This window comes from Adiantum capillus-veneris, chromosome 1, assembly GCF_014529385.1.
Source record: "Adiantum capillus-veneris isolate H3 chromosome 1, ASM1452938v2, whole genome shotgun sequence".
Taxonomy (NCBI): Eukaryota; Viridiplantae; Streptophyta; class Polypodiopsida; order Polypodiales; family Pteridaceae; genus Adiantum; species Adiantum capillus-veneris.
Genome location: NC_140931.1, coordinates 45989661 through 46061749, shown reverse-complemented (window position 1 = coordinate 46061749; position 72089 = coordinate 45989661). Strand labels below are relative to the sequence as shown.

At 44.0% G+C, this 72089-nt stretch overlaps 1 pseudogene across 1 annotated transcript; it reads right to left on the bottom strand.

Moving 5' to 3' along the window:
* Window positions 1–27143: 27143 nt before the first annotated feature.
* LOC147464652 (protein CHAPERONE-LIKE PROTEIN OF POR1, chloroplastic-like) lies at window positions 27144–58532 on the bottom strand (annotated as a pseudogene). Its single transcript, XR_015188603.1, has 5 exons — window positions 58376–58532; window positions 58134–58243; window positions 28148–28528; window positions 27968–28044; window positions 27144–27556 (listed from the first exon to the last, which is right to left on the bottom strand). The product of XR_015188603.1 is annotated as a protein CHAPERONE-LIKE PROTEIN OF POR1, chloroplastic-like (transcript).
* Between the last annotated feature and the right edge of the window lie 13557 nt (window positions 58533–72089).

Sequence of the window (72089 nt, the reverse complement as noted above, 5' to 3'; positions counted from 1 at the left end):
CCTGAGGACAGGATCAGTCCACAAAGGGGAGTAAGCCCAATGCTTTACAGAAAGCTTCAAGCTTCTCACGAGACAATGCCTTTGTGAAAAGATCTTCAAGGTTTTCTTGTGTTGGCACATAAGCCAAGCTGATCTCTCCTGCTGAGAGCCTCTCCCTAACATAGTGGTAATGCACCTCAATGTGCTTTGTGCGAGCATGAAAAATTGGGTTCCTCGCAACTACCAATGCGCTCTGACTGTCAGTGTAGATAGTGTTGGCAGTGTTCTGTCCAACACCCAAATCAGCCATAAGGCGTTTGAGCCATACAAACTCAATCATAGCTGTGAAGACTGCCCTGCACTCAGCCTCACAACTCGAAGTGGCCACAGTAGGTTGCTTCTTGCTCAACCATGATATACATGAACTGCCAAGCATGAAACAAAAACCACTTGTGGACACTCGCATGTCAAAACAACCAGCCCAATCTAAGTCCAAAAAAGCATGTAAGTCTGGCGTCAATGATCCCCCCTTGGGATAAAACAAGCCAAGATGTAAAGTGCCACTAAGGTAGAGGAAAATCCTCTTGACAGCCTGCCAATGCTTAGACCCTGGGCTATGCATAAATCTGCTGACCTGTGAGATTGCAAACTGAATATCCGGCCTCGTGTTGCATACATAAATGAGGCAACCAACAACAGTTTGGTAAAGAGTGACATCAGCAGGATCTCCAGCATCATGTAGACTCAACTTCAAACATGTTTCCATGGGAGTGGCAATATGTTTGCAATCCTCAAGTCCAAAGTTACATAGCAATGTCTCTATGTAACTTTTCTGAAACAAGGCAATACCACCATCACACTGCTTAAACTGTATACCCAAGTAATGATGCAATAGCCCCAAATCTTTCATCTTGAAAGTAGCATTCAAATCAGCCTTAAATTCAGCAATATGTCTCTCATTTGGTCCAGTGATCAGCAAATCATCGACATAAAGAATCACAATGAGAAGTACATCATCCTCACGCTTTACATACAATGTGCTTTCTGTTGGACTGTTACGAAATCCTCGTTTAACCAAATGAGTGTCAGTTTTCTCATACCAAGCACGAGGAGATTGCTTTAACCCATACAAATCCTTCTTACATTTGCGCACTTTGTCCTCTTGTCCTTTTATGACAAAACCGCGAGGCTGCGTTACATAAACTTCCTCAAATATGTCACCATTCAAGAAAGCAGTAACAATGTCTGATTGATGTACATCCCAACCAAAATGAGCTACCAATACACATAGAAAATGCACAGCAGTCATACGACAAGTGGGAGAAAAAGTCTCTTCATAATCTATGCCTTTTTGTTGTGCATAACCTTTGGCAACAAGTCGAGCCTTATGGCGATCGATCTCACCATCCGGCTTGCATTTCAACTTGTAAACCCGCTTCATACCAATGGCCTTTTTGCCAGGAGGCAAATCAAATAAAGTCCATGTGTCATTTTCTATAAGTGCATCATATTCTGATTGCATGGCAGCCATCCAATTTTCTGAATTTTGTGCTTCATCAAAAGACAGAGGCTCCTCAACATCATATAAGCTAGACACAGCCAAAGCATAACAATCTGATGCATAAGATGCATGGCGAGAGCCTGAATGAGTACGACTAGACAAAGGTGCATCCAATTTAGTGTCACGCAAAGTGTGCACCAGCCATTTTGGCATACCTTTAGCCTGCTCATTTTCAACCCTTTCCTCATCAAATACATCATGTACATCTGCATCAGTAATAGACTGATCTAAAACATTTTCAGAAACCCCCATAGGTTGTACATTTGCCTCATTGGAACTTACATTCGTATTTCCACCACTAAAAAGAGGCAACAAAGTGTCATAAATGTCCCGTGAGCTTACATTACTATCTCTAGTACATGACAGCAAGGGCTGAACAGAATCTTCCACAAGCACTACATCCCGAGAAACCAGAATACGTTTTGTTTGCGGATGATACAACCTGTAACCTTTGCTTTCAGCACTATAACCAACAAAAATACATTTGACATCCTTATCATCCAATTTTATGCGTTGCAATTGTGGCACCAAAGAATATGCGAAACAGCCAAAAACACGCATGTGCTCAATAGAAGGCTTTCTATCATGCCATGGTTCATAGACTGCAAAGCTTTCGTAGGACACCTGTTAAGTACATAAGTGGCACACATGATGGCCTCAAGCCAAAAAGAATGCGACAAAGCTTGACTTTTGACCATACATCGTGCCATTTCTGTCAGTGACCTGTTTTTCCTCTCAGCGACACCATTTTGTTGAGGTGTGTAAGGCACTGTACATTGGTGTTTTATCCCACGACTAGGCAGAAATGCATTAAATTCATGAGACATATACTCCCCCCCTCGATCGGAACGGAGGGTGCCCATAGTACATTTCGAGACATTTTCAGCCATAGCTAGAAATTGTTTGAAGCACATAAAAACATCAAACTTCGCTTTAAGCGGAAATACCCATGCATGCCTGGAGTAATCATCAATGAAAGTCACGAAGTACAGGCAATTGCCCAAGGACGGAGTTTGCATGGGCCCACAAACATCACTATGCACAAGCTGCAACCTGCATGTGGCCCGAACTGAACCATCCTTTGGAAATTTAGAACGCTGCATCTTATCCAAAATACAGCCTTCACAAACATGTTTGACAGGTGCTTCAAGAGGCGGCAAAGAAGCAACCATATCAGATTTCTGCAAACAAAGCAAACTGGTAAAATTCAGATGACCAAAACGTGCATGCCAAAGTTTTGCATCTGAAATAGCCCTTGAATCTGCAAGAGCATTTGCAAAATTTTGTCCACACTTGTCATACAAAGTGAGCTTATACAGCCCACGGCACAAAAGGCCAGATGCAACAATTTCATCACCAAAACTGAGATCATGAACTGTACATCTGTCATCCACAAATTTGACTACAAGTCCAAGTCTAGCAAGTGCGGATACAGAGAAGAGATTCTTCTTGATCCCAGGTACATAAAGTGCATCAACAAGTGTGAAGGAACTACCATTAGCAGCAGTGATCACAATCTTCCCAACTCCCTGAACTGGATAAGAGGCGTTGTTGGCACAAGTGATTGAATTCCCATGAGGGATAGACTCCAGAGAGGTAAACAATTCACGATGTGAGGTAATGTGCTTTGTAGCACCACTGTCAAAATACCACACATGTGAATCTGCAGCAACTGACAACCATGCATCATGGACAGCAAGATTGTAAGTGCACTCTGCGCTAAAAGCCCATTTTGCATCAACATCAGCAACACAGTCTCCTTTCATAGAAGACTCAACAATGGCTGCATTTGTAGTGGAACCAGCATCTGCAGTGGAACCACCCTCTTTCTTCTTAGCCTCTTTGGCCTTCAACTTAGGACAGGACTTGATCAAGTGATCATTGGCTTTACAATAATGGCAACACATCTTCTTTTTGCCCTGTCACTAGAATTTCCAGACGAATTGCTGCCAGCAGAAGCATTAGGAACATAATTTTTTCCATTCGCAGCAGAACCATAAGAAGTGGCTGCATTACTGTTACCACCCTTTCTTTGAGAAGCAATAAAAGCCTGTTCAACTGCACGCTGCCTAGTCGTGTTTTTTCTAGAAAGTGACTTGCAACAGCAATGTGCATAATGCATCAAACTTGACAACTTCAGGATTTCCTTGGGTCATCAGTCTCCAAGTACTAGCAAAAGTCTGGTAGGAATCTGGTAAGGCATCAAGAACAATCTGCACAAGGAACTGTCTGAAATGACTTCACCTGCAGAAATAAGCTGCTCATTGATATCCTTGACACTAGCAAGGAAAGTGTCCATATCATCTTCCTCATGCATAATCTTCGACTCCAGCTCTTTACGCAGCAAAGCAATTTTAGCCTCATTGCTGCTTGCATAAAGACCTGCTAAAATATCCCAAGCCTGTTTTACAGATTTTGCTGAACGGATGTGAGGAACAATGGTGCGCTTCACAAACAACGCAATCAATGCATGAGCCTGCGCATCCTTAACATCCCAACGAGCTTGTTCTACCGTAGGCAAAACAACTTTAACAGCTGCAATCCTTGCAGCAAGACCTGCAACATCCTCAACATCGCCTACATCCTCAGAACCAGGACGTACATCAATGCCCTGCACAATGTTCCAGACACCCTTTGACACAAGAACATGTTGCATCATATAAGCCCACATAGGGTAGTTGTCCCCATCCAACCTGTCCTCAGCAGCAAACATCTTGAACACATCTGTGTTGTTGTTGTCAGCCATGGGAAATGATGCACCTGATGTGAAAACTGCCCGAAAATAGGAGAAACAAAGCGGGAACAACCTGTGCTATATAGCACAAACCGTAGAAGACTATGAGGCACCTGTTATGCAGAAAACGGCACTGACAGAAATTTTGCACAAAATGACAAAATAGCCTGTGCAGTACTGCCTGTAGTGGAAACGGATGCCGAATTGAGTCCAAATCAAAATTCTGAGCAGACCTAGCTTTTCAAGCTATCCCAAAATTTTTGTCAAACTGCGAACGCTCGCCAAAGCTCACTGAAATCGGAGAAAGTGAGCACGCATGTGCTGGAGCAGCCGGAGACTAAGCCCGGGAGGACATGACCTGCTCTGATACCAATTGTTGGAATTAGGGTTTCAGAGAAACACACACAGCTTGGAGAAGACGAAGGAAGATCAAGGCACACAATAGAGAGTGTGTTACTTAGTGTGCAATGGAAAGATAGATAGCCCTAGAGTGATGGGCGTATATACAATGCACGGGGGGGAAAACCTCCTAAAGAGGGAAAAAATGCCCTGGCGGTCCTAGTGTGTTCACACACATCACTACCACATGTATATGGTAGCAACAATGTAGCAATTTAAAGCAACCAACAATTACTTTTTGTTTCAAGAGAGTTATGAGGATGAGTGACATAGTTGGATCTTCATTTGATTGTCTTTTGAGAAGTTTCAGATGTCATCTCCTCCATTGTTTTACACGAGATGTCATTGATATTTAACTAGAGTTTCCTTATTATAGCTTTGAAGGATGATCTTATTTAATAATAAAACATCCAAAAACATAATTGGCACTACTTTATCGATACATGTTGCCACCTGGGGGGGGGGAGGGGGGGGGGGGGGGGGGGGAAGTGAGAGAGGAGAGTGCCACAAAGTGATGACTTGCTTCTTCTTAACCATAGCAACGTATGGTCACATAGTAGTTAAAATACTATTTTGCTTTAGTTTATCAATGAGTCTCTTTATTTTATTGTTTTTATTTAGCTTCCTTTTCATTTTATTTTGTTTTAGAATACCAGTGTAATCCTTTCACTTTGCTGTTTAAGGGGGACAATCGTAATATATAAGGCATTTGTGATTATGAGTGTATTTGGATAATATAATTTCATATTAAAACACACAAAAATATATGTAATCGTAAGCACTCATTAAGACCTACTCTTGATAACTCTTGCGTGTGCCCGCCCCCCCTCTTTCCCTCTTTCCCCCCCCCCCCCCCCCCCCCCCTCTCCCCCCTTAAAATTCATTACGCTTTCATGATTCCTCACCTTGTTTTTTTGGGTTTTGTGGTTGATAGATAAGGAATAACTTGAAAAAGAAGAAGAAGATTAAAGTCATTTAATCTTCTTCTTAACTCTTCTCCCCCCCCCCCCCCCCCCCCCCCCTTAACTTCATCATACCTTCATGACTCTCAGCTCTTTTTTTTCCAGGGTTTTGTGGTTGGGAGGTAAGGAATAACTTGAGAATAACTTGAAAAAGAAGAAGAAGATTAAAGGCATTTAAACAAGGTGGAAGTTCACTATGGCTTAAGTAATGCTATTGAGAGGAATTTAATAATAAGAGGGTTCTTTGTGAGAGGGAAAAGGAGAAAGTAACACTAGTATTTAGATTTCTTTTGGTTTTTTGTTCACAATAAAGTATTACACTTTTTGAAAACAAGTGTAGAAAAATGATCTATTTAAATTATAATATATTTCAAAAACATAAAAAATAATGACTGAACAAATATTCAATGGCTCTCTTTAAAGAGAGAGATACACAAATGTCAATATCTCTCACAAAGACCTAGAAGAAATATCAAAAAAAGAAGTTTTTTGCCATGTGGCACTAATCCGCAAGCTTTATCCAATGGTCCACAATTGCACTAAAAAACCAACGCTTTACTAAGGACTCCTTATGTAAACATGATTAAAAATCTTCATGTTTTCAAGACTATCTCAACTTTTTTGACTAGGTCTTCAATAAGGAACTTATTTTAATATCTTAGTTATCTTATAATGGAAAATCATTCTTTTTAATCACCGCATGTCCATTCATGAGAAGACCTTAAGGTGTGATCACTACATAAAAGTCTTTTTACTTGAATATTCCTTACCAAGTGGAGATTGTGTTGTAGAGCTTCTAATAGAGATATTTTGAGAAATGGACAGGGTAACAAGAGAGGCTTTCCCATCAATGGATTTCTAATATTTTTAAGGTTAAGTTTAATTTTTCACACCATCTTTTGCTCATGTTGTGGCACACTAGAACCACATCTCGATAACAACATCTTGGGGTGTGTATTAGCTTGCTTTTGTGAGAGTTTTGGGAAATAAATAAGGTCATGAGGCAAAAATATTCTAATATTTTCCAGGTTAAATTATTTTTTACATGGTGTGTGTTAGTTTGTTTTTGTGAGAGTTTTGTGAAATAAACAATTAATTTTTTGAAAATATTATTTTTTAAAAAAGTTAATTAACTTTATTTTTGTCTTTTGGTGAAATAAGTTTTTGATATTTCCAATGTTACGTTATTTCTTAGAACAAGCCATAGGTGATCTCTTACCAATGGGACATGCGTCTCTCAAGTGGAGCTTAAAAGTATTGAAGACTTGAAGAAATCATGTTCTTTTGGAGAGGGTAGGATCTTGACTTTAAAAGCTATTCACTTTTTAAATAAGGACACTTTCCTTTATAGCTCCGCAACATAAGAAATTTAATTCTTTAAGCATGTTTCTTGTGGATTTATATTTTCTTCAAAATTTACGATAAGCATTTTATTTCTTTTTCTTGTTGTTAGAGTCCCATCCTATTGAGTGATTACATGGCTTTGAAGTATTTTACACTTCCATGCAATACTTACGACACATCTAGGACCTATAGAAAAATTTTAAAAAATCCATCTGTAATCTTCAGCACCTCAAGGCTCGGCTTGAGTTTAAGGCTGGTTTGTAAATTTTATGTTGTGCTTAATACAATCCACTCACAAATTGTGAGTTTTGCAAAAAACAAAAACATAGAACAAAGAGATTTCACTCCAAACGGTAGATCCATTCAGGATAGAAAATAATAAAGTATCACATGTACGCTTAACTCTCTTCTTCTGTACGGCTTCTTTTATGTCTGATTTGCTAAGAAAAAGGCTTCTTTTAAAAAGCCAGAACTAGACTTTTATACCCAATAAAATTGCCTATATCATCCAAAAAAGTTACACACATACACTTTTTATCTCACCCTTCTAAGCAATTCCCATGTGTTCCATGTGACACATTTTTGCCTCTCTTCTAAGCAACTCCCATGTGTTCCATATCTCGTGTGTGTGTGTGTGTGTGTGTGTGTGTGTGTGTGTGTGTGTGTGTGTGTGTGTGTGTGTGTGTGTGTGTGTGTGTGTAAGAGATGTGTGTGTGTGTGTGTGTGTGTGTGTGTGTGTAAGAGAGAGAGAGAGAGAGAGAGAGAGGCTTATTAATGTCTACTAGAGACCAAAATCATTCTATGAGATAGCTTGGATGAACTTATCATGCTTGATTAGCTTCATCTAAGGACACGCTATCTCATGTTGCATAGAAACTAGGGGTACAAAGTCTCATGATTTTTTGAATATGATATCATACTAAAATATGTTTCAAGATCATTTACGAAAGATTAGATTGTATGGAGCACAAATCTTTTTTCTTTTGGTAGTACTCACTCAACTAAGTGAGTTGAAATATATCAAAAACTAGAAAAGCATACACCACCTCCATGCTCCAAATGAGCCATGGAGTTCAAAAGGAGTTACAATAGGACAACTTGCTCAACCAAACAAGGCACAACTAAGCAAAAACACAAAGAGGCTGACAGGGAAATAAGGTGGATTGCCACCTCAATAAGACATCCCCCTCGAGATGGACTACCTCAGAGCCAAAACCCAAAACATTACAAAGGCTAGAATAGGGAGCCACCCTTATGAGAGGCATCCATAAACCAAACCATTAGGAATACAGCAAAGCATAATCGCAATATGGGTGGAGCATGTAATCCCCATCACCATCAAGAAGGGTTCACTTTGCAACCAACCGGGACGGATCTTATATTAAAGTTGCTCATTTTGGTGTAAGGCACTAATGCAATGAACACTTCATGACAAAACGAGCATTGACTTGAATAGGTAATGTGTTCATTCAGACATGTTTGTAAATAAAAAAACCTTGCTTTTAAAAGATCAAGTTAACTTGTTCATATTATGAAAGCTTTGCAAAAATACTGATAAAGTATATAGTGCCTAGAGTAATAGGGTTCCATACTAAAGTATGTTGCAAGAGTTGGGATAGTATCTCCCAAACTTGAAGAATTGAACCTATGCCTTGCCACATAGATCCTATCCTACTACATGGCATGCAAATGAAGAAAAAGGCAATAAACCTAAAATTGTTGACAATTTGATTATGCATACTTCTTCCATTCACTATATCGTCCATTTCAAACATACTGTAGTGCAAAGGAGTCTACCTTATGAACAATATCTTTATTTTGCATCATTTTATTCCTTTTTCTTTTTCTTTTTTTCATATTCACAATTGTGAGTGGATTACTTAAATAAACCCAGAAAGAAATGTACAATCAACTTCAAGCACGGCGGATGTCTTGAGGGACCAGATATAGGATGTGGGTTTACATAATCCCTAAAATACGATAGCTACTGAGAGAGTCACATTTTTGTGGCTGGAGGGAGCTAGAGTTAAGAGGGCAAATATTTCTTGATTCCAGTCTTCAGAGTTCTTATGTTTTCTAACATCGATGGTCGCTTCACTACTTTCTTGAGTAATCTCTTTGAAGCTAGCCATCGAGTGGTCTTTTCCAAAGACACACTGGTTCCTAGACTTCCACGTTTGTTTGAGTAGCAAAAGCGGACACTTTGTGTGCAAATCAAGATGGTTTGGTTCTTCCACACCTTGCCTCCCAAGAGTAGTTCATCTTGAAGAATGGGATCATCCAAGTCTTTTGTACCCATTTGCATAATTTTCCCACTAGGCCTCTTGTAGATGGATAATTTTGGCACAAGTGGAGGGGATCCTCACTGGCCGCTTTGCACCCTAAGAATCTATTCAAGTCTATCTCTCTGGTTAAAATCTTGACCACAGTTGAAAGGGGCCCCCAAAGTACTTTCCATAGAAAGATCTTTATTGTTGGGGGCCATTGAGGGTCCCATATATTTTTACCGCCAACACCCAACTAGATTTTGGCCAGATCTTTCACCATTGTTAGTTATTTGGGGAGAACTACTTTGCTTTGAATATGAGTTTGAGTATATTTCCTGTGCGCTCCTTGCCGCACTGTCGAAGCAAGGGACTTGCCAATACACCGTATGCGAGCCACAAACGGCTCCAAGCACACAACAAGCCTAAACTAGCAAGCTCAAGAAAACAAAGGGTGTGTCACTCACCGCTCTACGCTCGCCTTCGTGGTGGATTCCTCGCCGCGATGAAGAAGAAGCTGCAGTCGTGCCGCGCTCAACCGCTTCGCCGCCGTCGTGCCTTCGTAATGCTCGATCGCACACACACTCTCCTCTCTCTCTCTCTCTCACACACACACAACAAGGAGGTGAAGAAGAAGAAGATGGAGATGGAGCAAGAGCACTCTTCAATTGCACAAATGAGAGAATGAGTAAAAATTAGGTTTAGTTGGCTTTTATAGGAGCTCACCCCATTCACACTTGGGCGCCCATGCTTAACCAACTAATCCCTTGAATGTCCAAGTTAAAGTGCGCCTCTCATCGGCGATCACTCTACCTTTCCCTATTGGTCCGACAAGCCCGGTACCTGACTCTACCAAATACATAATACACGTCCGTCGTAGGTGATGGGTGTCCGTGTGCCATGAGGGTTAACATGCCCCCCTTCCTGATGTAGATTCCGTCCTCGGAAGCTATTGAGTTGAAGCTGGTTCGTCGAGGTGGAAGAGCATTTGAGATGAATGTCCTTAGCCTTCTTCAGTCACTGCAAAATCAAACAACATTGGCACAGTAATGGCATTCTCTTAAAAAGCATATGCAGTTTTAGGTAGAAAAATTGATTGGTCAAAGAAGTTCAAACAATTTGTTAGCAATGAACATTAAATTGCAATGTAATCAAATGCATAAACAGATGTAAAGGTAAAAAATTAAACAAGTCTGGGGTCGCTAATTTGACGGTCGAAAAGCACTAGAGATCGAATATTAATACCATGGGTAAGCTTCTTAACTTTCTGTGGTCAATTAAGTTGTTTAATCGCGAGAGCCAAGTATTCATGTTCAAGGGCTGACTAGAGGCTATATCTAGAAAACCTTGTAGTTAAGCTACCATAAAAGGAATTTCTCATGAAATCATCGCCTGGCTGATTACTTTTTCTTTGACCCCCCAAGGTCTTTTCACAATGATTCAATTATGATGTGGGTGTTTATTTTGTATGCCTTGGGTTTTTTGCTTTTCAAGGAAAAGCGCCCACACTGGGAACCTCTAGGGCTCTAGTACCATAGGCAATACATGTGAGTGAAGTACCAAATCAAGCTGAGATTTCTCTTCCAGCTTAAAATTTTACATTGTGGCACTTTGATTTTTTGTTTGTTCATTTTCATCATTTTAATTTTGTAACTTTGGGGGTCATATAACACTGTTACACTCCCCAGGCTCATCACATTAGTAAACTCCCTTTATAATACTTAAGCTAAAGGTCAATAGGGTCAAGCCCACTAGAAAGCCCTAGTACATTTCATACAATGCTGCCTAAATCGGATTAAGAACCTAAGTAACCATTGCTTATTAGGAAGGCATTCCCCATGGTATTAAGAGAAGATTTCTAACACCTAACTTGGTCAAACTAGCTTAGTCGGACTGCTTGATTTTTACACCTAAACAAGTGATTATGACAAAAGATTACATTGAATTAAATGTTGGTTACTAAGCCAATGCGCTGAATAGTATGCTACCAATCACAATCAAAGCAGACAAACATGGATGCAAAAAAGATAAGGGCAATGCTAATGGACAAGAAACACCTGTTTGTGTCGATGGTCGCTCTTGATTTGAAGTGTGAGTCGAGATAAAGATTCCATGGAGGTCCAAATCCTATCAATAGCAACACGCTCCTGTACACACTAGGAAACACAAACAATACCTCTAGGAGGCACATCAGTGGGAAAAGAGAACTTCGCTAATCACTCAACTCTAAAACAGAAACACTCCTATCGTACTAATCTTACCTTACTTTCCATCACTCAAGTGATGAGGATCAAAGGTGTTTTATGGCATAGGTTTCTGTTTCACTGTACCAGATGTGACATGTGTAGGTCTGAGTCAATGTTTTGACTTTTATTGTGCATACTCGTTTGCTAATTGCTCTTGCTCTTTACTATTTTTGTTTTTTTGTGAGTATAAGGCTATATATATACATTCCCTAAGATCGGAGATTAAGAGGTCAGGGAAAAAGGTTGAGAGGGAAACAAATGAATGATGACTGTCAGCAAACACTCCCCCCTTCCTTGGGTAGATCATACCATTTGAAATGAGCTTGTCACCCTTTGAAACCAATTGTTCCAGTTGCTAATAGGTGAGGATTTTTGCCATTAGTTTTCTACTACCCTAGGTGCCTTGTCAAGCTGCAAGGGTGGTAAGGTACTCTCCCAGGATCGAACTTGAAGTGGTTCATCAGGTGATTCTTGAACACTGGGAGGTGTGGATTCTTTTGTAGCTTCATTGAGGTCCACTACTATAGATGGAGGCTGTGTAGAAGCTTTTACCTCTATGGATGTATTACATGATGAGCTAGAATCTTCATGGGACTCCCCCCTTCCTGAGCTAGGTGGAACAAATCGTTCTTTCTTTGGTACCCAAACTAGCTCGAGAGCGGGTGTGTAGCACTCTGTGATTTTTTTCTTTCCACGATCATTGATTCGTTTTGGAACTAAGGGATTGGGTTTACATGGGTCAGGTGACAGGTAAGAGTACACTTTACGTTTGGGCACCCAGATTTGATCATTTCCTTCATAGTATCCTTGGGCTTCCAATAGTCGTTTAGGAATCCAACGCAGCGTTTCTTTACATTTCTTGGAGTGAGTGGTACGGTTCTTACTAGGTTTCCGTTTTTTTGCATCAACCATGCTCACTACAGAGGTTTTAGGGACCCACTTGTATGTTTTCTTTGTTACATTAGGATGAGTCTTGTCGGAAGCGATATGCATTGCTTGTAGCATATTTAAGGGTATAGGCATTTCATCCCCCTCAGGTGTTACCCAGGTCGTCCCCCTATTTCCCCAAGTGTCTATGGTTGCAGCTAGGTGTACCCAATCCACATTGTCTGATTCCGTCATACCCGGTAACACATCCATGTAAGGAGAATCTTGGCCAATGTCTGTATCCTTCTTACAAGTGTAACAATATTGTAGTGGGGCCGAGTGAACTGTGGTGTCAGAGCGATGATCAATAATGGTTTTATTCCCTAAGGGGTGTACCTTACCAGTCACCAAATCCACTCTAAGGACAGAGTCTTGGAATTGCAAATAGACATGATTTTTAGACCAATCGTGAACCATTTGTGCTTCCCTCATGAATGGTCGTCCTAAAATCATTTCATATGACATAAGGTGTTTAGAGAAATCCATTACAATGAACGTATGTCGCACCTTGTATCCTAGAACTTTGATCTTAAGATCCTGGAGCATCCCCATAGGTTTGGCTATGGTACCGTTTGCCATCTTTACCACAATGTTAGTAACACTGAGGCGGGGTTTTCCCATGGATTCCCAACAATCTTTTGTAACGATGCTAACTCCCGCACCACCATCAAGAATTCCCTTTATAGTTAATCCCTTGGTAGTGATGGGTAGGGTCGCATTAGACTCGTCGCCTTCAAAATACTGCCCTAATTCGTTAATGGGTACCTCGATCACAGACTCGTGTCCATCTAAGTCAAGTGATTGCACATGATTTTCCTCATCAATCATAATCGAGTCAGGCCTATTTGGTTGCGCAAACTGCGGTAATCCCGTTCGTAGCTCTCCGTTAAGGAATGCTCGAAGTGCAAGGAATAACTCAGGATCTCCATACAGCTTTGCTATGATCGTGGTTCGGACCTCAGAAGACATGAAGTCCACTAGTTTGGCAACATTCATTGGCATTTTGCAGGGTGTAGGTCCTTGACTAGGAACTGGTGAGGATGGAATCTCATATTCCTCAATGGGATCAGGTATTCCTTCGTTAAACATCCTTTCCAACAAGAAGGGTGTATGCTCACTTTCTGATGTCCTGTCCTCACTCCCTTCTTGGATGATACTAGATATGGCTAACGGTCTATGGTTCATGTGGGGTGGATGAACTTGCGTGGGAAACACTGTGTCATGAATTTTGACCTGCATGGGTTCTGGTTCTAGTTTCCTTTGAGTCTCCTCCACTAAACCTCTTAGATGTTTCACCTGCTTAATCTCATCTACTGGGTTTGGGTACGTCCCAATCTTCTTTTTACAATTCTTCCCTTTTTGCCCCTGCGGTTTATCTTGGGGTCTTGGATTGGATTTGGAAACACTTGTGGTGTTTTCAGAGGCTCTTTATGGTTTTCTCTCATTCGGTTTTCATTTGGTTCCATGTTACGGTCTTCTTTGTCGGTCTTTCCCTTTGTGGTATTGGTTCTAGTCTCCATTGTCTCGACTGAATCTGAATCATCCTCGAGGTCATTCATATACACGGGGTCATCTCCTGTTCCTATGTTTGTTTTGGAACTTGGCTTTGAATTTTCCGTATTCTGCGACTTCTTCCTTCGTGTCTTCCTTTTCTTTGCTTGGATAATTGACGCGGTATCTCTCTCTTCGAGGATATGTCTTGGCCCTTGAAGCATGGACCGTGTAATCGCATAAGCAGGTGCGACGGGTGGTATTGGTGATGTCACACTAGCAATTTCGACCAAATTCAGGGGTGTGATTTTAGGCGCATTTGGGTTATAGGGGCATTGGGCAATCAAGTGATCTATGCCACAACGATTACATGTGAGTATTGGCATTGCAGACGTGCTCCCTTGATTCACCTTGCATCTGTGCCGCATTCTTTTGCAGCCTAATAGGGCACTCCGCTACTCGATGTGGTCCACCACACTCGTAGCATTGAAGAGGTGGCCTCCTAGCCTGGGTGTTGATATTTTGACCTCTGGATGCGAGAGCAGCAGCTTGATAAACCGGCTTGACTTGTCCCCAACAATCTTCCATGTAGTATATAGGACACTCTTCCAATGTATCAAGTCCGTAGGCAATACTAGTGTCTATTTCCTCCTCACAACCATCTGCATAAGCATTAGATGGCTCGCAACCCACTTGGTTCATAGGGGCGACTCTTGGATGCGGGGGCTGCGGTCCTAGCACAGGAGGTGGTAACGGTGTAGCTTGTACAACATTTTGAGGTCTAGGGACCATGTGTTGCGGTAGTTGCTCAACAGGCGGAGTAGGCATCAATACAGGAGCTCGAGGCGCATCCGTCCAGGCTACAGGTGGTCTATTTGCCATCATACGTTTGATCATTAAACAATCCTTAGCTTGGTGACCATACCTACCACATGCGTTGCAAGTTCCATTAAATTTTACTCTAAACGTAGGGCACTCACTAGTGCTATGTGGGCCTAAGCAAATGGAACACCATTGTTGCTCCCTTCTTGGATACATGTGACTATTTTGAGGGGGTCGATTATCCTTAAGAGACTCTTGGATTGCCTTGGTGAGGTCTGTCAAGAATGTCTCAAATACCTTTGGCTCATTGGCAATGGGCTTTGCAGTCATGGGTTCATACTCAATGGCTTGTGAGCTAGTGGATCTCGTGTCAGTAGACACCCTCATGCCTGCTATCATCAAGTTGTCCTCTAATTGGATTGCATTGGCAGTGACATCTTCCCAGGTTGTGATACCTCTAATCACTAGTCCATTATAGATTCCTTCATTCCTCAACCCTCGAATGAATCGATCAAGCAGTTGGTTATTGTTGAAGCGCTCATTTACAGGGCAGCGAGAGTTTAAGTGCTTTAGACGACTAATGAAGTCCCTTACTGACTCTCCTTCCTTACGTTCGGCCTTCTGTAGCTGAGATGCTACACCCCAAAGCACACCTTCTCGTATATACTCCTTTAGAAACAACCTTCGAAGGGTAGGGTAGATTGTTTTCTCGTCCACCCTTAGGGTCCTATACCAATCTCCAGCCTTCCCACTTAATGTCAAGCTTAAGGCATTGCACTTATGTAGTTCGTTGCGTTCCCCTAAGGAATCACATACTTGTTCAAACACTTCAATGTGTTTCCTAGCATCTTCGTCCCCATTGAATTTTTGCGTGAGTTTGGCAATTTGTACTGCCTTACTTCTAGGCTCTCTATCAGAGCATGACGCATATTTTCCGCGATAGATCGACCTATGGTTTGAGCAAACGCTGCCAAGTCACCTATGTGAGGAGGCAGGGCCGGTGGAGGTACTCTTGGAATCATATGTGGGAGAGGAACGGGTACCGGTCTTGGCATATGTGTGGATGATGCAGGATATGGAACATAACCGGGCATAGGTCCACTTGGATAAGGGCTAGGGAGCGGCACTCGAGGAGCATAAGCAAGTGGTACAATTGGAGGTGTGGGGGCCATGTGTGCATAAGGGGCTAGAGGCACATATGGTCGAGGCCCCATATTAGGTACTATGACACTAGGTAGTGGCACTGCGCTAACCGTAGATGTCATTGGTACATTCTCTGTCAGGCTTATCCCTGGAGTGAGCACTGTGTTTTCCTTAATAGAGGGTTGAGCCAAGTTAGGGAAGCTAAAGTTGTCGCTCGGAGGCTCAGATTGCATAGAGACCCCAGGTGAAATGATGTAAGATGGGTCCATGGGGCTCATTAGAGGAGTCTCCATTTGAGATAGAGTAGGCTGTTGAGCCTTGCTCGTATCCAGAAATCTCATGGGGCCAGTTGAGAGTATATTTACCCCTCGGTTTTGCCTTTCTGATTGAATAATGCCATGGATAACATTACAGATCATTTTCTGTTGATCTTCGATGCTCGTGGCACTAGAGGTGGATTGTACAATCTCTATCCATCCTACATGGTAGGCGTGGCCAGAGTGTAGATCCGTCAACACCTCAGTGTGGAGGTCGTATGTCCAATGATCATTAAAGAACAATCCTTCTAGAGTCGACGTGTTAATGGTTTCTTGTGAGGTAGAAGCAATGTTGCTCCCCGTGGTTTTACTTGTCACCAACGGTACTCTAGAGGGAACTTCTGAAGGAGGCAGCTCAACAGGGCCTTCTTGGTAAGAAGTTGGTAGGATATCCACATGGACACTCTTTGGGGGTGTGGGGTCCACGTGCGATGTGAAAGGAGATTCCACTTCCCCACCCCCTTCGTGTGCTTCATTTGCATCAGGTTCCGAGCGAGTAGCTCTACCTAATGTTTCCATGAAACGGCTAAACATACTAGTACTAGGCTGTGGAGCTTCGGGAGGTGCATGGCCTTCTCTCTCAGTGTTTTTGGTAGGGTATGCTTCCATGATTTCTGAGTCGGAGGAGGAATCACTAGCGGCTATTTTAGGGTCTTGGGTGGTGCTACCTTGTGTCCCCGCTGAGGGTCTAGAGCTTATCGTGGATGGGTAATGGGTGTCCGTATGAACAGAGGCACCCTCAATATGCTCGTGTTCTAGCACCCGCCCAGAGCGTAAGTGCATGTGCTTTTGATACCCTAAGGTGTCAAAAAGCTGCTCTAGGAGGCCTTGTGACTAGTTTTTAGCGTGTTTTTTGTTTGTTTTTTTGCTAGATTTTTTTGAGCGTGTCGTGGAATGGGCCGTGTGATAGCTCAAAACGAGCGTATCGGTCAGAGGGTCGTGCCGTGCTTTACAGCCCTCCGTTTGGTCACTCTATGCCCTCGGAATCCCTAAAACTGTCAATTTCCAGTAGGGAACTAGGCCCAAACTAGAAAGTCTAAGGGTGTAAGTGGGAAGAGAAAGGAGGAGAGTGGAGGACTTGTCCCACATGCTCTCATTCTCTCTTGAGGGAGTAAGGTATATATATAAGAGTGAGTCTAGTATATATCATAGGACTGAGGCCTGGGCTTGGGCTTGGGCTTGGGCTTGGGCTTGGGCTTGGGCTTGGGAAAATGATCCCGATCCCGATCTACCTTTTATACAAACCAACCCGTACGTTTTAAGAGTCGTGTTTTTTATTTTCGAAAAATTTCGCCACCCACTCGCTCGCGTTTTTAATTTCCGATTTTTTTTTATTTTTTTTTCGAAATTTTTTTTTTTTTTCGAAAAAAAAATTTTTTTTTTTTTTTAGATGCAGAAAAACGCAGCAATTAAAAAAATGCAGAAAAACGCAAAAAAGCAGAAATTACAGAAAACTGGCAGAAAAACGCAAAAATTGCTGGAAATGCAGAAAATGCAGAAAAACGCAAAAAATGCAGAAAATTGACAGAAACTGCAGAAAATGCAGAAAAAACGCAGAAATTGCAGAAATTGACAGAAATTGAAAAACGCCGAACTTGAAATTGCAGAAATTGACAGAAATTGAAAACGCCGAACTTGAAATTGCAGAAATTGAAAAACGCAGACAATAGCAGAAATTGAAACTTGACAGCAAATGCAGAAAACGCAAAAAACAGAAATCTCCACACACCCCTTCCCTGCCCTTTCCTATGATACGAATTGCACCACAAGGAAGCGTAAAGTGCTAACCGAGCTTAGTGTAGGGCATATCCCCGGCAACGGCGCCAAAAATGTGCGCTCCTTGCCGCACTGTCGAAGCAAGGGACTTGCCAATACACCGTATGCGAGCCACAAACGGCTCCAAGCACACAACAAGCCTAAACTAGCAAGCTCAAGAAAACAAAGGGTGTGTCACTCACCGCTCTACGCTCGCCTTCGTGGTGGATTCCTCGCCGCGATGAAGAAGAAGCTGCAGTCGTGCCGCGCTCAACCGCTTCGCCGCCGTCGTGCCTTCGTAATGCTCGATCGCACACACACTCTCCCTCTCTCTCTCTCTCACACACACACACAAGGAGGTGAAGAAGAAGAAGATGGAGATGGAGCAAGAGCACTCTTCAATTGCACAAATGAGAGAATGAGTAAAAATTAGGTTTAGTTGGCTTTTATAGGAGCTCACCCCATTCACACTTGGGCGCCCATGCTTAACCAACTAATCCCTTGAATGTCCAAGTTAAAGTGCGCCTCTCATCGGCGATCACTCTACCTTTCCCTATTGGTCCGACAAGCCCGGTACCTGACTCTACCAAATACATAATACACGTCCGTCGTAGGTGATGGGTGTCCGTGTGCCATGAGGGTTAACATTTCCTTAGTTTGTGGCTTGGTGAAATGTCTATATTCTTAGAGCTAGCGTTTTTTTTTTGAGTTAGATATTGATTCTGTGTGGAAGCTAAGTTTCTTTGTTGTGCATTTTTTGAGCTTATTGCAAAAGAAGGATACCGTTCAAAAATTATGATGGTGTGTATATTTTTTGAACACCCCACTTTTTGTAATTTGTATATATGTACATACAATGGAGTGTAATGATAGTGAATATGCTTTCCTTTTGTGGTATTTTTATCATGCTTTAGCAAGGTGTACATACAAAGAAACTCACATATGTAGTGTCAGCTAGCAGGGTTGTGTTGGTGCCCGTATGTATGATTTTAAGGTACTTATTGTATATAATTGATACTAGTAAGTGACCCATATGTTGTTGTGGCCAACAAGAAGTAAGGCCTAATTTTGGTAGCACTCTCCTTCCTCCCTTTCCTTCCAAGGTGAAAACATGTGTAAATACTCTCTATGCATCCACATCAAGGTAGTGATAATTATATCTTGGATGCTTTGTTACCAAATAATTAAAATCATCCTCCTAATATAGCTATCAATAGTGACATCTCCTGCAGAAGAAGGATGTAGGAGATGACATCCAAAAACTCTCCAAAGGCAATCCAATGAAGAGAAACCCACATTAATATGTTTATATTATCCTTATATCCTTTTTGAAACATAAAGTAATTCATGGCATGCTTTAAGTCTACCTTACTATGGCTTTGGGGATCGTTCAAATGTTTTCCACCACCTCAAGGTCAAAGTGCAATATTGAAGAATCAAGATTGAGCTTGCTATTAGAGAGTCGCTTGTTCAACCCATCTGAATGGTTAGGAGAGGCCGTCTCTAAAGGAAAGGCATTCCGCCATCTAGCGGCCCCACTTGGGGTCAACATCACTAACAAGCAGAGGTTCTTGTGGGTCTTGGACAAAGTGCAGAGCAAGATGCATTAGTGGGAGTATGTGCTCCTCCCCTCCCAGGGTAGAGTACAAGTGATTAATATTTTTATGATCTCGTACATATCCTTTGCAGGTCCTCTCTTAAAAATGGCTGAAAGGAATTCTTGAAACTGGTGAACAAATTCCTTTGGAAAGATAGCACGAGAGTTTTGCTCCCCTGGTAGTGGGTCAGATGGAAAATTGTTGCAAAACCTAAGGAGCAAGGCGTCATTGGAATCCTCAACCCTAAGGTGCACGCAAAGGCTCGGTGTGCTAATTTTTTGGTTGCACTAGCCAAACAAGACCAGGCATGGGCCATTATGATGACATGATTAACAAAGTGAAGGTCTCCTCTCAAGGGGCCCTTGGAAGGAACTAGGGATTCACGACAAACTGCTAGCCCCTTAGTGGGAAAAACTAAGGTTAAGGGCCATCACAAGTGAGCTAGTTTGTACATGTGTCGAAGGTACAAAGACCCTGGAATCGGGGGAGTCCGCCAAATATTTCCATAACTCCATAACACACTGGTTCCCATGGCTATCAAAAGTGGGAAGGGATTTAGTAACTCCATTTGAGAGAGATTGCTAGGAAGATCAATAACAAAGGATTGAGATATCTAGCTCAATTTTGGGATGGCAGCAACACAAGATGGAAAAAAGCAAACCAATTGACGACTCTGTTTCTCCTGAAAGACTTCTAATTGAAAGAGCCATCGAAGATTTGAATCAAGTTCTGATGCCTATTTGTGAGTCTGAATCTGAGGGGAAAGCCTAGTGGTGGCTTGTGAACAAAATTTTCTTTAAACTTCAAACCAAGGAAGTTTACTTTAACCTAATGCTTAAAACAGATTGGTTTGCCCCTCTTTATAAACAATGGCATAAGAAATGGCTAGAAACGAGGCAAAGAATGCTAATCAGTAACATTTGGGACCATTAATGGCCCCAGGCAATGAAGATATTCCTATGGAAGGCACTTTAGGGGGCTATTTTGATAGGCAATAAGATTCTTTGCTAGAGAAATTGGATAAGATAGATTCTCATGATGCAAAGAAGCAATTGGATCAGATAGCACTCTTAGGATGCAAACAGCAAATGAAGATCATAATATCTGACTATAAGTGGCTTGGCAGGCAAAGTCTACAAATGGATACAAAAGACTTGGAGGATTATTTTCTACAAAAATTAGTTCATCACGGGAGGGAAGTTTATAAAGAACCAAGCTCCTTACATGCACACAAGTTTTGTGCTTTGGCTACTTTAAACAAGTCTAGAGAACTAGGAACAAATGTATTTTCAAAAATGAACTCTCAACTACTGACTTCAACGAGATAATCCAAGAAAGCAGGGAAGTGATAGTCTCTAATGGAAAAGGGAGGAGCTTTGGTGAGTGGATCCAAGCGATTCAAGCCATCCCACTCCATTCTAGTTGACACTACGAAAGATGATTGTGGTTCTAGCCAACTCGAGGGTGACACCCTCCATTGTATCCCTCTCAAGTAAGTCTCTTATGTCCGTAACAAAAAGGCCGATCTATAGTAATGTTGATCCCTCAAGGCACAAGATGTGCTTGAGGTCTTTTGTACATTATTTTGTTGAGTTTATATACATCTCCACTCACAATTGTGAGTATGGCAAAAAGAAAGGTCTATATATACTATATATAAAGGGGAAAGAGATTCATGTAGCCCCTCCCCCCACGTCCTCATTTCTTGTGTCCGGGTGCCTTAAACCGGTGTGCATTGGCTGTCCAATTAGAGAGAGAAAGAGAGAAAGAGAGAGAGAGAGAGAGAGAGTGCCTCCAGAGGCGGCACCTCCAAACTAATATCTATATTATATGCCTCCATTTGTCATTTGAAGGGTGACTCTACTTTTCCTTTCCAAGGCCATTTGAAGGGTGACTCTACTTTGCTTTCTGAAGGCCGTAAAGGAACTCCCCCTTTTTTGTTTTTGCAATGCTCATTTTATGACCTAGGTGAAACTATAAAAGAAAAACCATTACATCAGTATAGGCTTTTATAGATAGTCACAACTTTAAAAACTTACAAAGCATAAAAACCTCATTCAACTGCCCTAAGGATCTAGAGAGCCCTAGAAGAGAAAAGCGCTATCCGAAGCAAGGGTGCGTACACATAAAAACTCCCTCACACAGAGCCAAATTTGCACATACCATGAAATAAAAAAGTAGTAGATATACATAAACGAACATAGCTTGTAGAGCTAAGAAGACATTTTCTCTCTCTCTCTCCCTCGCTTTCCATGAGGATGAGGCTAAGTATATGTGTGTGTGTTTCACATACTTTGCTTCTTTGAAACCATTTCTGTGTGTTTTCAAAAGCACAATGCCGCCTCTTCCCTCTCTCTCGCTATCGAAACTCCTTTCTCTTCTCGTCGAGAGTGTCATGAGAGAGGCAAGGAAGCGCTCTCTCTCTCTCTCTCTCTCTCTCTCTCTCTCTCTCTCTCTCTCTCTCTCTCTCTCTCTCTCTCTCTCTCTCTCTCTCTCTCTCTCTCTCTCTATTGCACTACAGATTGGTGTCACCAGTGTTGCAATTTTACTTTGCCTTGCGTTGCTTTTGCAATCACCAGTGCTAATTGTACAAAGTCACTAGCACTTCCTTTACCTTTTTTCAGTTCTCATCATAATCCACTGCTACTAGATGAGTCAAGTTCCTCTTCACTCGATTCTATAGATCCTCCTCTAGTTCCTTAGCTTTGAAAGCGTTGCAAGACCTTATGCTCCTCTTGAGCCCTGTGCATGCAAGATGAAGGTGACGATGTTGATGCACCTCCCGCCTGGGCTCTGATACCAGTTGTGAAGTGCGTGTGCACAGGTGTGGGTGTGGGTGTGCGTGCGTGCAGGAAAATGAGGGAAGTAGGAGCACGGGTTTGGGTGGAGCACAATGTGAGGATGTAATCTCACAACTCCTTATTCTATAGTATATGAAAGAATAAGGTTAGGGTTAGAGATGGGTTAGCCTGTTGGCGTGAACCCCAACAAATTTCCCTTATGATGGAATTGAAGGTCTACTCAAGGTATTATATACTTTTTAGTGGTCGATTCTCTTAAGGTGATCATACGCCTACAAAGTGAGGATCGTTCTTTGGCACATGTTGTCAATCACACAGTGTACAACATGGTTTAGGAATTCACCGAGTTCGGTTCAACCAGTGTGCGGCAAGGTTTTAGGAAGGTCCCTCTCAATCCTGTCATTGAGTGTTTCAAGTTAACTCCACACACAAGTACTTCTTTTACTTGACAAATATCACATTTATTAACATCATTATATGAGAAATATTCCACATGTGAAGAATATGAGTCTATGGACCAGATATTAATGCCTTTTTCTTAATTATGTATCATAAAAAAGTCCCTATTTGGCAGGAGGGGAGCTTACTCCACGGGAGTGGTGCAGCGAGAGAGAGGAGTGTTGGGAGCGCATCAGTGGCATGACACTCTGGTTCATTTGGTGGGCCCGTTGTTTCCGCATATTTGAGGCTCGCCCTGTGCCACCAGAAGAGACTATACGCGATTTTTGGCTAGAGCTAATCCACACTCTCAGAGGACGGCTCGAGGGACTACAGGGCAGCTCTGACCGCATGCGGGAGCGCAGAGAGGCTTTCCTACGACTCTGGCGTCCTGGGCCCTTCTACACCATGGTCTAGGGTGTACTACGATGGCACTACCGACCACCTGTGTGGCTTTTCCCTACCCCCATTTCTTGATTTAGCCCCATTGTACATATTCTGGTTTTTTCATTGGGAGAGTCTCCCACCATGGTTGTTGTAGCCCTCTCTTGAAGAGGTGGTTGTAGCCCTATGGGCAGTTTTAATAACTAATAGAACGATCTTTTTCTCGTTTTTTTTATTATTAAAAAAGTCCCTATTTGGTGCTGGTGAAATCCGTTTATTAGATCATTTCAAGCATGAGGTATTGGGAACAATTTGAGTGGCCAAAGCTTATCGAACATCTAGTAAAACTTTGTTGATGTAACAAGTACGACAAACAACATTAATGAACGGTTGATTAAGATTTTTAGGTTATAATTATGCACACCTATTACGTACATAGCAAAGGCTATTTCATGTCAATAAAAATGTTTCGTTGTTTTTACTTGGATGTGATTTATGTTTGCATTCTATCATGGTTCACATATTTTAGCATGTTTAGTAATTGTTCTGTTTAGTATATTATGAATTGTTACGATTCAAAGTGGAAAGTGTTTAATTTCTTTTAAAGAGCTATTTACATATCTATTCCCTCAAGTCTCATGTATGCTATGTGCATCAACTGTGCCATGAGCATAGGCAAGAACAAAACACTCCAATAGTGGAAACACATGCTCGGATAATTTTTTGCTAATGTATGCACACTAAGTGTTATGGATCCTAGTGTTTAGAAAATTCATATGTGAAGCAGCATGTAAATTCATTCATTTGACTAATTATGAAGCATTTTAATGAAAACAAGTGAAGTACTTGTTGAGTCTTATGTACACCTTTCCACCCAAGCCATCAGTAAGGGTGGGATTGGCTACATCAACAATTCAACAAGTCAAGGACATTATCCAAGATCACGTGGATATGCTCAAGATTTCTCGTCAAAATGTTTGACAAGCACAAGATAGATACAGAATGTATGTTGAGAAAAAAAAATCAATAAGTCACTTCTAGAGAAGGTGAAGATATGTTTTTATGTATTCCAGACCATTCAAAAAGTATAAAAACTGGTTAGATAGCTATGTTATCTCCTACATATTGTGGCCCATTCAAATATATTCAAGCGAGTTGGAGCTATAGCCTACAATTTTTCTTCCTATCAAGTTTTATGTACTCATCATCGTGTGCGTCCACAAGTATTGGTTAAGTGGAAAGATAGACATAAAGAAAGTGCCACTTAAGAAGACATTAGTGTTCTTAGGAACAAACATTCCACCTTTTTTTAAAGGACAAAAACTCTCCTTCAAGGAGGGAGTAATGTCACGAGAAAGGTAGGACCAGAAGGACACGGTCCAGCATGAGTTGTCAAGGGGTCTACTGAAGATGGGCCAGGGGGCCTATAATAGGAGTACAGATAGGTGGAGATGAATATGCTAGAGTCCCTCGCCTATCAGAGACGTAGTCCCTACAGCTTATCACTTCTCACTAGCCCTTTTCCATACAAAACCTCTAGCATGGTTAGCAAGTTCTTGGTTGCACTTGTTGGTCAAAGTCTTGATTTACATCAACCAAATGACCATTTCAAGAAAAGAAAAATTCTTGAAACAAATTTGAATGCAACACATGATTTGCAAAAAGTGTATTCTATTATGGACACATCTTTCAAATTGTAGAATGCATGCCCACTGCGTATCATGTGATCAAAACTAGTTTATTTCTTTGCGCACACTTACTACCCGCAGCTAGTTTACTGACTCTATGGAATCCAACTTGCTTCTAAGCAGCATCGGTCGACATTGTTTATTGAGTAATTCATTCCAATTTTGGTGGCACAAGTGCTTGAGGAAGCACACTACTGAAGGTGGAATTTCAATTGTTTGCTGGACCCACCTCAATCAACTAGCATTTCCATGCTAAGACAACATCACATTTAAACTACTCGTCACTCCACATTTTATGGCACTTGTCCAAAGGCAAGGTTATTAAAAGCTAAGAGTTGACCTTAGCATTTCTTGTTACTTATTGAAAATACCTCGACACTTGGAATAAAAGCATGAAGACCTTGTTTTTTGAGATTCTTAACAAAGAGTTTAGATCTTGCACAACACTAGATGAATTTTGAGAGGCTAAATATGCACATATGTAACGTTATGTTTGCTTCATATACCCACGGTTGTAATGTCTTAACTGTAAAACATGCCAAGTGATGAATTTTTGCATTGCTTCTACACTTGTGCTCAAACAAGTTGGCTATATGAGAACCTTAACATAAATTGAGTTTGAGAAAGACCTCAACTTGGGTATCTTTCTAATGGGACAACGAAATGCAAAAATTAATCATGTTTCTTTCTTGCCTTTATCAGTTTTTATTCCAAAAACCAATCTTTGACCCTTTTGCCAATGTAAGGAGCTTATTGAGAACATTTAAAATCTACCTACTATGAATGCTAGGATGCAAATGCATGTTTTATTATGGATAAGATCCTTGTTATCATCAGCATGACAATACAAATCCACATGTGATCCATAAATTATTAATAGTTTATGGAACTCTTATTCCTTCAAGAAAAGTACTATTTATTAATAACATATTCATGGCTAGGGAGCTTTTTCGTGCTAGATACGAACAAAGCCCGTTTAAATGTCAATTCATTGAAGCTCACTATTAGGACTGGCAAGATGTTTGGATGTGCAAAGACACATTTTTTGAGTGACAACCACATCAATAGGAAAATTCTAGAAGGTATGAATTAAGGATACGAAAATGAAGAACGTATGAATGAAGGTTATGGCAAAGTACTTAATCTCACATCAAGAAGCATCTAAGCAAAGCCGACCAACCACAAACAATGGCACTGCCGTCTAACATAGACACAGTAGAGGCAAGGCAAGGCAAAAGGGGAAAGCAATGCCTCAACCAAACCACATTGAGCCGATAATGGAGTGGAAGGTCAAAGTGATACGCCCAAAGGTTGTTGAGAGATAGAGAAGAGATAAGTTCGAGCTTTTTGTGTTGCCATAATGCCAGCATTGTTAACATCTAACATGCAGTTTACAAGGGTGCAATTCAGAGGGTGCCTCTTGAACATTCAACGTTGGGTCAGAACAGGAAACCTTCGAAACAAAAGTGTTCATCCAAGGAAAAAGATCAATGAGCCAGTTAGCACTAAACCTCTCATTTGCAAGTGCTGAGAAGGCAACTGCTCTTGTTAAATCAGGTGGTATAAATCAACAGGCTACTCTTCACTTTGCAATGTAGTAGCTACAGGCAGAAGAAACTTTAATGTGGTAGAAAACAATCCCAAAAAACCTCCAAGATCTATCCAACAAGTGTTGAACTCCACCTGTTACTCAAGACGGAACATAGCGGGAGGTCACCTGATATTTACTTATCACATGGGTTCAATAGAAGGATATTTTTTAATTTCAAAAAATTGCCACATCTTCATTTACAAAGGGGTATAGCTTCAAAAAGAAATACGGATTGAACACAAAAAGGGTGTGCTATATTCACAAAAAAATCACAGGTAAGGAATTTTTATGATACCCTTTGAACGCATGAGATATAGGAGTTCTACATAGAGTGAGCGCCCGAGAGAGGTAACTGGGATCCATACAGCAATTGACAAGAAAATCCTAATTGCAAATTTAATCATGGATTGACTCATGTCAAATGAAGGTGTATCTTTAGGGGGAAGTGTTAGGTGTGTGCTTTGAGAATAATAGGACAAGCAAAAGAGAATACCACCACCAAAAAGGAAGCCACTACTAACCGCACTTCCCATTAGAGCCTTGAAGATTGTAAACAAATTTTCAAGTCCACAAGATTTAAACCAGTCCTCACCGCTCAGTACTACAAAAGCAGTCATTAGCTGACACTCTGCTTGGAATTCGATAGAAATCCCTCCCAAGACGGTCATTCAAGTGACAATCACTACTTCAAGAGCATGCTTTCTTTTGAACAAATCCCGATACATATTGATATTCACCACTAATGGGTACATTACAAAAATGTCGATCGGGTAAATTGGCTAGTGTGACAGAAATAGTAATGGTGCATTAAAAAGGAAGAAAAGCTCTATCTACTCTAGAAAGTGTGTTACTGAAACATTTAACGGACATCCTTTTGAGCACAGGCATAGATGAGTGCTAGAGCCACCACTTGCAAGTCCAGCCTTTTGAGGCCCGGGTATACAATATCTATAAGGTGTCCTTACTTCAAGAAAGTACATGCAACCCACATGAATACATATGATATCAGTGCCGTTATGATTTCTAGGCTCCAATTCGGAGGCAGTAAAGCCATTGGCACGACAGGTACAATGAAGGAGCCAACCAACCATCCCACAACAAGCCCGCCGAATCTGAAACCACAGACATGCTCAATTAGATCAAATGCTTGATGAATCAGAGAAACTTATTATATATATACATATACACACACACACACACACACACACACAGAAAAGTTCTGAGCGTACAAATTATAAGAGAGGCTAAAACACACAAGCAAGGCAACACAAGAAAACAGATGAAGAAGAAAAACTACATGACCTGATATGTTTCTAAACAAAAATAAGATTTGAAAAAAGAAAACCATTATTCACTTGAAAATCCTTTTAGAAGAGGCTTATGTAAAATAAGTTAGAGAAGCTTGCTTGACTGAAACTGTGAAACAAGTATTCTACTCTAAACAACAGACACGGCAACACAAACAAACAACAAAAGAACGAATTCTTTCATATCAACTGTGAATAAACACTTCGAATGCTTACCCAAGCATGAAGGACCGCCCAATGCTTTTGAGCCTATAATTAAGAAAATACAAACATCCTGCTAGAGAAACAGCCACCTGCAGATAATTCGATTCTTAAGAGCAGTCTCACAATCATCTTTGATTAGAATAAAGCTCAACAATGTTTGTAAAATGCTCTTTCATATGGTGGTTGCATAACCTGAAATGCGGGGCCCCCCTCGGCTGGATTCATCACTCCACACTCCCATAAGTCCAAAAAAGGCCGCCCTCTGTAGTATAATTTGAGAAGGTGGAACTTCAAAAATATTCAGAATTCTTTTCACCCACGGAGGTGATTCTTCAACTTTCTTTTTAAGGTTGCTCTTAAGATTGATTTTTGATTTTTTCCTTGCTCGGAAGCTTTCCATGATGATTTTGTCATGAGCTGCCTCAACAGCTTCCCTACTTCGTTCATGATGTGCATATTGTTCAGCAAGAAAGTTGCGAGCTGATTGAATCTCTACCTCGGATGCATCCCGAGTAACCCCTAAAACTTTGTGTGGATCTCGCACATAGATTCTCGGGAATACAGCTGTATATCCTGCAAAAAAAATCATTGGAATATCAAGAAAAATTGTTCATGCCAGGTTTCTTCAGCTGTCACGTACATGTAAAAGTACAGAAATCACAAGGCACCATAAAAGACGTCATTCCTTTTGCATGGGACCAATTCTGACATACAGAAATACCTGCACTTTTCTAGTTGGAGTGGGAACCAAAAACAGCCAACATTGGTACAAGGTCAAAAAATGAAAAAATGAAGTTGTAGCTCGAACAGAAGCATTTGCAAAGGGCATTAACAATTAAACTTCTCCTAAGATCAAACCCATTTGCTATAGTTTTGAAATAATAATTGTTTGTTTTCATTGGTTCGCCCCATTCGGTCCATGCTCATTCCAGTAGTAGAAAGCAGGTATCAGGATTGTTTGTAGATAGCGAAACCATTAAGGCACTCGCTGGCAAACCATTTGGAAACTTACTGAACTGCTAGCTTGTGTAAGGATGGCTACTTATTTAGTGAAAGAGAGGCAGAGACCATCAGTGTAATCACCTGTCAAGCGGATGATCAACCCGAACTCACAAACTGCAATTGCAAGACTGAGCAGAACAATATAAATGACACTTGAAGACACTAGACAACACGAGAGAAGCGTACTTACCCTCCACAGAGTATTGGCCCTCTAAGTCGAGCGCCCCATGTTGTATATCTTTACATATCATCTCAAGAGTTTTTACAATTGTTTGTGTGACCGTGCAAGCTGATCTCAATTACATCTAGCACTAGAGCCCTTAATTTATGGGAATGTAGCCTCAAAAGCGACTCAAAAATCATTTGCTAAAATTAATTTTAGGTCAACAGTTGTCAACTAAATGGTTGCACAAAAGCTTCTCCCTGATAAATATCAGCCATGTACAACAGTGCTACATAAGCATGCTGCAGCCATGTCTTAGTTCATACAATCCATGACTTGCAGAGGTTTTTGGGTTGCATTTCACTAACGCCTACGCCCAGAGAAAGTCCCTTTGTTTTTCCATTTTCCTGCTGCTTCACCACGTGTTAGTGCCACGTCATTGCTTGTCACCTATCCCTCTCTTAACGAAGAGTACTTTAAGAGTTTTTGTCCCCTCGATTACACCCACATACTCAAAAAATAAACCACATTGTTACCAGTTACTACCCGATGCAATCATGCATACAAATTCAATCTTTTGGACATAAACCCTTTTGATGAAGAGAGAATCCTGCAATAATTCATCTCCAAATACAGATATTGTCACGTGCACATTGCACTTGAGGACAAGCTACTGCTAGAGGTCAGCATCAGTCTTAGTTATCTTAGGATCTAGCTTGGCACTTTGTGAGCCTCTAGCAGGACATGCATGATCAAGTAGGTCATTGTCACAAGACGGGCACCACGTGCCAATAGAAAAGAGCAGACTGAGCAGACTTTTAGCACTTCAATAACAACTGAACTGAGAGAGAGAGAGACGACACGCGACACAGAGTGGCAGAATTCCACCCCAAAGAGTATTGGCCTTGGCGCCCCTTTCGGTATTTCTTTATATTGCATCAACAAAGTACAAGCCGGTACTCCAGACTCTACACCTTCTCCAGGAAGCATGCCAGAGAATGAGCCCTTAGCACATATTTAAAGGCCCTAGGCCCCAAAAGCAGTTTACAGTAAAAAGCCTTCAAACTCAAAAGCATCTGGTCCAAAAGCAAAGCCAAAAAACTACCGGCGTAAATCACGGAAATCCATATAGCTGCCACGTCATCAGCTAGCACAAAACGCGAAAATCCGTACAACCTGCCACGTCATCATGCTAGCACAATTTTCGGAAATCTACCACGTCATCAATTTTGCGTGTGTGCGGGTCCTGCTTTATTTTAATCCTTTATGTCACTTGGGGCCCCATCGGACGGGGTCCCCATAAGTTGATAGGACTTCTTCTGTTACTTGTTCTTCTTAGGGTTTAGGCCCCTCGGCCAGCATTTGCAAGTTGCCTCCATTCTTTAGGCTTTGACACGTCAACAATTTGTGACATCTCCCCTTCTCAAGGTTGGATCAAAACGTACGTACTGATCCGTTCCGTACCGTACGAACGTTCTGTACGGATCCGTACCATACGGAACGATCCATACGCCGTTTTTTTTTTTTTGGGCGGGGTGTGGAAAGCCCGTACAATGTTGATTTAAAATAAAAATCCAAATCTCTTGCAATAGTTACACAGTATATGGTTGTCTTGTAAAACGTGTCTTTGAATGTCTCTATAAGTTGTTGGCTTCTCTCTTGTTTTTTATTGAAAATGTCCTAGAAAATTTAGTACTTTGCGGTTTTTTTACAAGAGTACGTATTTTTACGTACGTAAAATTTTTTCCTATACGGAACAACGTACAGTACATACATATACGCCATGTACAGTACATTTGGTACCACCTTGCCCCTTCTTGAAGGAGAGTAATCGTCCGCGATTACAGCATATCTGCAAAACAACTCAAGTTAGCTCAAAAATTTCCGAGGGACAATTAGTTTGCTCTTTTTATTAAGGAGTTAGCTTCTCCTTTCTGCTCTTTTGATCAAGGAGTTAGCTTCTCCTTTCGTCTAGATCGGAACTCTTGATATTCCGGCGTAGTAAAATTAGCTATCACACCCAGACCGTACTGATCTTCCACGGGTGTCTTGATGCACTAAAAAATTACATACCCAAGCAATCTCATCCAATTAGGAATATTCAGTAGCTGGCACATCACAATGCAACACAAATGCTTACATATGCATGTTACAAGACATAGAAACGTAAAGCCGTTGAACACTCCTCCCGCATAACCTAACAAGGTCCGAGCCGGGAGATATTCAACGACTCCCTCATCACTCCTCCTGCATAACCTAAAAAGGTACGGGCCGGGAGATATAGAGACCTTTTACAACCAAACGCCCCCCCAGACCGCAGCCTGCGTCATTTGGAGGTGCTGAGAGTAACCACTGCTCATCTTCTTAATACTCCTCCCGTATAACCATCCAGGTTCCGGCCGGGAGTCACAACAACAATTATTTTACAAGCATTCAACCAAACGCTCCCCAGGCATCGGCCTGCGTCGTTCGGAGGTTTTCTAGCATACAACATAACGCTCCCCAGGCATCGACCTGCGCCATTCCGAGGTCAAACAATACCAAAACAGTATTTCTCACTTCTCCACCCGGGAGTAAAATCACCAATCATTGAAACCAGTATTAAAACCAGAGTTAAACAATTCAAATCGGCACCAAGACAGGTTTAAAACAGATAGCATCCATTTCAAACAAATTCCAAACAGGATCACCAAACAAGTTCTCAAACAGATTCTCACACAAAATTCAAACTTAAAAAGCAATCTCGACATCAGTCGAGCTCGAAAAGTCGACTGACTTTCCATCCTAAAACCTGCACCAAAAAAATTAGGGTTAGGTTCATTCCATAGGGTCGTAGCCGAGCACAGCATGGTCCATCACCTCTTGGACAAACAGTGTTTCTTTGGCGACAATGGTAGTCCCAAGATAGCAATCACACGAAGCTCTCAGATTGATAGCATCACGCTCGCTACTGCTGCTCGCCCCCCCCTTTGCTGCGCCATCGCTACCCCTCTCCCCCCCCCCCCCCCCCCCCCCACACGCTGCCTCTGCGCGCTAACCTCCCCCCCCCCCCCCCCCCCCCCCCCCCTTCCCGCTGCCCCAGCGCGCCCCCGCCCGCCCGCTACCCCCCCCCTGTTCTCGCGCCCCAAAGGCTGCCCGCTGCCCTCCTCTCGCCTGCCATCTCCACCCCACCCCCCCGCTCGCTGCCGCTTGTGCACCCGCACATTCCTGGCTGCCCACTTCGCCCTCGCCGTCCCCCCCGCCCCCCCCCCCCCCCCCCGTCCTCTTTGCTCCCGAAGGTTTTCTGCACCTGGCTCGACAACGCTTTCTCTTCGGACAAGTGCTTGGCGTACTCGTTCGCAGATTTTCTTCATCGCCCGCTTCTTCGTCTCAGCAGTAGACACAGATGGAGGCTCCAGCTCCACCTCAGAGGGACTCGCCTGAAGCCCCCTCGCCCGACCCCGCTGAGCCCACCATTCGACTTGCTCTTACGCCGGCAGAGCAAGCGAGCCTTGCCTCAGAGGTAGAACGCTTGCAGGCGACTTCTGTCATCTGCAAGGTTCTCGGCACTCGTCCCAGCAGAGGAGAGCTGCGAGATCTTCTCAGGCCCGCCTCCTCGCAGAGGTGGGCAAGATCTTGGATGTCCAGATTCTCGGACGGGGGTACTACCAGATTGAGTTCGAGACTTCCGAGATGGCCTCCAAGGTCATAGCTATGAGTCCATTGGCCATCCGAGCAGCACGCGCCCACTTTCGACAGTGGCGACATGGTTTTGACCCGTCTTCGGATGTGCTAGTAGAGGAGGCGGACATCCCCATTTCAGTCTGCTTTCCGGGTTTACGGAGGGAGTACCTTCCACTTCTCTCCAAGATTGGCTCCGCCATCGGAACTGTCCTAGAGACACCTCGTACGGCAGCATCAGTAGCTGCCAAGGCGGCTGGCATCCCTTCAGTTCGAGTTTTGGTCAGAGATACCCACACACTCCCGAAGGTCATCCTTCTGCCTCGGGTGAGTGGGGGTTGGTTTAGACAGAGTGTGGAGTACTCGGGTCTCCCGAACCAGTGTTTCATTTGCAGACAGATGGGCCACCTAGCGAAGGCCTGTCCACGGAGGAGACCACGACCCGCACCGCAGCCTCAGTCCCAGCCTGCCAAGGCTGGGCCGCAGCCACAGCCAGCGACGCAGAGCACAGATCCAGCGCCACCCTCCGAGCCTGGGGCTCCAGCGGAGGAGGGGTGGCAGCAGGCCTGTGGCCGTCGACGCCAGGGGCCACAGCGACAGCCTGGCACTCAGAGTGGCCCCCAGGTGCCTACTCAGTAGCAGTGGGTTCCCACGGGGAACCGCTTTGGTCCTCTTGAGCAGGAGGAGCCGCCTACGCCAGCCTCCACCTCCGCTTCACCCTCGCCAGCCGCTCCGCCTTCCGATCTCCCCTCCTCCTCCTCATGCCCTCCCCCGCCCTCTGCTACCGCTCACTCCCCACCTCGCCCCCCCCATGTCTCTGCCGCCCCACCCCGATTCTCCTCTCCCCCGCTCCCCCCAGCCCCTTCTCCCCCTCCTCCTGCTTCAGTACCACAGTCGGCTCTGGAGACTGGACCCTTGCCGGCGGCCAGGAGATCTCTTGGCAGCGCCTTCGCCACGAGTCGCCTAGTGAGAGAGGGTCAGCCCTTCTTGCGGTCCCCCACTGCAGATTCAGACATCTCCTCTTGCAGCTATCCCTCGTGGTTTGACGAGCTTTGACCTCCGACGCCGCTGGGATTTCTTCGATTACGGGTTTACTCGTTTTCTTGGCGATTCCGCAGCAGACCACGAGGCAGCCTGCTTCAGAGTCCACGCTTTGTTCCTCGCCGCTAGGGGGACAAAGGCCTTGGACTCAGCAGTTGGTTTCTCCTTCCCCCTCTGTGGCAGGACTGAGACAGAGTGGTCCCTCGACTCAGTGGTGGGATGGTTGCATACACAGGTTCTCGAGTTCTCTCACCAAATGGGAGAACTTGGCGTTACAGATCTGCTGCAGACTTTGTGGCCACTGGCCAAGTTTGCGGTGACACCCCCAGATTCAGCAGGATGTAGACACATTGTGGTGTACTTTTTTGCTGATATGCAGTGTTTGCCTTGCTATTATTCATTCATAAGGACTCCTGGACAGAGGAGGTTGCTTTACGCACGGCTCGCTCTACTTGGGCTTGGACCAGGCACTCACTGCAGTCTCGCCTATCTAGAGGACGCTCGGATGCGGATTACTCCCCATCCAAGCCTGCTTCGAAGATAGCTCGTCTTGCTGCTGCGGCAACATCTGTTCTCTCTCGCTCCCCATGAGGATCGTCTCGTGGAACGTGCAGGGACTAGGTGGACCCCAGTTTCAGCGACAGCAGGGCCGATTGCGTCAGGAGCTTCAGCGATGCCTTGTGGGAGGAGAGATTGATCTCCTTATGCTTCAGGAGCACCATTTGTCTGAGAGCCGCATTCGGCGATGTGGTCAGATTTTGCGTGGACGCTATGATACCTTTTGGTCAGCTGCTTTTGGACCTGGAGGCGTCCAAGGTGGGGTATGTATGACTATTGCGGACTCATTACAGCAGGCCATTGTGGGCAGAGGGATTATTGTACCAGGCAGGGCTCAGTGGATTACTATGCAGGTTCAGGGTAGCCTTGTGGGTTTCCTGAACATCTATGCGCCCAATGTGGCGAGTGCTCGTGCAGAGTTTTGGTCACAGATTGTTGAGTCTTTGCCACAGGTTGACCAGTGGTGTGTAGGAGGGGACTTCAACATGTTGGAGGACCCTTCTGACAGAATCGGAGGTAGCCATGCTACTGTGCATGGAGTCGAGTTAGCAGCTTGGGAGAGTTTTTGTATGACGTTGAGGGTCTCGAATACATGGCAGCATTCTGGCTTTGTGAGGCCTCCAGAGAGTCTTACCTTCTCTAGATCGGACCGCCGAGTGGGAGGAGTGAATCTATCGCGCATAGATCGCTTCTACACTAGTGACCACTTCAGTGACTTGGGGGGATCAGTGGGCATCCTGGCAGGGACATCCTTCTCGGACCATGCACCAATGATCCTCACAGTGGCAGACAGGCAGAGGAGTGGGAGCACGATGCTTCGCATCCCAGAGCGGGTCTTGTTGGACTCAGCACTCAGAGAGAGGGTCGAGGCTCTATGGACAGAGGGCATGGACAGCCAGGCTCCACCTGCAGACAGAGTGGCCTCAGGCCTAGCTCAACTCAGCCTCTTCTTTCTTCAGGAGTCTTTGGCTCGACGGGCTGCAGCGAGAGAGGAGGAGCAGCGTCTCAGACGAGGCATTGCTTCACTACAGAGGATGCAGGAGCAGCATCCAGACAGTCCATGGTTGGAGGAGCAGCTCCAGCAGGCTCGACAGGAGCTTGCTTGCACAGAGGAGAGGCGCCATGAGTTTGCCTTCCACCGGCATGCATCTCAGTGGACTCAGGTGGGTGACAGAGTGACAGATGTTTTTTTTGAGACAGTGGGACCTCGGCACTCGCATGCCAAGGTCAATCAGTTGAGGAGACCCGATGGGTCAGTTGTTTGCGAGCCAGAGGATATGCGTGCAGTTGCTACTGACTTTTACCGTGAGCTACTGTCGGCTGTGCCAGAGTCAAAGAGACAGGATGCATGCAGGGAGCAGGTTTGGGCACAGATGCCTTGTCTTGTGACTGAGGAGATGCGGCAGAGGCTTGAGTTGCCTCTTCAGCTTGAGGAGCTGCACACGGCTCTTAGGGCCCTCCCTCGTGGTAGCTGTCCAGGTGAGGATGGGCTGACTCCCAGCTTCTTCTTGGAGTACTGGGACCTGCTTGGCCCAGATCTTTGTAGTGCCTTTCAGTACATTCTGCACACAGGAGTGATGCCGGATAGCATGAGTGAGGGCCTGATTTACCTCATTCCAAAGGAGGGTGGCTCCTTGGATGAGATTCGACAGTGGCGTCCCATCACCATTCTCAACTCAGCCTACAAAATTCTTGCTAAGGCTCTGAGTTTGAGGATTCAGCCACTCTTGGAGAGCCTTATACATGGGACTCAGACAGGTTTTGTCAAGGAACGCAGTATCCTTGACAACATCTTCACTTTTTGGGAGGCTTCTGCCCTTGCACGGCTCCGTGGGGAGGACCTTGTGATTCTTCTTCTCGATTTTGAGAAGGCATACGACAGAGTTGACTGGGACTTTCTAGAGGGCACGCTACGTAGGATGGGCTTCTCAGAGGCTTGGATCAGAGGGGTGTCAGCTTTGTACAGACAGGCCCACAGTCAGGTGCTTTTGGCAGGAGGTAGAGGTGAGCGCTTCATGCTCACACGATCGGTCAGACAGGGTTGTCCTCTTGCCCCCTTTCTCTTTCTGTTCTATGCGGAGGCGATGAGCAGATTTTTGGTGTCACAGCAGGTTGGTTTGAGGGCTTAGCACTCCCTATACGGGGAGATGAGCTTCTGGACGCTGAGTTTGCCGACGACTCAGCCTTATACTTAGAGGGCCAGGAGGCCAATTTACACAGATGTGGGCAGGCTTTGGAGACTTCTTCTGCTGTGCATCGGCGCACTGATCAACTGGAGAAAGACAGTGGCTTTCTCAGTTGGTAGTGCTCCTGTGCCAGATTGGATGCCAGGAGAGGGTTTCAGGTGGATTCCTCCAGGGACTGCAGTTCGGTACTTGGGTTGTCAGGTTGGTTTGGACTTGTCCCCCGAGCAGCAGATTGCTCCTCTTCTCCTGTCCATCAGGAGAAAGCTGTTACATTGGAGCTCAGCACGACTTTCGCTGGCTGGTAGAGTAGTAGTTGCCAACCAGGTGTTGTTGGCGACTATGTGGTACATCACTTCTTGCTGGATCTTCTCGAGTTCTTGTATCAGCCAGGTAGAGAGGCTGATCAGGAACTTCCTTTGGTCTGGTCGCGACACTCAGATTGCCCGAGCCAAGGTGGCTTGGTCGGTCATCACACTTCCTCGTTCTCAGGGGGGGCTTGGGATCATTGATCCAGCACAGCAGAGCAGAGCCCTTCTTGGGAAGTTCATCGTCAGAGGACTACTGCCAGGCGAGGAGCCCTGGAAGGAGTTCTTGTTGCAGAGGCTTCGTGCCAGGGTGCCTCAGGCAGGAGGCCCTTGGCAACCTTCGACCAGATGGATCTTTACAGAGTTGCGCCGAGTTGGTTTGAGCAGGAGACTGGAGGACCGATTCGCTGTGAGTTTGCTTCGGTCTTGGGAGCTATTGCGGCGTGGCCTAGAGCAGCGACAGCCGACGTGCACGGAGGAGCGCCTACGGCAGCCCCTCGTCTGGAACCCCATGGTTAGCACTCAGAGAGGCCACTTGGTTGGGAGTAGGCCTCATGTTTCTTGGGGTCCCATGGCAGCAGGTCCAGCGCGCTCTCTAGGTGACTGGCTAGAGTTCACAGGTTTGTCAGAGGAGGTGCAGGTTGTCCAGCTACAGGGCATGAGAGGGGTTCAAAGCATGTGTCAGGACATCTCAGAGTCAGTTCCAGCTGATTGGCTCACGCCTCTCGAGCCAATAGTACCCCGGTGGATGGGAGCCTTCACACGACTGGAGGTTCTCATTTCAGTCAGGGCTTGCTCAGAGACTGTCCCAGCCCTGCTCTTCGAGCTTCAGGGTGGGGGACGTTTACAGAGAGTTGCAGTAGAGGCCCCGCAGGTAGCAGAGTGTTGTTTCCAGAGGATCCGAGTTGTGGGCATCTGTGGGAGGACTTGCGTCATAGACCCTGACCCAGCAGCTCTTGAGACAGGACACTGGAGGCTATGGGCTTGGGAGTGCTGTCCACTGGCACGAGTACAGTGGGATCCTGGTGAGTGGCTATGGAGGGACCCATTCTCTTCTGCAGACCGCCCAAGAGTCCCTTTCTTTCAGTACACTGTTCTGCTTGGACGTCATATACTTGCAGCACAGAGAGAGGCCCGCCCCGCTGCAGCACGTCATTGGCAGGAGGAGGGTCTCACAGTTGAGTTCTTGGCAGCTTTTTGGTAGAGGCTGTGGGACTCCAGACAGCCGAGGCGCGTCACCTTGTTCCAGTGGTTGGTTGCACACAGAGCCACAGCAGTAGGGAGCTGGCTTGTACATTGTGGTCTCTCGGCCGCATGTACAGCCTGTGACCAGTTGGTGGAGAGTCAGCGACACTGTCTTTGGGACTGTCCCTCGGCCCAGCAGGTGTCGCTACGAGTTCTTCGGCTGATGCCTGCCCTCTCCACGGCTCGACAGTACACTTGGGGGGCGGCGGCTTGGTCCACCCTCACGGGCCCGGCACTTCAGTTTGAGCTATCTTCCACCAGCAGGATGATAGTGATACAGGGGGGTCGACCTACACTCCAGCCTGCTACAGACCTTACTCCACAGGAGTGGAGCAGTGAGAGAGAGGAGTGTTGGGAGCTCATCAGCGGCCTAGCTCTCTGGTTCATCTGGCGGGCCCGTTGTTTCCGCATCTTTGAGGCTCGCCTTGTACCACCAGCAGAGACTGTTCGTGACTTTTGGCACTCTTCCCGTAGGCGTTCTCCGTCCATTCGTTCTGATGAAACTATTGATTACAAGAATACGAGTCTACTTCGTCGATTCGTGAGTGAGCAAGGCAAAATATTATCAAGACGAATGAATAGATTGACCTCGAAGCAGCAACGTTTGATAGCTACGGCAATAAAAAGAGCCCGCATCTTGGCCTTGCTGCCCTTTTCAAATAACGAAAGTTAGATTATTAAATAGAATAAATTAATCTCTAGCAGATTCTTTAACTTATCAAATGAGCATTTACCCCGAAACAGATGCAATTCAAGGTAGTTTTGAGTTTTGTTGAGTCAAACCGATCGATATCTACGAGGTAGTCTGTCCTTCCGCCCCCCCCCCCCCCTTTTTTTTTACTACGAGAAATACGTAACTCAATTTGGAATTTGGTTTATTCGCCTCTCTTCTGTCTAAATGAGACTTAGAGAGGCGTAACTTTACCGCCGCGGATCATCAAATTTTTATTTTGCTAACTTTTTCTATGATCATAGAAAAACAGTAGGCATCTGGAGTAGCGATTTGAGCAAGTGTCTTGCGATTCAAGGCAATCCGATTTTTGTACAAACTAGTTCGGTGCCGACTAAATGGCAGCCAGGCCCAAAAGTATCTATTCCTTTTAAAGTTCACCGCTTCAACTTCACGAAAATGGTCGGGATGTATCACTAACTTACAGACGTGGTAAATTTCAATGTCCAAGTTTTTGCGTGCGTTCCAACACGGCACTGGCTAAGTTGGTCCAAAGTTGCTTAAGGAAGCGAATCCAGTCAAGGTTGAGAGACTTGAATTCACCGGCCGGCAATCTAAACTTTTACATCCATATCTTTTCTTGAGCTTCTGATCCCAGCTAAAGGCATCAACAAAATCTTTTTGCCTCTTTTATCTACATACTCCAAGTTCTTATTGAATCCTTGAATTATTCCCCGACTTGTGTTGTGCCCACCTGTCGAAACGGGAATGGCAGGCCATTGGATATAATAATCCACTTTTGCCTTTGCTGATTTTTGCGAATATGAGAATACCGCAGGCAGCTGCGGCATTGCATCATCAGACAAGTAAAATGGATTTTCTGATTCTTCTGAGTAGGGTTGGGCGATATGAGATCTATTTGCTTGCCTTGATTTGTGGTAGATTCGCTTTTTCAGAGCTAGAACCTGTAGTGAGACGTAATTGTCTATTTTTGTACCCTTTGAAAACGAGGCATGAGGCTTTTTCTTTCTTTAAGGGCCCGGAACCGGGACACATCTAGCCCAGATATCTCAGTTAATTTTACTACCCACTGCCTGGTCTGGTCTTGGGGATCCTGGTTATTGAATCTTGCGGCGCGGGCTATACAGCGGCGCTGTTCCTTTCTTTGCTTTAGAGGAACACTTGCTTAGAAAGGCCTAAAATAAATTGCATGCATGGAGAAGGGAAAGCTATGCTTTCCCCGTGTCTCCCTTCAAAAAGGGATGGGATCCAAGAACTAAAAAAAACAAGAATAAAGCGCTTCTTTCTTAGCTCCTGGCCGCTTTCCTGAACTGAGCCCCGGGAGACAAGACAAGTACAAAGTAGGCGCGGTGGATGTTTCTTCGCCTCATTCCATTCAGGCCTTATAAAACGAAGCACGCAAAAGCGCTTCTTTGGGCCAAGGATGGGATGAAGCGCTAAGTTGCTGGAGTTATCACTTCAACGTAACTTGCGTTACATACACAGGTGCTCTCCGAACCGTGCAAGATGGTTACCCATCACACGGCTCTCCAACTTAAGTTACCTTAGGGAAAAGGGTTAAAATTCGTTATCATGGTTTGGTTTTCTTTTGCCTCGCCAAATAACTATCATCCATGAGCATTTAGGTGACCTCAGGACTAGAGCCTTTATTTATTTTATTTTCTAAAGTCAACAAAGCATGTGGATCGAGGGTTTGTTTGTTTCTTAATAGGGAAAGGATTCTTTTCTCCTTTACCTCGCAAACATAATTAGAGGATAAGGCATCGAGTCGTGCTCTGGCCAAGGCAAAAGGACCCTGGCCCTGGAAGTCGTGCATTCTAGCAACATCTTTGGTGTGGGATTGCCAATTCCCTATCTGGGTGTTCTGACTGGCACAAACCCTGCCCGGCACTGCTTAAGTGTGCGGCGTTGGTCTGTCCGCTGATTTAGGCCCCTTTCCTTCTGCGACACTAACAGCACCCTATGCTTACATGGTTCTTGAAGCGAAAGGTAGGCAGGTATTACGAGTCCTCTGTCCCACACATCTATCTAGAAGTGTGGTTTACCGGTTTCACTGAATGCTCCTATCTCTTGCCCCGCCCAGCAAAGGTCGTGTGAGTGTACGGTTACGCTTCAGATATTTGCTATACCCATATCGAATCCTAGTTTCCCTTATCTCCAGTGCACTCGCTTTGGATCCTCAACACACAGGGAAAGACGCGGTAAGGAAAAAGCCTTAGCTGCCCAACACGTCTGGCTGATCGTTCCGCTAGCATCTCGCATTCACGAAACCGTTCAACTGAACTGCCACTTAGGGGCGTAGTTAGAGATACGCCAAGAGTTGGCTATTTCTAGTTATCTCTTTTTATGACATGCTGTTGTTGTCGTCATATCTTACACATCGATTAGTAATACTTGTTTTGCCGTGGGTGTTTTTTTGCAGTATCCCTTTCTGTCTCTAAGGAGGGCTTCACTCGGTGACTTCACGGTCGCCCTCCAAACGATCAGAATGAGGTAAAGCTTAAAGATACGTTTGATACTCGATTAATTTTTCTGTGCCTCTAGTTGGGTAGGCGTCGGTTCTTTGTTTTTGTTGGCCGGATCCCCCTCTTTGAATCGTACGTGCAAGTCTCCCTGCATACGGCTCGCGTCATTTTTGACAAGTAGAGGCGCCTTTATTCGCTGCGCTAATAAAACGTATCTTATTTAGTAGCTTATGTGTGTATGGTTGCTGTCTCTTTGTTTTGTAATTCCCTTCCAAGGTCCCCCTGAGGATACAGAAGAGGAAAGCAAATTTGCTGTAGGCAGCGCCGTCTATTGCACTGTAAACTTGCTAAGGCCCTGGCCTCGGGCCCGGCGCATAGGTCTAGCCTAAGCGGCAAGGCTGGCTTCTTATTCTCACTCCTCTCTCCAGCTTGAACAAAAGAAATCGGCCTTTCCATTCCTTGGTATTGGACACAGCATGAAAGAAATTTTGGAGCTGATCCATACTCTCAGAGGACAGCTTGAGGGACTACAGGGCAGCTCCGACCGCATGCGGGAGCGCCGCGAGGCTTTCCTTCGTCTCTGGCGCCCTGGGCCGTTTTACTCCATGGTCCAGGGGGTGCTCAGATGGCACTACTGTCCACCTGTGTGGCTTTTCCCTCCTCCCATCTCTTGATTTAGCCCCATTGTATATATGCTGTTTTTTCATTGGGAGAGTCTCCCCATCATGTTTGTTGTAGCCCTCTCTTGCAGAGGTGGATGTAGCCCTATGGGCAGCTTTCATTAACTAATAGAAGGATCTCTTTCTCGGAAAAAAAAAAAAAGATAGCAATCACACTAAGCCTCCAAGGTCATCTGCTCGAAAAGACATCTACTCAGAGATGTCAAGAAATTTCAAGATATAATCTGCTTGGGTACCATGGCAAGCATTTCAGGATACCCCACTCTGCCAAAAGTTGCACTCTGAAGGAAGATGTCAGAAACCATAGAACTTCGAGCAAAAATTTTCTTGAAAGCTTGCCAAGTCCTTGGAGTGTGCTGCTTGGTAGCTGTAGACATCAACATCTGCATGGCACTGCTTTTGAGAAAAACAGTGACTTGAAACAAATCTTGGATCCTTCTCTTGCAAGTGATATTAATGGCTTATGCCCTGTAAGACATCAGCGGTGAAGACGGGAGCGCGCCTGTTGCTAATTGGACTATTTTCTTATTTTTAATGATTAAATCTCTTTTTTAGGATATTTTATTATGTGCACTAAGAACTGTTAAAAAGATTGTAGCTACAGGAACTGCCATCAGGAACGGACAACTCTGATGTGTCATTTGATGGGTGACGGTAAACATCGCAAAGGAGTTTCCGTAAGTTCGGTGGAAAGGGCCGGGTTACGAGTGCCTCTGATGCGTCACATGATGGGTGACGGGTGCATCAGTAAGGGGGCATCCCGTATGCTAAGGAGGAAATCCGAACTGAGTAAGAAAATACGCGTAAGAACACAAGCAAAAGAATAAAGATGGGTTCAATGAAGCTTTTTGCGAAAAGCAAGAACAGTCGCGGGAGGACAGATGTTTTCCCGCGAGGAGTCTGTGTTTGCATTGCATCTGTGTCGTGTCCTGCACCCAGGGACGCCTGGAATGTGTCCGTGTAGCATTGTTTTCACTAACTGAGTGAGTTTTTAAAGTTTGAACAGGTTCACACTTTATTTTATAAAGTGACCGGTCACTTTTATTAATATAATAAAGCAGGCAAGGCTCTTATAGAAAAAGCCAGCGCTAAAACCAGCGCAGGGGGGGCTGAATTGCGATCTCTCTCTCTCTCTCCTCTCTCTAGAAAATGCGATTTTCTCTCTCCTCTCTCTAGGAGCGCCAAGCTCTACTTTTGGACCCCTATTCCTGCCGGGTGTCAGACCCTATAAAAGGGTAGCCAGCGTTTCAGTTTGGAGGAGCCGGAAGCAGCAGGAAGTGCAAGCGCTGGCATTCTGAAGCAGAGACTCGCGACGGAATTTGCAAGTGCTCGCGTGACGACTAAGTACGGAGGTTGATTCTCCGAGCAAGGAGCGACAGGTATAAGGTGTTGATACGCATTGAGAATTGCTGCTTTGTGTGGTTTGTTTTGCAGGAATCTCTCGTCTCAAGGGAAGGCCCTTCACGGGAAGTACGGCTTCACGCCTAAGTCCCTTACGGGAAAGTACGGCTTCGCGCTTAAGTCCCTCACGGGAAGGAACGGCCTTGTGCCCAAGCCCTTTACGGGAAAGCACGACCTTCGGGTCTAAGACTACAGAACGGAAGGGTTTCCTCGGGTTCTCGTGCCTGTATAAGAATTCTCCCTGAATAAAAGAATACTCTGAACGGGGGGGGGGGGACCAGAAGATGTTCCGATCCCCAATACTGTGTCGATCTTCTCCCTTCTCTCATGTTTTTCAAAGAATTATAATTTTCAGATTTTCTAAGTGCTCGTGTACGCTCCCGTTTTGTGACAGCGCCCGATGCGCGATGAAGTAAGGGTGGGAGTGGCTAATAAGTCCGGGTTGGAGGGCGAAGATACCTGGAATAAAATTCCAATAGCTCTGTCTGCTCTTTTGTAGGACCGGTATGCTTTCAGAAGAGCACACGCCTGATGCTTTGATACCACTGTCACAAGACGGGCACCACGTGCCACTAGAAAAGAACAGACTAAGCAGACTTTTAGCACTTCAATAACAACTGAACTGGAGAGAGAGAGAGAGAGAGAGAGAGAGAGAGAGAGAGAGAGAGAGAGAGACGACACGCAACACAGAGTGGCGGAATTCCACCCCAAAGAGTATTGGCCCCAAACCTTGGCACCCCTTTCGGTATTTCTTTATATTGCATCAACAAAGTACAAGCCAGTACTCCAGACTCCGCACCTTCTCCAAGAAGCATGCCAGAGAATGAGCCCTTAGCACATATTTAAAGGCCCTAGGCCCCAAAAGCAGTTTACAGTAAAAAGCCTTCAAACTCAAAAGCATCTGGTCCAAAAGCAAAGCCAAAAAGCTGCCATCGTAAATCACGGAAATCCGTACAGCTGCCACATCATCAATCAGCAAGTTGGGTCACTGGATCATATTCAAAAGCCTGTTAAGGCTCGAGCACAGGTGATTCATACTGCACAGTCAATGGAAACACCTGCACACTTGACGGAGAACATGCAGTCTCCACAACCTGTGCCTAAGGTGCAAGAACAGGTGGCTGAGATGCCAGTCTTTCAAGCTGTGCCAGTTGAGCCCGCCACCTTTCAACAGCCTATAGTTGGTTCTAATGGGCAAGGAAGCAACCTACAGGCTATGCAACAGGTCTTCCCACCACCTTCAGTACACCCTGGCTATTTTGGAGGTGGATCGGTATTCCATAGCATGGCTGGTCATGCACCTGGAAATCAGTTCTACACGCCAGGAACAATGTTCGGGAGTGCTCAAACGATGATGCCCAACCCCATGTATGGTGTCACGGGCATGCTACCAGGGTTTCAGAGCACTCAGAGCCAAGTTGGGATGCCACAAGCAAATTTTGGTATGGCTGGAATTACAAATCAGCAGCCAAATATGGCGTTTCCAGGTAAACTTAATTGCGGTCAGGGAACACCAATGAACCCTAATAATGTTCCCATGTTTCAGTCACTTCCATATGACAATTTAACGCCGCTGGAGAGGCCAACTCCGTACAAAGAAGGTGGCAAAGGTGTGTCATTCACGACCTTTACAAGGTTTGATGACAGGAAGAAGGCTCTCTCATTCCTCCAGCAGTTTGACAAGGCCTATGCAGGGGGAAACTTTACAGAGGCTTCAAAGGTCCGCAAGGCAGCCACTTTCTTGACAGGGAATGCAGGACAATGGTGGACAACTTTATTGCTTCAAGGGCAAGCTCCGTCCAGATGGATTTACTTCAAACAGATTTTTGTAGTAGCATGGTAATCTGATGACTTTGAAGCAGATGTCATGACAGAATGGCACCAGCTTAATGCTGCCACTTGCAGAAATCTGGATGATTACAATCGAAAGTTTTGGAAAGCTCTACTTCCAGTAACTTCCTATAGGTTTCTGCCATTGACAAAACAGATTGAAAAATACTGTTGTGGCCTACCCAAAGGATTGAGAAAATACTGCACGAAGACCAAAGTCACTACTTTGACGCAGCTCATCGAGGTAGCAAACACTGGCAATGGTTTGCTCAAGGGAGAAGATTGTGAATTTAACACTGGCGTCAAGGCAGGATCAGGCAAGAAAAATTCAGCCAAGAAGCACGTTCCCAATGAGGCTCCGAAAGGGACTCAGGAGTCAGCCAATGCAGGGAAAGATAAAGCTACGGCTGAATCAGAAAAAGGACCAGCAAAGAAATGGAAAAGACGTTTTCCTCGCAAGTCAAAAGAGCAAAAGAAGGTCCTGAGGACAGAGAACAAATGCTTTATTTGTGAGCAGCCTGGCCACATTGCTTACAATTGTCCTACAAAGAAAAGGCCAGCTGATTCTGAAGACAAGGAGGACAGGAAAGGAAAGAAGCCCATGGCTTGTCTAGTGCCAAATATGGTGGGTGACAAGCCAAATTCAGATGCAAGTGAGCTTTGCAGAGCATGGGGAAAGGTCAGGGATCAAACAGTGCTTATCTTCTTTGACCCAGGGGCCAAAGCCAACTTTATTTCCCCAGAATTGGCTTCAAAGTTGGGAATCAGACCTGAAGAGATGGGGTATACAGCAGAGGCAGGTTTGGCATGTCCTCGCCATACAGAGGCTGTGACACCCATCATCGGAAAGGTGCGCCTACATATCCAGTCCTATGTAGATGCTGAAGAATTTTATATCATGCCACTGGACGGATGTGATGTGTTGTTAGGTATTCCTTGGTTGTTTCGTGTACAGGGAATCATGGATGCCTACAACAAAAAGATCACTGTACAGAGCAGGGGAAAGACTCACATTTCGGATGTAAAGCTTAAAGGGGAGTCTATTCCCACTGTATCAGCTTCTGCTATTACTTCTGTAATGAAAAAGCATCTTTCTGCGTACTTGGTTTTTGCACGTGAAGTGTCAGATTGTGATGAATCAAATTTATCTGTGTTAGATAAAGAAAGGTCAATGTTTTTACAACAGTATAGTGACTGCTTTTCCGATTCATTACCGTCTCAATTACCGCCAGAGAGACCCGAGGACCATGCGATAGATTTGGTGCCAGGCAGTAGCCCACCAAATAAGCCTCCGTACAGGGTTAGTGCGGCTCAGCAGAAAGATAATGAGCCAAGTACAGGAGCTGTTAGAAAAGGGGCTGATTCAGCCCAGTTCATCTCCATTCTGTTCTCCAGTGTTGTTGGTGCAGAAAAAGGATGACTCATGGCGTATGTCACGAGGACGTGGCAGTTATTAACCATGTCACAGAGATGTGGCAACTGCTAACCTTGGTTGTTGGTTTCTTTCCAATGGGGTTTATTTTATTTGTTTAAGACCCTCTTTTTGAAGTAGCAAACGGTCGGACATTGTATGGCCAATGTGAACGGTAGATTCACCCGCAGACGGGAAGTGGTCGGCACTGGAATTCGTATGGTAAGAGGATGTCTAGGCTCAGAGCAAGATCATATAGGTCCCCCCGTCGCACTTAGCAAGTTGGTGGATACTAGGAAGTGAACTCAATTAAGGCGTAAAGTCAAGGTGGGACTACCAACAAAAAGTATCCGACAGTTGGGCCACATTGCATTTTTGGATGCGGTCCCAATGAGGATAGATGGTCAGAGGACCAGTGGGAGCCCAACGGAAGCATCTCCTAAAATTTAGGGAACTGCTATTTTGGGCCATGAAATGTGTTCGCGTCATTACCTCCGGTATGACTAGGGGAACATTTTATAACTCTGCCGTGAAGTCAACTGGGCAACCGGTCAAGATATTTTTAAGCGGCGAACCCGAAACGGGCAAATGCTTGTAAATGCGCCAAGTGTCGAATTTTCATGCACTTTCCTCTTGCAGAAAAATGGGCGCTGATTTTTATGCTGGGAGAGGCCTCATTTCAGCTTTTGTCACAGGTTAAGAGCTATGGAGTGCTTCCTTTCCCTCTCATGTACAGTGTGGTGCTAGGAGTGATGCCCTGCACACTACACACTGCTCTCTCTCCCCTACGTGCAGTTATGTGATGCCCCACAAGAGGGTTACTCATTTGACTGATGTACAGTTGTGTGGGTTCATGCTTTTGTGCTGAGGCAAGAGCCTCCTTGAGCAGGAACAGGGGTAGCTAACTGCTGCTCCAAAGCAGGCACTGGTGAGGGTCATAACCTCACCGTACAGGTGCAAAATCAGCGCTGTGTATGCGCTGTAAATTCACTGTTTTTCAGCCATACGAACGCCAGGACCATTGGGAATCGTGCCCCACTGGCAGAGGACAGTTAGGGGACTGTTTGGGGCTGAAAACAGGGCAAAAACCAGTAAATACAGCACGCTGAATTTACTGTTTTTGGACAGGAATCAGAGGGTATACGACAGTGCAAGCGAGTTCCAGCAGGGGAATTGGTTTCGCGCAAGTTTTGGGGCTGTTATGCTGCCGAAATTTGGCCAAATCAAATGGTATCTAGGTGGATACACGTGAAGGATTCCGAGGACCTTACCTTGTAATTTACCCTCCTAAAGAATAAAGAAATACCGAAAGGGGCGCCAATTTTGGGGCCTACAGGTTGTCGGCGTCTGCCCGGAGCATTCTAGCTTCTGAGCCGTGTGTGTATTTAAGTGTTAACTCCCATCACAGGTTCTCTTTGCAAAGTGCTCTGTGTGTGTGTATAAAGTAAAGAATTTTGGGTGAAAGCCAACGCCTACCGCCCTACGGGCCGGTTTTATGGTTCCACTGCCGGGACATCAATCACTTTTTCCTCAAAGAGTGAGCCTGGATTGTTCAGGGTAAAGACACACAGTGCAAGAACGCGGGGATTACACTATGGCCGACAAGGGAAAAGGAATTATGGAATTCTTGCAAGCGCCACCAGTGCAACAGCAAAATAGGCAACTTACGCCGCGTACGGAGCTTGTTGAAGCTCAAGCCCAGGTACTTCATGAGGCGCAAGAGGAAAGGGAACACTCGCATGTTGCGGAGTCGGGGGCTCCAAAGAAGATTCCTCCCGTGCTTTAACAGGTGGCTAGAACGCCTATTCCACAGGTTATGCCAGTTCAGCCTGCCACCTTTCAGAGCCAGCATGCTGTCTTGAATGGACAGGGAGCTGGATACCAGGCTATGCACTCAGTTTTTCCACCACCCACGGTACATCCTGGGTATTTCGGGGGTGGATCAGTGTTCCAAAGTATGGCTGGTTATGCGCCTGGAAGTCAACCGTACATGCCAGGAACAGTGTTCGGGGGTATGCAAGGCATCATGCCAAACCCCATGTATGGTACTATCGGCATGCAGCAAGGTTTCCACGGCAACCAGGGCCAGTTTGGGGTGCCACAAGGTCATTTTGGCATGGCTGGTTTTTCTGGACAGCAGCCAGATATCGCACCTCTTACGCAAAATGTGAATGGCCAAGGCGTGCCAATCATGCCTAGTACAGTGCCCATGTTGCAGACCATTCCGTATGACAACTTGGGGGCACTAGAGAAGCCGAAGGCTTATAAAGAAGGTGGTGCAGCGGTAAAGTTCAGTACCTTCAGTGGTTTCGAGGATAAGACAAAGGCACTCACTTTCCTCCAACAGTTTGATACAGCTTATGCGGGAGGGAATTTTACAGAGGCCTCGAAGGTTAGGAAAGCTGCCACTTTCTTAAAGGACAATGCGCTCACATGGTGGACGACATTGTTAATGCAAGGACAAGCACCCGCCACTTGGATTTACTTCAAGCAAATGTTTGCATCTGCTTGGCTATCAAATGAATTTGAAGCCGATGTCCTGACAGATTGGCACCAGCTTACTTCAGCTTCGTGCAAGAGCTTGCTGGAGTACAATAGGAGGTTTTGTAAAGTGTTACTCTCAGTGACCTCCTATAGATTTGTGCTACTGACAGAGCAGATAGAGAAGTACTGTTGTGGGCTGCCTAAAGGGCTTCGTGATTACTGTACAAAGAACAGAGTGGCTACCCTTACTCAGCTTATGGAAGTTGCGAACACTGGTCTTGCCCTGTTGAAAGGAGAGGACAGTGGATTTCCGAGCAGTGATAAAGGAGGGCAGCAAAAGAAAAATTCAACAAAGAAGCCCTTTGTGAAAACGGCTCCTGATGCGTCACAGGGGTCAGAACAGGCCACCAAAGACAAGGATTCAGTTGGGACTTCTGGAGCGCAGGCAAAGAAACAGAAAAGGAAGCCTTTTGTGCGCAAGTCGCTCGTGGAAAAGAAGGTCCTAATGGCTGAGAACAAATGCTTTATATGCGAGCAGCCTGGTCATATTTCTATAAATTGTCCACAAAGGAAAAGGCCAGCTGACTCAGAGGATAAAGAAGACCAGAAAGGCAAGAAGCCAAAACCCACGGCAGGTTTAGTGCCAGACATGGTGGGTGACAGGCCCAGCATAGATGCCAGTGAGTTATGCAGGGCATGGGTAAAGTTAGGGATCAGACGGCACTCATCTTCTTTGATCCAGGTGCCAAAGCCAACTTTATCTCACCAGAGTTAGCTATGAAGCTGGGCATCAAAGCTGAAGAGATGGGATACACAGCAGAGGCAAGGTTGGCATGTCCTGGCCACTCAGAGTGTGTTACTCCCATCATTGGAAAACTGCGTCTGCATATTCAATCGTATGTGGACACTGAAGAGTTTTACATCATGCCGCTGGAAGGTTGTGACGCCTTGTTGGGGATCCCGTGGATGTTCCGAGTGCATGGAGTCTTGGATGCCTACAACAAAAAGATCACTGTACAGCATAGGGGCAAAACTCACATCTTGGATGTAAAGCTTAAAGGAGAGTCAGTCCCTATTGTATCTGCTTCTGCTATCACTTCTGTAATAAAGAATCATCTTTCTGCGTACTTGATTTTTGCACGTGATGTCTCAGATAGTGATCAGTCAAATTTATCTGTGTTAGATAAAGAAAGGTCAGCATTTTTGCAAAAGTTTAGTGACTGTTTTTCTGATTCATTACCGTCGCAATTGCCGCAAGAGAGACCTGAGGACCATCGGATAGATTTGGTGCCAGGGTGTAGCCCACCAAATAGACCTCCCTACAAGGTTAGTGCGGCGCAACAGAAAGAGATTATGGGCCAGGTTGAGGAGTTATTAGAGAAGGGGCTGATTCAACCTAGTTCTTCACCTTTTTGCTCCCCAGTGCTCCTAGTGCAGAAGAAGGATGGCTCATGGCGCATGTGTATTGATTACCGTGCGTTGAATAAGAATACCATCAAGAATAGGTTTCCTATTCCTCGCATTGATGATATTCTTGATCGTTTAGAGGGTGCTGCAATTTTCAGCAGGATAGACCTGAAGAGTGGGTACCATCAGATTCGTATAAGCCCAGAGGATGTGCACAAGACTGCGTTTAGAACGACATTTGGTCTTTATGAGTTTCTAGTGATGCCGTTTGGGCTAACAAATGCTCCTGCCACGTTTAACAGAATGATGGACCGGATTTTCCACTCACATCAACAGTTTGTTGGAACATTCTTCGATGACATGATTGTGTATTCGAAGAATGAAGAGGAGCATAGGCGTCACTTGACCATTGTGTTCGAAGAGCTGCGCAATCACAGGTTACTTGTCAATCCTAAGAAAAGTGAATTCTTCCTCGAAGAGATCCACTTTCTGGGCCACATAGTCTCAAAGGATGGTGTTAGAATGGATCCCGCAAAGGTCGAAGCTGTCAAGACATGGCCAGACTTGAAGACTGTGCACGATGTCAGAAGCTTCTTAGGATTGTGTTCCTACTATAGAAGGTTTATCAGAAATTTTGCAGAGATAGCATCGCCTCTTCACGCATTGCAAAAGAAAGAGGTCACTTTCAGATGGACCCAAAAAGAGATTTCAGCTTTTACTCTCTTAAAGGAAAAGTTGACTTCAGATCCAGTTATTGTTTTGCCAGATCTCAGGAAGTCATTTGTGGTCCAGTGTGACGCGTGTGGCAGTAGCATCGGAGCAGTGCTAATGCAAGATGGACAGGTAGTAGCCTATGAAAGCCGAATTTTGCAAGGGCCAGAGAGGACTATGCAAGTCTATGAGAAAGAGCTTTTGGCCGTGATTCATGCGCTTTCTAACTGGAAGCACTACCTCTTAGGTGCTGATTTTGTTGTCCAAACAGATCATCAGACCTTGCGATACTTCTTGACACAGTCAAAGTTATCCAAAAAGCATATGCGATGGGCAAACATTCTTTCCATGTTCCACTTCCAGATTATGCATGTGGAAGGCAAGAAGAATGTTGTGGCTGATGCGTTATCAAGAAAGCCACAAATTTCAGCTGTGTCAATTCCTTATCATCATGAGTTAGATGACATGAAGGAACAATATACTGCTAATGAAGATTTTGCAAGGATCTTTGAACAGTTACAAGAGGGGCAACATCATGAGCACTACCTCCTCAGAGATGGTTTTATGATGATGCATGGCAGACTTTGTGTCACTAGGCCACTGCGACATAAGGTCATGGAAGAGAGTCATGTCCCACCGTATGCAGGGCATCGTGGCATTGATGCAACAGTTAAAGCGGTAGAGACGTTCTTCTATTGGCCTACCTTGAGGAGAGATGTGGATGCCTTTGTGCGAGCATGCATAGTTTGCCAAAAGGTCAAGTTTGACAGGCCAAAGGCACCAGGGTTGTTACAACCACTGCCGATTCCGGATAACCCATGGGAAAGCATTGCTATGGACTTTATCTTTGATCTTCCAAGAACGCCAACAGGGAATGATGGTATATGGACCATTATCTGCAGGTTCAGCAAGCAGACCCATTTTATCCCTGTCAGGAAGAAGATAAAATCTGATCAGATGGCACGCTTGTTCATGTACAATGTGTTTAAGTACCATGGTATGCCACAATCGATTATCAGTGACCGTGATCCTCGCATGACCAGTTTGTTTTGGAGAGGATTGTTTGAGAACATGGGTACTACGCTCAAGTTCTCGTCTTCGTTTCATCCACAAACTGATGGACAGTCAGAAGAGGCTAATTCTACTGTCTTAGATCTGCTGAAATGCTATGTGTCAGATAATAAGGGCAAGTGGGAACAGTATTTGCCTATGCTTGAGTATGCATACAATAATACGGTGCATTCGTCTACTGGCAAAGCACCTTTTGAAATTGTTGAAGGCGGCAAAAAGGTTCCTCCCATTTTGCACACAAAGGACAAGATCTTTGAGGCAGATCGATATGTTGAGAACATGGATGAGATGTATAAGAAGATTAAAGTTGCCTTGGAGAAGACTCAGGCAAAACAGAAAAAGGCTGCTGATCGTCACCGTCGTGAATTGCTACTATCACCCGGTGATTGGGTTCTCTTAAGGTTCGAAAAGGCAAGGTTAAAGAAGATGAAGGGCAAGGAACGGCTATTTCCTAAGCTCAGCATGCGTTACTATGGACCTTTTCAAGTGCTTGACAAGATCAGCGATGTGGCTTACAGGCTGAAATTGCCTGATGCGTGGAAGATTCATAATGCGTTTCACGTGAGTCTTCTAAGACCCTTCGTGGGTGATGTGCCAGAAGATATGTCAGTTGAGGATCAGCCAGAAGTTGAGGAACTTGATGAGATCCTGGTACCTGAGCAAGTTTTGGCACATAAGGACAGAAAAGTTAAAGGACAAGTTGCAAGACGTTATTTGGTGAAGTTCAAGAACTATCCGCCTATGGATGCAAAGTGGATGGAAGAGCATGAACTGTCAGAGTCACCAAATGTATTGCAGCTTTACCTTGAAGCCTTTGGGTTACAGCCTACTTATGCCCCAACCCAACGTGTGCAAAGGAGGGGTAATGATAGAGCTAGTACATCAAATGTACATATGAATTCAGTGCCATAAATGGAAATGGCAAAAGTATGAAGGCCTCATTAAGTCATTTGTATCTATGTATGTTACGACCTTTCTTGCGGATACATGCGATGATAAAAGAGTGTTAATAGCACAAAATCATCAGTGGCGTGTATTTATGGTATGCAATCGAGGACGTTTGCGATTTCAAGAGGGGGGTATGTCACGAGGACGTGGCAGTTATTAACCATGTCACAGAGATGTGGCAACTGCTAACCTTGGTTGTTGGTTTCTTTCCAATGGGGTTTATTTTATTTGTTTAAGACCCTCTTTTTGAAGTAGCAAACGGTCGGACATTGTATGGCCAATGTGAACGGTAGATTCACCCGCAGACGAGAAGTGGTCGGCACTGGAATTCGTATGGTAAGAGGATGTCTAGGCTCAGAGCAAGATCATATAGGTCCCCCCGTCGCACTTAGCAAGTTGGTGGATACTAGGAAGTGAACTCAATTAAGGCGTAAAGTCAAGGTGGGACTACCAACAAAAAGTATCCGACAGTTGGGCCACATTGCATTTTTGGATGCGGTCCCAATGAGGATAGATGGTCAGAGGACCAGTGGGAGCCCAACGGAAGCATCTCCTAAAATTTAGGGAACTGCTATTTTGGGCCATGAAATGTGTTCGCGTCATTACCTCCGGTATGACTAGGGGAACATTTTATAACTCTGCCGTGAAGTCAACTGGGCAACCGGTCAGGATATTTTTAAGCGGCGAACCCGAAACGGGCAAATGCTTGTAAATGCGCCAAGTGTCGAATTTTCATGCACTTTCCTCTTGCAGAAAAATGGGCGCTGATTTTTATGCTGGGAGAGGCCTCATTTCAGCTTTTGTCACAGGTTAAGAGCTATGGAGTGCTTCCTTTCCCTCTCATGTACAGTGTGGTGCTAGGAGTGATGCCCTGCACACTACACACTGCTCTCTCTCCCCTACGTGCAGTTATGTGATGCCCCACAAGAGGGTTACTCATTTGACTGATGTACAGTTGTGTGGGTTCATGCTTTTGTGCTGAGGCAAGAGCCTCCTTGAGCAGGAACAGGGGTAGCTAACTGTTGCTCCAAAGCAGGCACTGGTGAGGGTCATAACCTCACCGTACAGGTGCAAAATCAGCGCTGTGTATGCGCTGTAAATTCACTGTTTTTCAGCCATACGGACGCCAGGACCATTGGGAATCGTGCCCCACTGGCAGAGGACAGTTAGGGGACTGTTTGGGGCTGAAAACAGGGCAAAAACCAGTAAATACAGCACGCTGAATTTACTGTTTTTGGACAGGAATCAGAGGGTATACGACAGTGCAAGCGAGTTCCAGCAAGGGAATTGGTTTCGCGCAAGTTTTGGGGCTGTTATGCTGCCGAAATTTGGCCAAATCAAATGGTATCTAGGTGGATACACGTGAAGGATTCCGAGGACCTTACCTTGTAATTTACCCTCCTAAAGAATAAAGAAATACCGAAAGGGGCGCCAATTTTGGGGCCTACAGGTTGTCGGCGTCTGCTCGGAGCATTCTAGCTTCTGAGCCGTGTGTGTATTTAAGTGTTAACTCCCATCGCAAGTTCTCTTTGCAAAGTGCTCTGTGTGTGTGTATAAAGTAAAGAATTTCGGGTGAAAGCCAACGCCTACCGCCCTACGGGCCGGTTTCAACGTATGTGCATAGACTACTGTGCACTACACAAGAATACCATCAAGAATAGGTTTGGTACCCCTATTGGGTTTCAGGGATACTGTGAGCTGACACTATTCTGCTGTAATAACTTTAAAATTTGGAATTCCTGATAGTATGATACTGATTTGTACTTGACTTGTTTAAGTGCAGGAAGTGATAGACGAAATGACTGCAGCATTTTGGTGTGACAAATCTCTATAGACATGATTGCAATAAGGATTAGTTAATCGGGCATCTGTGAGGTCCCCATTGGATCTAGATGCGATTGCTAAATACGTTGCCGATTAATCATAGTCTGAGATTGGAATGACTGTTGAATGTGATTTGCCATGTGGTGTCCTATGATGTCCAGTGATATCCTCTGATGACTGTCAATTGGTACATGTGCTAGATGTGTTGTTCCTAGTGCGTGGGTACTAACAATCAGTGTCTGCTAAAACAGCTTATGGCCTTTGTCTGTTTTGCAGGCGTAATCGAGGGCGATTACAATGCTTTCAAGAGGGGGGTATGTCACAAACTGGTGACGTATCATGGCCCTAGACACACTTATAAGTGGGGCAGCAGAGGACACACACACCTCGGCCGGCAGCACCCGCGGAGACAGGGTGACGTGGCAGATTCCGAAAAATGCGGCGGAATTCACGCGGAGCTGCTAACGTGACAGTGCGTACGGAAAAAGCAGGCTGTACAGAATTCCAGCTTTTGCGCAAGCTGAATTTTATGCTGGCTGTTTTTGGGGAAGCTTTTGGGCCAGTTGCTTTATTTAAGAGGCTTTTAAAAATTGATTGCTTTTGGGGCTCTGCTTATGGGCATCCCTTGTAACCTTTAAATATAAGCTCCTCACAACTCAAAGCATCTGGACGCAGAGTCTGAGAGTGAGAACCCTCCCACTCTCTTGTACTTTGAACTCAAATTAATACAAAAAGAAATACTGAAAGGGGCGCCAGTCTTTGGGGCCAATATCTCTAGGCACGGAACTCCGTCGGGCCGTGTCGAATCAATTGTGAATTGTGAACTGTTTTGAAGTGAACCTCTGCTGTGTCGCGGTAGAATCTTGACTTAAAGTGTCCAAGTTTGTTACAATGAGAGCTGAAAAAACATGAATTCCCTCACCATCCACTTCCATGTTGCATCCAATAACCATACACATAACATACCAAAAGCTTTTTCCATTAGGGTGAGGTTTCTCCTCATCGGCAGGAGAGAGGATTCTCTCTCCCTACACTCTCATACAATAGAGAAAAAGCATAAGCTGTTTTTATTGCAAATCGCAAATTTGGAGAAGGGGGGGAACGGGGGGGGGTTTCTTGCAAACTATAATTATTGGGCTGCTTTTTGAGCGCCAGCCATTTTAAGAGCATATTGTGTGCACTGACACACTCAATGAATAGTTTAAGCACACACTTCGTACATACAGATTGCGACTTTGAAGAAGACTAATTGCAAATTCCCGCCGTCAATTGTACACGGTCAATCAATAGACAAATCCCCAACTGGGGACGTCAATAGTGGCGATTCAAGGCGACCGATTCTCTTTCACAATCTTTGTCATCTCTCTCTTCAGTCTCTTGTTTTGTTCAATTATCATATGCTTAGAAGAGTAAAAGTGTTTTAAGAGTTGCAAATTGTGGTAATTCACTATTTTTTTTCCGACCATTCGCCGAAAGTGGTTACATAAATCAACTGCTTCACCTCAAAAAGAGGGAGGGAGAGGGGCATGATGCAAGCGAGGGAATGCCATCTCACTCACTATCTTATTCATCCTCTCCACAAGGGCTGTAGGTAAGAGAAGTTTGTTGTTGAACTGCTCTTAAGAGAGAGAAATGAATTAAATCAATACATACGCCTCCATTGTCCCTTCTCAAGATAGAGACTATAGAGTTATATTGGTCTTCAACTAGATTGATCCACTATTGAGAGAGAGAGAGAGAGAGAGAGAGAGAGAGCATTAGACTTGTTGGCAAGAAAAAATACATATAGCCCTCATGCTCAATATGGTATACTATATGTATGTGTGGACCTTCACTATGGTTTTAAGACTTGAGGCCGTCTCCTAGATTTTAAAATTTCTTGGTTCTCATCTTATTTTGAGCAGAAGCTAAGGATCCACTCTTCATGTTGGTGCACTTGGGATGTAGAAGCGGCACTCTAGATATGCAATTGGCTACTATACATGCTTTGTGAAGGATTCTATCTTCTCTACTATTTGTTGAATGGCACTATGGGTGGTGCAAAACACTGATTGCTTGCATACCATGAGCCTTCAACAGCTAGTACGCTCATTAGCAGATCAATAGAGCTTCTCCACATCCTTCACAGTCAATGCGTTAAATTACCTGGCTATTCATTGAAGAGCGTCATATACTTGTTTCGAGGAATTGGCCTCGTACACGACTTTTCTTCCACCTCACATGGGGCAAGATTACTTCGGAAATATGGACCCACCAATGTGGTATATCCTAAATTCCTCTTATATACCACCTATACCATTTGAATGGCTTTCCAGCTCCTCTACATCCGCGTAGTGATAGGCTCCTTCTAACACCCTAGGCACTCACCAGATACATCTCTGCTTCTACCAGGCCAAGATTTCCCTAGTTAGCTTTTGGCGATCAAACTGCTTGCCCCACAGCATAGAAGGTGGAATAAGGAATAATAGCCACAATGACCCCAAAAAGAAGGCGCCACATAATCACGCCATTAAGGGGAAAACAAAGTGGCACGGCCAGGCATATCCATACAGCATCAACACGCGATTTGGGCAAGACTGGCATGATATATGGCAATGTGTGGACTAGAACTACCTCACAAACAGCAACGAACAACCACAAAACAACCCTCACCCCCTATCATCTGCCCCTGAAAGATGCCGGGGCTCGCACCTTGTACATACACGAGACGACTAACTTAAACACATGCAGGCATTAGCAAATAACACTAAGGCCTGAGCGAGCACTCCTATGATGGAACAATAGAGAGAGGGAGAGACCAAGGCAGTTTTGGCCATCACTATAAACATGATGCAGAAAAAATAACAAAATAAGCCAAACTAGAATGAGTGAAGGCTTCACTTTGTGAACACATATACATACACAGGTGCAGAGGAAATATGAATGGGATTAGCACAAGGCGCAAAACTCGTCTTACAACTTTTTTCCGTGACCGAGTAAGAGAAGAAACACAACTACTTGAGCAGAAAAAACTATTTCCTCTCAACAATCATTACAGGATTTTCACGGGATATTGTACAGGATTGAAAAACCTTGGCAGTAGAGAACAAGCTTACCTTCATCAGAAGAACCACCCAATGCACATACTATTTTGTTGTGGTGATGGATGTGTCTGCTGCCTTTTTGGCCTGGCCAGAAAAAATGGAGCTCTCTGCAACCCAGAAACCTGGTTGTCCATTTCGAAAAAAATGCCTTTTAAAACCTAAACGTGTACTTCATGCCCATAAATCTGCGTGAGAAAACCTGTTTGTGGTTGTACATTTCAAGTTAAAACCCTCTTGAGCAGCTGAAATTGTACCTTGCAGACTGGGCAGACCCATGACCGTCTGGGCGACCCACAAGCGGGGCTGCCGGAGAGAGGGAAATTCTTAGACCCGCCATCTTCCCCTCTTCACGTCCAAAATTGTAAATGGAGAGAGAGAGAGAGAGAGAGAGAGAGAGAGGGAGATGATATGAGTGCCCTATATGGTCAAAAAATCATGGGACCAGATGAAACATGTCACATGCCTGACATTGGAGATGAGGTTGGCAATTGAGAGCTCACAACATAAGGTTAGGAGAGAGAGAGAGAGAGAGAGAGAGAGAGAGAGGTATGTAGGGAGTGCTTCGAGCTACAAATTTGAGAAAAACAAGCTCAAATGTGAACAGAAGATGAGCACTCAAGTCAGGTATGATGTCAAAACTCTTGTGCTTGCGAGGGCATTGTGTGCATCAAGGAAGGGTCCCTAGTGCCTCAGTGCTTTATCTCACACTGAAAGGAGTGCGAACTAGGCTAGATTGTTCTCATAAAGGTGCAAATTGCATATAAGGGGATAAGCTCAATCAATAAGGGTGTTTTCTCTTAGAGAAGAACGCACTTTTGTAACTAGAGCATTGTGGGTGGTATAATGGTAAAGTGCAAACCTCCAGATTCTTCCCACATCGTGATACATTGGCGTTGTAGGAAAGCCGCGTTCATTGTGTGGTCCAATGATTCATCATCGTGAAGCTACTATATTGCACGCCATCTTAGACAGGGAGAGAAGAAGCGAAGACAAGCTTTTAACGTCGTAGAAACAATTCAATATACCTCAAAGATCTATTCGTTGACAAGTGTTGAAAACTCAAGAGAAGGAAAATTTTGGGTGGGGGTGCATTGTAATGCAATTTGTATTCTATAGCTTGATCGCATGCTTTTGACTCCACTCTCACTAAACAAAATCGATGAAGAAAAATGTGACTTGAGCCTCGAACTTCCACATTGAAGCCTAATGGCATGACCATTGGGTCAAAGAGTATACTCCATGTAAGTAGAGAGAATAGGGAGATTGGCTCCATAGGTTATCTCAAAAAGACATTAAGGGATATCTTTTAAATGGCAATAAAGGGCTTTAAAATATGCTTTTAGATTGTGCTAAAAGAGCATTCCATAGAATTAGCTCCTCAAGCCTTGCATATCTGCCATCTACAAGATTTATGATCACAAAGTTTGGCTTTCATTCCCTTTACTCTAAAGCCTCAACAAAATCAAACATATTGGCAATGTTCAAGAATTCAATGTTGTAGGATATAATAACAAAACCAAATGGACCTAACATAGCAAAACTTGTATAAAGACAAGACAAGTCCACAATTTTGATGAACCCATTCGATTATAAACTATTAATAAGGTGCAAGATGATGGCTTTGTCCACTCGTGCACGATGTTTAGAGGGAAATCCAATAAGTTGGCAGATATTAAGGAGAATAGTATATAGCAATGTTGATTCTCATGCCAACATTTGGTTTTGACTTCCTCCTTTGTGGTTGCAAGGCCCATCCTCTTTCCAAAAAAATTGCAATGAGAATCCAACATATCAGGTTTAGTGCTCCCAAAACAAGATCATCTTTGAGGATGGCAAAAACCAAGTTTGGATCCTTCTTAGTTTTTGTAAGTTTGGCTCAAGAAGTAATCATAATAGAATTTTGATAAGAGCCTTTTATCTATTAAGATTTATCTCTAGTTATTTTTAATGGTGTACAGAGTTTGATGGTTTGATATCAACTAGCCCAATATGAGCCCCCAAAAGCATCTGAAGCGGACATCAATGATTTCCTCTTGGATAAAATACTCGACTAGCAAAAGCCTAGTAATAGTTAAATCTTGGGCTATTCACCTATGAGACTGCGTATTCAATTCTTGGCCTAGTAATGCAAACATAAACAAGGTAGCCAATGGTCTGTTGAGAGAAAAAGACATCAAAGTAGTCTTCGACATCATGAAGGGTAAGCTTCACATTTATTTCCATAGGAGTATCCATGGGTTTATAGTCCTCAAAGTCGAATTATGCAAATGCAACATTGTCTCGATAGAGTTTGTTTGACACAAAGCATATACCTATCACACCACTTAAAGTATAAGGCCCATGTAACAATGCAAGAATCCTAAGTGTGACATCTCAAGGGAAACATTCAAATCATTCTTAAATTAGCAGTGTGCTTCTCATTCAGTCCATCTAGTAGACGTCGTTTGAACAAAGAACAACAATAATGTGTCTCACTTTCAATGAGGGCTTGTGGCCAGATTGCACTCTAGTGCCCAAATCAATCATAAGGCCTCTAGGCCAAATGCATTCAAAAGTAGATGTGAAAGCTACATTGTATTCAACTTTGTAACTAGAAGTAGCCATAATAGGGTGCTTCTTTGTTAAAACAAGATGCATGAGTTACCTGGGAGAAATCAAGGCACCAATTGTGGGCACGCACGTGCCATAGCAATCAACCCTTATAAAATCACGTAAATCATGTCATAATAATCAATATCTAATTCTCCTAAATGATTTTCTCATATTAAACTGATCATTTAATGTGGGGAAGTGCCAAGGGAGAAAAAGCTAGAATATTGGTTAAGTTAGCAGACCGGCCACAGTAGGGATCCAAAGGAGGGAAAATAGGGATCCAAAGGGGGGGCCATCTGCAAAAGAGCCATGTGAAACAACGGGCTAAAAAGACCCTAAGGTTCAGCCCATTAAGACTTCCAAAATGCTAAGGTTCCAAAATTCAAAGGTTGTGTCCAAAGGTCAACCTTAGGGAAAATTGGATGCTTAGTGTGTGTGCCCAAAAAGTCTTTCTGCATCCCTACATGGGAGGGGGCGAGCCCCAAAGCTAGGGGATGAGAGAGAAAACCACACACACACACACACAGGCTCCCTTTACACAAAGGGAATGAGGGACACATGTCAGCTCCCTAGGCCAGATGCCCACAAGGTGTGCCCAATTCCTATTGGAAGACCCTTGAAGTGGACCAATGAGAATTAAGCTAGAGTAAATCTAGTTTAATTAATTTAAAAACATTTAATAAAAGAAACCAATAAGAATTAAGTGTCCTAGAAGACTATTGGGCAGTCTCCCAAGGGGTCCAATGAGCATTCACGAGCCCCATGGCTTGCCTGATTCCTATTGGCCAGGAGGCAAAGGGGTCCAATGAGAGTTTAGTTTAATTATTTAATTACCTAAAGCTCTCACAAAAGGGGAAAGGGGGACACATGTCAGAAGGCTATCACTTATGCTACTTAATCCCTATTGGCTTGACCTGGGGAGGTCCAATGAGGCAAAAGCCAGCCTAACTTAGCAGCTAGGGCTCGCCCAAGAGAGAGAGGGGGCTGATTTTTGCTTGGCATTGACACACACACTCTCACACCTGACCATGTGTGAAGGAAAAACACTCTATCTCCTCCCAAGCTTTAATGGAGAGCTCATCACCTACTCCAAGCTTGTGAGATAGAAGCCTACATCAACACTCTCTTGGCATGTGGATGCAAATCCAACCAAGAGCCAAGCTTCAATGCATGCTCATCTTCTCTACCAAGCTAATTACTAAGCTAAGCTATGCTAATATGAGTGATTATGTGAGGAGATGTACTTCTTTCTCGTAAGATACTTCTTTTTCCTCTCAATCTACTCTCATACCCTGCTAGCTCTCACCATCTTCGAAGGTGTGTGAGGTCTTGGGTCTGAGAACGGGGATAATTCAAGTTGTGTTTGATTAAGTGTTTTGCTAGGTGTATGAAGCTTCCATCTTCATTGCACTAGCTAGTCTTGAAGGAACACAAAGAATTGTATTGTACAATGTCTCTCTTGATGGGAGAAACCATAATACAAAGCCTTTTGGAGGGGGGACCGGCTCCATGCAAATCCGGTCCTCAACTGTTGTCAATAGTTTAATTGCTCTCTCTTTTGAAAGTATTGTCAATGCTATCTAACTAGGTGTTATGCTTTTTGTTGCTCTCTCCACCCAAGCACTCTTGTAATTCTCATTAGGAATCTATTCTAATGAAATGCCCACTATGTTCATGCTAAATTCCGCTACACATAAGATTTTAGGCCATTAAATGTTACATTGGTATCAGAGCTCAAGGTTTCTCTTTTCTTGCTCAAGAAGGGAGGTCCTCAAGCTAGCTACAAATGGTTGGTATTATTATTTGCCTGTGAGTAAGTAGAATAGGGATTTTTCAGCCTTGCAGTGCGCCTGCCTTTGTGCAGTTAACGGGGCATCACCGTCGAGAGCTATGGTCTTAATAGTGGAGTCCTACGGGGCTTGCCTACGGCTTAACCACTATTGAGCTATTAGAAGCTTGACAGGAGCCGGTGCTGTTTTGGTGTCGAAAGACCCTCTCTTCTATTCCTTGCAATTAATGGTATTCGAGCCGCGGGTACAGTAGCTTGAGTGCTTTTTCTAAAGGGGTAAAGAGGAGTAGCAACTAGGGCTTGAAGTGCCAAAGTACACCTAAAAAGTTTACACCTAAAAATTGTTAGAATGGCTGACAATATTAAAGAGAGTGAAATTAATGTTGATAACTTTGATTTTGCTCATGAGCAAGCTACTAATGATGCTTCAATGCTTGTTAATTATCTTGTTTCTAGGCTTCAACAAGCCATGGGCAATCCATCTCTCCAAAGTGAAGTGCAACGGCAGCTCCGTGCTCACGGGATTCTCCAAGCTCATCACCATGACGAGAGAACACCTAGGAAGCCTCCTTGTGAGACTACCAAAAGAGGTCTCTCTCCGATTCGGGAAGAAGAAGAGAATCCATATGAAGGGCTCAAGAACTTACTTCTTGATGATGCATCTCCTTCCCAAAGGAGAACTCAAGAGCCTCCACCGAAGGAACGAGAAAGAAGCGAGTCTCCCGCCACCTCGGCGGAGATGGCTCCACGAAGACGGCGGGCTAAACGCTCTCCATCACCACCAAAGCGGAGAAGACCATCACACTCTTCTCCACGCCATAATTCAAAGAGGGATGATAAAAAGCAAGAGAAGAAAAAGGCGAGAAAGAGGACACCCTCTTCTCCATCTTCTTTATCCTCTTCCTCTTATGAAAGCTATGGTGAAGACGACAAAGATCAAGACAAGAAAAAGGCGAGAAAGAGGTCACCCTCTTCTCCACCTTCTTCAAATTCTTCATCTTCTGAAGAAAGTGATGGTGCAACTTTTGAACCATCAAAAAGAAGAGGCCATAGGAAATCCTATGCCGCATGGAAGAGGTCGTCCAAGCTGAAGAAATTCAAAGAGGGAGGGAAGAGCATCTCTTTCCTTACCTATGATGGTACCTTTGGTGCTACAGACAAAGTTTTGGCCTTTATCCAGCAATTCGATGCGGCGTTTGGAGATGAGGGCTTCACGGAGTCCTCTAAGCTACGCCATGTAGCTATGCACTTTCAAAAGTCCGCCAGACAATGGTGGTCTAGCCTACGAGCCAACGGTGAAGCTCCACGAACATGGAAGGCTTTAAGAGCTTCCATTATGAAGCAGTTTTTGGCCACCGATGCCAAAGACAAAGTACTCACCGAATGGCGAAGCTTAAAGCTCTCTCCCAATGAATCCATCCACAAATATGTAGACAAGTTTTGGGACTACAACTCAAAGCCACTGTCTTCAAAAGGTTGGATTTTGGAGAGCAAAAGCAACAATTTTGTGCGGGCTTAACCGAAGAAATGGCGGAGTATGTCAACTCCCAAAGGCCACGTACCATATCGGCGGTAATACACCATACTATGGTGGCCTCGCGAATCAATTTCCAAACGGGGGGTAAAAGAAATAATAAGCCCCCGGAAAACAAGGGTTCCAATGAGCCTAAGGGGAAGGACAATGTCCAAAAGTCTCCTAAGGGCAATTCCAACAAAGCTAAAGAGAAGGGAGTTTACAAAGGAAAGAATAAACTCTCTCCTGAAGAGCTTGAGCGTTATCGTAAAGATAACCGGTGTTTCAAGTGCGGCGAACAAGGGCATGCGTACCGCGCTTGTCCCCAAAAGAACAACCGCCAAGATCCTCCTAGAGCTTCTTTGGTTGAAATCCAAGAGGAGGAGATTCACAAACTCACCACAAAGGATCTCCTCTATGCCATGCTTGGGGAAAGGTAAGAGAACATGATGCTTTTATTCTCTTTGACCCTGGTTCTACTCACAATTTCATATCTATGGAGTTAGCCACCAAGCTAGGCATACAATCCTACGAGATGGGAGATATCCTACCCGCAGACAGTGCCTTCAAGGGGCAAGAAGCTTCAGTCACTCCCTTAATCGGGAAATTGAGGCTTCATGTCCAAGGCTATGTGGACAAAGAGGATTTCTTTATCTCTCCTCTCAAGCATGAGGATGTAATCCTAGGGGCACCATGGTTTGACCGTCTGGCTGCCCATGTTAAATTTCCTGAAAGGAGAATCTCCTTTAAGTTCAGGGAAAAGGACATGTATATAGATGCTAGGGAGATGGGTAACACCATCCCCATTGTACATACACCAGCTTTCAACAAGTCAATAAAGAGCTCTATTTCCGTGTACATGATTTTTGTTAAAGATTCTCAAAATGAACCTAATGCTTTAGCAAAAGAAAATAAAAGCAACCAAAAGGAATTAGAGTTATCCAATTTTCTCAAGGGGTTTCAAGATGTCTTTATTGACGACATCCCTTGTGAGCTACCTCCTAAACGAGGTAATGACGACCATGCAATTGAACTTCTTCCAGGAAGTTCACCGCCTAACAAACCTCCTTATAGAGTTTCTCAAGCTCAACAAGAGGAGATTATGCGGCAAGTGCATGAGTTAATTGAGAAGGGCATGGTTAGGCCTAGCTCATCTCCATTTTGCTCACCTGTGCTATTAGTGCAAAAGAAAGACGGCACATATCGTATGTGTGTCGACTATAGAGCACTAAATAGGATCACTATCAAGAATAGGTTTCCCGTTCCACGGGTAGAAGACCTATTTGATAAGCTACAAGGATCGACCTACTTCAGTAGGATTGACCTAAAAAGTGGCTATCATCAAATAAGGATAGTTGATCAAGACATTGTAAAGACCGCATTTCGTACTACATTTGGTCTTTACGAATACATTGTCATGCCTTTTGGCTTGACTAATGCACCAGCCACATTTAACCGCTTGATGGAGAAGCTGTTCAGACCTCATCGAACCTTCACTGGAGTGTTCTTTGATGATATTATCATCTACTCTAATTCATTAGAGGAACACAAGCAACACCTCCAGGTAATATTTCAAGTTTTAAGAGAGAATAAACTTTATGTTAATCGAAAGAAAAGTGAATTTTTCTTGCAAGAGATTCAATATTTAGGTCACATTATCTCTCAAGATGGAATCCAAATGGATCCATCCAAGTTAGAGGTAATAAAAGGATGGCCTAAACCAAGGAATCTTCATGAACTAAGAAGCTTTATAGGTATGTGTGCATACTATAGACGCTTCATAGAAAAGTTCTCACAAATTGCGGGACCATTACATGACCTAACAAAGAAAAATGTTAGGTATACGTGGTCTGCTAAGGAGAACAATGCTTTCGAAAAGCTTAAAGAAAAGCTTATCTCTCAACCTGTGCTTACACTACCGGATCTCTCAAAACCATTTGAGGTCCAATGTGATGCTTGTGGTGATTGCCTTGGGGCTGTTTTGCTCCAAGAAGGGCACGCCATAGGCTATGAGAGTCGAAGGCTCGACCCTGTTGAGCAAGCTCTAGGCATATACGAAAAAGAACTCCTTGCAGTTCTACATGCCTTAGACTCATGGAAGCACTATTTATTGGGGACTCCTTTCATTCTGCGAACGGATCACCAAAGTCTTAAGTACTTCATGACGCAGACCAAGCTCTCCGACAAACAAATGAGGTGGGCAAATTTCCTTTCGCAATTTCATTTTCATATTGCTCACATTGCTGGCAAGCATAATCAAGTAGCCGATGCACTCTCAAGACGACCGAGAGTGAATGCGGTTTCCATAGCAACTCACAATGATCTATCTTCAATGATAGATGAGTATGCTATTGATCCCGATTTTAGAGATGTGATTTCAGCCCTTGCATTAGGGAAGAAAGAAGAACCATTTACTTTACAAGATGGTTATCTTCTCTATGGCAATAGACTATGCGTTACTAACTCACTACGTGAGAAAGTAATGTATGAATCTCATGCTCCCCCATATGCGGGGCATAGAGGGATTCAGTCTACCCTAAAGGGAATTGAAACATATTTCTATTGGCCTACCATGAAAGTGAACATACATGAGTATGTTTCCAAATGTGTGGTATGTCAAAAGACAAAATTTGATAGAGGGAAGCAACTTGGATTGCTTCAACCCTTGCCAATCCCTAATTCACCGTGGGAGAGCATATCCATGGATTTTATCTTTGGATTGCCTAAGTCTATCCATGGGAATACGGGAATATGGACGATAGTAGACAGGTTTAGTAAACAAGCTCATTTTATACCTGTCAAAAAGACTATCAAAGCCCATCAAATGGCAACCCTCTTCATTTCACAAATTTTCAAGTACCATGGCTTGCCAATGTCCATAGTGTCGGATAGAGATCCTAGAATGACCAGTAATTTCTGGAAGGGTCTCTTTGAGAATTTAGGAACAAGGCTAAACTTCTCTTCGGCCTATCATCCACAAACTGATGGCCAAAGTGAAATAGCTAACCTAACTATTCTCGATCTACTAAAAGCCTATGTAACGGAAGTAGATCAAAGATCCCAATGGGAGAAGTACTTACCCTTAGTAGAGTATGCTTACAATAACACTGTACATACTTCTACAGGAAAAGCACCTTTCGAGGTAATTGAGGGAAGATCAAAAAGTCCCTTGCTACTTAAGGTACATGGGAAGATCTTCGCTGCAGATGAGTATAGCCGAGACCTACAAGAATCTTTTCAAAAGATTAAGGATGCTATCTCTATCTCACAGCAAAGGCAAAAGGCTGCTGCTGACAAGCACAGAAGAGCCCAAGCCTTTAAAGAAAACGATTGGGTCTTGTTAAAGTTTCCCAAGGCTCGATTAAGGCACACGACGGGCAAGAATCCTATGGGCCACCAAAAGTACTATGCTAAACTAGCAAAAAGGTACTATGGTCCCTTCCAGATTCTTAGGCCAATCAATGAGATGGCCTATCAACTTAAGTTGCCCAATCATTGGCTCATACACAATGCTTTTCATGTGAGCCTTTTAAAGCCTTACAAAGGAGAGCCACCTCAAGAACCAACTATTGAAGACCCACCGGAGATCGAGGACCACGAGGAGGTGCTGCAGCCCGAGTCCATTCTCCGACATGAAGACAAGGTATTAAGAGGCGGTAAGACTATCAGACGATATCTTATTAAGTTTAAGAATTATCCTTTTGAAGATGCTAGATGGATGCAAGGCATACAATTAAAGGATAACCTAAACCTTGTCAATGCTTACAATGCTTCCCAAGAGTAAGCAAATGTACAAAATGTTAAAAATGAACAAAAATTTTTGTCTTATAAGACTCTCTTTTTCTTTATTTGTGCACAAAAATGAAGTAGTATGCATGCTTAGATCAAGTTTGTGGGACGACGTCTCCCAAACACCAAGTAGAGCTTGTCACTCTACTATGGAAGACTGATAGGACTAATGTGCAGACATGCTTGCGGCAGCCTCAGGCTCTCAAGCGCCAAATGGACTAGTCATCCATTATGGAATGATGTCGTAGGGTAACATAGGGATCCTCTACCCGCTAAGAAAAGGACTCATGCATATGCTTTATCTTCTCTACACCATAGTCGAGGACGACTATGATTTCAAGAGAGAGGTAATGTCATAATAATCAATATCTAATTCTCCTAAATGATTTTCTCATATTAAACTGATCATTTAATGTGGGGAAGTGCCAAGGGAGAAAAAGCTAGAATATTGGTTAAGTTAGCAGACCGGCCACAGTAGGGATCCAAAGGAGGGAAAATAGGGATCCAAAGGGGGGGCCATCTGCAAAAGAGCCATGTGAAACAACGGGCTAAAAAGACCCTAAGGTTCAGCCCATTAAGACTTCCAAAATGCTAAGGTTCCAAAATTCAAAGGTTGTGTCCAAAGGTCAACCTTAGGGAAAATTGGATGCTTAGTGTGTGTGCCCAAAAAGTCTTTCTGCATCCCTACATGGGAGGGGGCGAGCCCCAAAGCTAGGGGATGAGAGAGAAAACCACACACACACACACACAGGCTCCCTTTACACAAAGGGAATGAGGGACACATGTCAGCTCCCTAGGCCAGATGCCCACAAGGTGTGCCCAATTCCTATTGGAAGACCCTTGAAGTGGACCAATGAGAATTAAGCTAGAGTAAATCTAGTTTAATTAATTTAAAAACATTTAATAAAAGAAACCAATAAGAATTAAGTGTCCTAGAAGACTATTGGGCAGTCTCCCAAGGGGTCCAATGAGCATTCAGGAGCCCCATGGCTTGCCTGATTCCTATTGGCCAGGAGGCAAAGGGGTCCAATGAGAGTTTAGTTTAATTATTTAATTACCTAAAGCTCTCACAAAAGGGGAAAGGGGGACACATGTCAGAAGGCTATCACTTATGCTACTTAATCCCTATTGGCTTGACCTGGGGAGGTCCAATGAGGCAAAAGCCAGCCTAACTTAGCAGCTAGGGCTCGCCCAAGAGAGAGAGGGGGCTGATTTTTGCTTGGCATTGACACACACACTCTCACACCTGACCATGTGTGAAGGAAAAACACTCTATCTCCTCCCAAGCTTTAATGGAGAGCTCATCACCTACTCCAAGCTTGTGAGATAGAAGCCTACATCAACACTCTCTTGGCATGTGGATGCAAATCCAACCAAGAGCCAAGCTTCAATGCATGCTCATCTTCTCTACCAAGCTAATTACTAAGCTAAGCTATGCTAATATGAGTGATTATGTGAGGAGATGTACTTCTTTCTCGTAAGATACTTCTTTTTCCTCTCAATTTACTCTCATACCCTGCTAGCTCTCACCATCTTCGAAGGTGTGTGAGGTCTTGGGTCTGAGAACGGGGATAATTCAAGTTGTGTTTGATTAAGTGTTTTGCTAGGTGTATGAAGCTTCCATCTTCATTGCACTAGCTAGTCTTGAAGGAACACAAAGAATTGTATTGTACAATGTCTCTCTTGATGGGAGAAACCATAATACAAAGCCTTTTGGAGGGGGGACCGGCTCCATGCAAATCCGGTCCTCAACTGTTGTCAATAGTTTAATTGCTCTCTCTTTTGAAAGTATTGTCAATGCTATCTAACTAGGTGTTATGCTTTTTGTTGCTCTCTCCACCCAAGCACTCTTGTAATTCTCATTAGGAATCTATTCTAATGAAATGCCCACTATGTTCATGCTAAATTCCGCTACACATAAGATTTTAGGCCATTAAATGTTACAAATCACATAGCTATCATACCCCCTTGGGCTAGAGCAAGTGGAGGATTTGTTTAACATCTACAAATGCTTAGACCCTAGGCTACGCATAAATTTGCTCACTTGTGAGACTACATACTAAACATCTAGCCTTGTAATCACATATAAATAAGGCAATCATCTGCGTGTTGTCTCAAGCATCATAAAGACTAAGCTTTAAACCTATCTCCATATAAGTATTGATAGGCTTGTAGTTCTTATGGTCAAATCTACATAGCATTGTCTCGATATACATTGTCTAGGACAAAACAATACCTTCATCAAATTGGTTATTTCATTAACATGCCATTAGCATAAAGAAAAATGGCAAAAAAACAATATTTGCATGCCTAACATGCAAAGTGTTGTCAATTGGACTATTCTAAAAATTGTGTGCAATCAATTAAGCATGTGTTTTCTCATACAAAAAGCAGGAGGAGCTTGTTTTACCTGCCTCATGCTTGTCACGATTCAAAAGTGTAGTTTTTATGTCAAATTGTTATACATTTCATGTGAAAATCCTAGTATGGGAATTACTCTGGCTCTTTGCTTCATGAACAACATTCCTTATGTTCTCCTAGTATGACATCATTAACTCTGTCACTCATCATGTACATGAGCCTATGCAAGGCCCATTTCAATCAATAAAAGTTTCTCTTTCTTTTATGTATCAGTCCCTTGTTAATAAATTTTCCATTAATAAGTGGATCATTAGATCCTTCATTAGTTAGCTTCATACTCAATTGGTACCAAAGACCTTTGAATTTACTAACAACAAATATGTTCATGGCGATACCTTCAATCACCACTATCTTAATAGAAGTTAGTTCTTATTGATGTGTATTAGCATCATCTAATAAAGTCCTCTAGTTGGGAATGCATATTAGACCCCCATTATCCCATAAAGTGTGCATTAATTTAGCCAATTAGCCTCTTTGTTAGCCCAATTATTAGCTTCTACAAGCTCTTTCTTTTACCATACCTTGTATCAGGTTCTACAAGAAGTGTTGCCTTAGGTTAGCCCTAAGGATAGCTAGTAAATTTTTTGTTGGGGTCTTTTCATGACCAACAGAGCTCTGGATATCCGTTTTGCTAAATCAAGGACTCCAATTGAATCCAAAAATAATTGCTATGCATCTAGGTAACGATTCATAATTTCTAGGAATTTTGAGGTTGTGTTGTAACGTTATTCATAGATCTATTGATTTTTTATAGGCCAAGGAGCTGCAAATTAGCCCATAACTTGCAAACCATAAGGATCAATCAAACCCTTTTGAGCATACCTAAAGAAGTTATCTACAAGGATCTACATCCTATTGAATTGTTGCCAAAAAAAAAGGTATACAAAGCACAAGAGTTGTCCATGAACAAGGAAGTGCAACCAAAGCCCATACAAGAAGAGAATTGAATAAGGAGTTAAAGACCATGTCTGAGCCATCAATCTAGAAGAAGAATCTCTTGTCATTCCAAAGAGCTACCCAGGAGCTACATGTGCCAAAATCAAGCCAAAGAACCATGCTACCATAATGAGTAAGGAGAGGAACAAGCAAAAGAATCACGACCATCTCTTGAAGCCAATCCTATATAAGATGCATTTTCATATCTTGAAGCAAACCTTAGAGTTATTGGGATGAGTTTAGTAGGTTTATTAGGAGGTACTAGAGTCAAAATTCACATCCTAAACTTTCTCCTCTAAAATCATAAATTCAAGCCAAAATTTAATGTCAAATGACCATAACAATTGATCCAAAAGTCCAAACTCAATGTCAAGTAACTACACCACATGATCCAAAAAATGTCAAAATTCTAAAGGGCCAATACCATAAGTTGAATCTCACACCCATACACAAATCAAAATCTTGTTCACATAGGACATTCACTGTCATACAAATGTCAAAACCCTAAAGGGCCAATACCATAAGTTGATTCTCACACCCATACACAAATCAAAATCTTGTTCACATAGGACATTCACTGTCACAGAATCTAATATCTAGCTAACCCAAATGATTTTCTCATATTAAATTGATCATTTAATGTGGGATAATAAACGGGAACAAGAGTTAGAATAGAGACATGTGCTTCTAGACCTATCTCAGCAGGGGACCAAGAGGAGAGATGGTTACATCTCAATAGGGGTCCAAAACGAGATTGTCTACCAAAGAGCAACGTGTAATAAGTGCTCCTAGACTTATCTCAGCAGGGGACCAAGAGGAGAGATGGTTACATCTCAATAGGGGTCCAAAAGGAGAAGTCTATCAAAGAGCAAGGTGCATCTAATGGAACTTAAATACCTTAGGGTTAGCTTCATTAAAGACCTCCAAA